The sequence below is a fragment of the Crocuta crocuta genome, unplaced genomic scaffold, assembly GCF_008692635.1.
Source record: "Crocuta crocuta isolate KB4526 unplaced genomic scaffold, BGI_CrCroc_1.0 scaffold41, whole genome shotgun sequence".
In the NCBI taxonomy this organism is placed as follows: domain Eukaryota; kingdom Metazoa; phylum Chordata; class Mammalia; order Carnivora; family Hyaenidae; genus Crocuta; species Crocuta crocuta.
In genome coordinates, this window is record NW_027529428.1 from 16,462,147 (window position 1) to 16,534,235 (window position 72,089).

The window sequence follows — 72,089 nt, forward strand, 5'->3', positions numbered from 1 at the left end:
AGACTGTACAGAAAGTTTTGGAAAATAAAATCCAGCTTACTTGAAGTAAAGGGAACAACCTATAGTGAAATTTCATTATCTTCAGTTGATGTGGATATTTTTTATAAGCTTCTTGATTCTTATACTTCTGTATTTTCCCAGCTGTTAATATGAACATGAATATATGAACATTTATATGATTAAGGGCATTTTCTAGGAAAAATACAGTGTTTCAAATTCTAAAATCCAAAGAAGATTCCTTCACTTCAGGAGCCAGAAAATTTTAAGCCAGTGGATGAAAATCTAAAGGGTAATCTAGGAATCAGACATCTTTGGGAAGGTCTGAATTACTTCCAGATTGTTAGTTTTTTTCCCAAAATGGTGTGGGTTTAAAAAAATTTCTCTTAATGTTTATTTTTATTTTTGAGAGAGAGAGAAAGAGTGACAGAATGTGAGCTGGGGAGTGGCAGAGGGAGAGGGAGACACAGAATCTGAAGCAGGCTCCAGGCCCAAAGTGGGGCTCGAACTCCCCAACCATGAGATCATGACCTGAGCCAAAGTCAGACACGTAACCGACTGAGCCATCCAGGCACCCGTGATGTGGCTTTAATATATAAATATTTGAGTTCTTACTAAGTTCCAGGTTCCCCACCACCAGTCACTGTGGATATGGGATGTAGCCATTGTCTCAGTAGTTTACAACTTAGCTAGAGGAGGTAGATTGCAACTAGTAGTTATAGAACAGTGTCCTAAGTACATTCACTATTTAAATTAAATTTCGTACTGCTCACGACTTTAAAAATTTTCATAATATGTGAATTGGTACAAGTGTCAACATTGTAATTCATGTATATTTATGAACTATTCAAATGTTAATTTGAGATATCACATAGTTTTCTAATTACAAACTGCTTTTTCATGTAAAATTCTATTAATATGGCCCTTATGTAATTTTGGTTATTTTTAAGAATAAATTTTGGTTAGTTTTAAGAATTTTTTAAAAATAAGATACAACACTGTGTTGTTATTTAGTACTTGATTGAAATTTGTTTAAAATTAACCCAGAAAAAGGATGCCTGGATGGGTCAGTCAGTTAAGCAGCCAACTTTGGCTCAGGTCATGATCATGCTGTCCGTGAGTTCGAGCCCTGTGTCGGGCTCTGTGCTGACAGCTCAGAGCCTGGAGCCTGCTTTGGATTCTTCGTCTCCCTGTCTCTCTCTCTCTCTGCCCCTCCCCCACTCATGCTCTGTCTCTGTCTCTCAGAAATTAAACATTAAAAAAATAAAATAAAATTATCCAGGAAGTATTTCTAAGTTAAACAGTTCTGCAGTAAATTGTAGCATACATACCTATACACGAATATTATGAAATTACTTTCAGGAATATTATCTGGCATTATTAGTGTATGTTTCTTTTTTTAGACAATTCCTTATTATTCATAATTACCCTAAAATCTCATTAAGCATAATTCATTCAATATTTGCATTAACTCAATTCAGCTAGATTTAAATATATATGTAAATTATTTTCTTAAAATGTACTTTTATAAAAGAATACTCAGGCGTATAAAGCAATATAAGGGAAATGTGATGCATCTACATATATTCATACATGGGAGTTACTTAGAAAAAGTAACGTTAAGTTAATAAAACAACCCAAGTTCAGTAATTACCTGTGATTTACTGTTCACTTTTTCAGACTATTCTTTTATTTAGTTTAAATTTCTGATTTCTTTCATTATTTTCTAAAAGTAATAGATACTTGAACTTCCTTAAAAAATCATTACAGCATTTCCCTTTTCATGTGCTTTACCAGATAATCCAAACTGTACATTTTTATTTATTTATTCTTTATTAAATATTAATGTGCTTTCTCGTAGCTGGTAGTTGAGACTGATTTAGGGGTAGAAATGAATTAGGAAGTGTAAACTAGGAGGTAACGTTGCAGTATTCCAGCGGCCACACCTCACCTTAAGCTTTCAACCATTCTTGGAAAATGAATGTTTCAGACAAAAAAAAGGGTGGGGGAGGGCACCTTCAGTATCTTTTGGCTCCTTTAAAAACAAAGAAATTTTAACATCAAATTAGTGAAGAACTTTTAGTGATTATTTATAAAAAATAGAATAACTAAATAATATTAAAGAATAAATTACTGCTTCCCAAAACCATTGGAAACAGTCTCTTTTTAAAGGGATATAATAGTTAATCCTCCGACTTCAGCTCAGGTCATGATCTCACAGTTCGTGAGTTCGAGCCCCATGTCAGGCCCTCTGCTGATAGCTCAGCAGAGCTTCGTATTCTGTGTCTCCCTCTTTCTCTGCCCCTCCTTTGCTTGCTCGCGCTCTCTCTCTCTCAAAAATAAATAAACATTGAAAAAAAATTTAAAAATCAAGTGATATAATAAGCCTTGAAGTTTGATTTTTAAAATCAGACCTTACTTTACCCTAGATTCTGTTTGTGGCATTTTTGAGTCTCTCCCACATCACCAGTTTTCTCTTCTTAAAACAAGTAAAAACATGTACTGATACACTTTTAACCTTTTTAACCTAAGCATATTCCTCAATAAAAGGGAAATAAATATTTATGTTTAGTCTTTCTTTACAGAGGAAATGCCATATTGGTGTTCTCTGTACCATATTTTCCTAAGATGTCTCCAGCTGTCATTGATTTTCCTCTTTTCCTCTTTTCTGCATTCATGCATTCCACACAGTTTAGTTTTTAATTTCAGTCCTTTATTGTTTATTAGATCTTGGTTTATGGATATAATGAATATAATGAATGTAATTTAGCAATATGCGCTAGTATTTAAGAAAGAGACATAACAAAGAATGCATCAAAACATCACTAATTTAGATGAGCAAGGAGGAAAGATCATACTAAATTATAAAGTGTATTTTCTTTTTTAGAGTGACGTTTTTTCTGGTTATGAAAGTGACATGTATTTGTTGCAGAGTAATTAGAAAATACAGATGCATTTCTTTCATTTTAGTCTCTGTATACCTACACACAAACTTTGCTTCAGAAGGGAGATCATTCTATATATACAATTTTCTTGGGGTGCTGGGGTGGCTCAGTCAGCTGAGCTTCTGACTCTTGATTTTGGCCCAGGTCATGATGGGTTTATGGGTTTGAGCCCTGTGTTGGGCTCCATGCTGATAGTGCAGGGCCTGTTTGGGATTTTCTCTCTCTCTCCCCCTCTCTCTGCCCCATCGCTGCTTTCTCACACTCTCTCTCTCAAAATAAATAAACTTTAAAAATTAAAAAAAGTATATATTACATATACAATTTTCTTGCTATTTTTCATTTATTATAACATCAAGATTTTCCCATTATTAATATTCTTTTGAAACATAATTTTATAAGTGAACATACTGTAATATATTTACAACATTCCCCATTATTGCAGCTTAGAGTTTTTGTACTTTTGATTTGCAACATTTTTAGTTTCTTACATAGTTCTTTGAATTTAACATTATTTTATTTTATTTATTTTATTTCAATTTTTTAAAATATAGTTTATTGTCAGGTTGGTTTCCATATAACACCCAGTGCTCATCCCCACAAGTGCCCTCCTCCATGCCCATCACCCCCTTCCCCTCTCCCCACCCCCATCAACCCTCAGTTTGTTCTCAGTATTTAAGAATCTCTTATGGTTTGCCTTGCTCCGTCTCCTTAACTATTTCCCCTTCCCCTCCCCTATGGTCTTCTGTTAAGTGTCTCCTGATATACATATGAGTGAAGACATATTGTGTCTGTCTTTCTCTGCCTGACTTACTTTGCTCAGCATAACACCCTCGAGTTCCATCTGCATTGCTACACATGGCCAGATTTCATTCTTTCTCGTTGCCATGTAGTATTCCATTGTGTATATAAACCACATCTTGATCCATTCGTCAGTTGATGGACATTTAGGCAGTTTCCATGATGTGGCTATTCTTGAAGGCGCTGCTATGAACATTGGGGTACATGTGCCCCTATGCATCAACACTCCTATATCCCTTGGGTAAATTCCTAGCAGTTCTATTGCTAGGTCATAGAGAAGTTCTATTTAACATTTTTTTAAAACAATGTAAATTGAGGAGACTGCCAGGGTGACATTTTCAAAATGTATTTACAACCATATGTATTTCTCAGTAATTCAGTTTGTAGGAAATTAAAGAAAAATGGTATGGTCTTTAGTTGTAGCAATTTTTTTTCAGTTTTAAAGTTTATTTATTTGGGGCGCTTGGGTGGCTCAGTCAGTTAAGCGTTTGACTTGCGCTCAGGTCATGATCTCACAGTTCGTGGGTTTGATCTGTGCTGACAGCTCAGAGCCTGGAGCCTGCTTCAGACTCTCTGTCTCCCTCTCTCTTTGACTCTCCCCTGCTCACGCTCTCTCTCTCTGACTCTCAAAAATAAAAATAAAAATAAATAAATAAATAAATAAATAAAGTTTATTTATTTAGAGAGGGAGAGAGGAGAGAAAGCGATCACGCGTGTGCACTTGAGTGGGGGAGGAGCAGAGGACAAGGTGAAAGAGAATTCCAAGCAGGCTCCGTAATGACAACGCAGAGGCCCATGTGGGCTCAAACTCAAGGAACCAGAACCCTGAGATCATGACCTGAGCAGAAACCACAAGTGGGACACTTAACTGACTGAGTCACCCAGGCGCCCCCTAGTGGTAGTTTTTAATATAGATATTTTCTAGCTGCATTTTACAATCTAATATTAATTTCATCTTTGCTTTTTTGAAAGAATTGGTTGTTCAGTGGCCTAGCTGTTTGTATTGCCTTATTGAAACAGTCTAAAACACCATCCCTACAAAGGTGCATGGCACCTTTTCATTTTACAAAAGTACAGCTCTTAGTACACTGCATTCTTCTATTTTTTTCAACTAGAAGCCTGGTAAAAATATTCAAAGGAGTTATTTATAAGCAAGATTATTTCCCTATTTTTAAACCAACAGAAATAATAATATATTTTAATATTCATAAAAAGAGTTAAGAAAATATTCTGAAAACTTTCTTCTGCTACCAGAATTCTAAAATGAGTATTTTTGTGATCTTCCTTTATTCTCACATCCACACATACTTATAGTCTTTACTCTTCACCTCAGTTAAAACCTAGCTTTTGTGAAATCCTCTTTATTACTTCTTACTCTGGTGCAGATCTGGGACGCACAGATCTGGACCTTGCTGCTGCTACTTTTCCAAAATCAGAATTTCCAGCATCATATATAGTCCTATGTGAATATGGTTATTCTCTCCTCATCATTGGCCAACATCTTGATTGATGATCCACATTTCAAGTACTTTTGGCTCTCATTGTTTTCATCTTTGCCTTACTCCTGCTATTACTTGGGATACCCTTTGAATACCTTTTTTAAATTTCTCAACCTCAATCTGTGAACATGTTAAATGAGTGCATTTTGAATTCCATAGTCCCTGATAGTAATCTTACTTATGAAATATCAGACCCGGAAATCTCCCTCTCTGACTATAACTTTGTATCTTTAGACTCTTCCCAACATATAAATCCTTCTTTGGTATCTTTGTCATTGCCAGTGTCTCTCTGACCCTCTCTTGTTCCTGAAGCCTATTAGCTGCCTTCTAGATCCAGCTCTCCTTTTTCATAGTAGGTGCAGCAGTCACCCTCTGCTTCCACTGCTGTCCTGTCCACCGTACCGTCCCCTTCCCTCCCGTCACCCTCTGCTCTCACTGCTGTCCTGTCCACAGTTCCGTCCCCTTCCCTCCCTTGACTGTTTTACTTTCCATGCCATTTCCTACTGTATGAAAAATAAAACTCTGAATTATTTTTTCTATTTGTGTTTTCATCTCTCCAACACTGTTAAGAAAAAATCAGATATAAATGTTCATTGTTTCCATTGCAAATTGATTTCCAACATTGGCTGGCACTTAGGACTATTTTATTTTTTTTTTTTAATAGTTTATTGTCAAATTAGTTTCCACATAACACTCAGTGCTCATCCCCACAAGTGTCCTCCTCCATGCCCATCTCCCCCCTCCCCCCACATCCATCAGTCCTCAGTTTTTGTCAGCATTCAAGAGTCTCTCATGGTTTGCTTCTCTCCCTTTCCCCCACCATTTCTGCCCTTCTTCTCCCCCTTGTTCCTCCGTCAAGTTCCTCCTAATCCTCCTATACGTGCAAACATATGATATTTGTACTTAGGACTATTTTAATTCGTAGTTCTTTTATTCTCCCTTATTTGATTTCTTCTGTAGTGCCTGCCTATTCAAATGTTTTCATTCCCTTCTGGTTTCCTATCCTAAATCTTTCTTCCCATGCAGTGTTTGTCTTTACCTCCTTCTTCCAAAAGAAAGTAGAGGCATTTCAGATTTAAACAGTGAGACTTATTTGTGCCTATCAAATTGACGAAGAGTTAGAAAAAATTAATAAAGATTAGTGTTGGCAGTGATATGATAAAGTTGACATTTTCCCACTGTTTATTAGAGCTTAAATCTAATGAAGGTGACCCCTTGAAAAGTGTCTGCTGTAGCATGTATGAAGTACTTTTGAAATGTCCCTATCCTTCGAACTGTGAATTCCACATTTAGCAAAAAAATCAAACTTGTGTTAGTCTGCTCAGGCTGCCATACAAAATACCATATGTTGGGGGTTAAACAACAGATATTTTATTGTCATAGTTCTGGAGGCTGAAAGTCCAAGATTAAGATGCTGGCAGGATTCAGTTTCTAGTGCATACTCTTTCCTTGGCCTCCCTCCATATGGCCACCTTCCTGGCTGAGTCTTCATGTGGTAGATGGCTCTGTGCCTTTTCCTCTTCTTATAAAGGCACCAGCCGTATCAGAATAAGGCCTCACTTTATGATCACCTCTTCACAGGCCCTGTCTTCAGATGTGCTCACATTGGGAGTTAGGGCTTTATCATAGGAATTTGCGGGGAACACAGACATTCTGTCTATAACAGACCCTTCCTTGTTCATCCAGCTCACTGACAGTGGTATCAAAGGATTTATTGTGAAGAAGCAAAGATTGTCCTGGAAGTTAGTGATAGAGATTTAGGAATTCCTTGACATGTCTCCTGGCTTAATATTCATGTTCATGATTTGTTTAAATGCCTTTTTGAAGTTGTTTATATTTCAGTCTATAATTCCTTTTGAAGAAATTAAATTTATAGATTTACTACCTACATGTTGAAATATTATTTCCTTTTCTTATTCTGAAAGTTCTGCCTAATGTAATCTTCAAGATACGTCTGCTAATTCTAGTTACTGGGATTTTGCATAATTAAAATTTATTAGTAATTTATCTAGAAACTTTGAGATTTCTATCCTAATGTGATGTGCTGCTTAGGGTAATTTTGGCAGTGTGGAGATGTGCCGGTATGACCCTCTGCAAGACAACACGGGGGAGGTGGTGGCTGTGAAGAAGCTCCAGCACAGTACAGAAGAGCACCTGAGGGACTTTGAGAGAGAGATCGAAATCCTTAAGTCCCTGCAGCATGACAACATTGTAAAGTACAAGGGAGTGTGCTACAGTGCTGGTATGTTGCCCATTGAAACCCATTTTGTTTTTGTTTTTGTTTTAATTTTTATTTATTTCTAGGAGAGAGAGAGAGAGACAGCGTGAGCAGGGGAGGGTCAGAGAGAGAGGGAGCCACAGACTGAAACAGGCTCCAGGCTCTGAGCTGGCAGTCAGCACAGAGCCCGACGCGGGGCTCGAACCCACAAACCGCGAGATCATGACCTAAGCGAAAGTCGGACGCTTAACCGACTAAGCCACCCAGGCGCCCCCATTGAAACCTATTTTGAACTCAAGTTATGTCCTTGGCATCCTGGGTAATAGAAACGTACAGTGTCTCAAGATCTGGACTTGTGATATGCCAGTGCCCAAGGAGAGAAGTGTTTGTTTATATCACTGCAGATTGTGCTTGGTGATGGTGAGCTAGAACTATAGGAAGTCTTTGGCTCCTTGGTTAATCATTCTTGTCACTGAGGGCGGTGGTTACCATGTTTGCATAAGCTTGCCAAGAGAATATCTTTTTTAAATAATGAAATTATCTTTGCTCACATTTTCTATGAAAATATTTTTTTTAATGTTTATTTTTCAAGGTGGGAGGGGGGTAGGCCGAGAGAGAAAGAGAGAATCTCAAGCATGCTATGCACTGTCAGTGCAGAGCCCGATGCAAGGCTTGAACTCACAAACGGTGAGATCATGACCTGAGCCAAAATCAAGAGTTGGAGGCTTAACTGACTGAGCCACCCAGGCAGTCCTCTATGAAAATATTTTTTTAATTAGATACTTTTTGTTCATTACAGATGAGGAGAGAGGAAATTTTCATCAGTTTATTTGGGTTTGCAAAAAGGGTTACACAAGATTAAACCATAACTATTTTAAAGGTTCTTTTCAAAACTTTTTGATTCAAAAAGCTTGTGTTCTTAATTACTACATCACTTAATTTATAATCAGGTTTTGTCATCTTAGACTCAGAATTTATATATTTATAAGTCATTTTTATGTATGTTTTCTATTATTTTATCAATAAAATATGGCAAACTGAAACATTGTATTTCCATTTGTATGTTAAAAGGCCGGCGTAATTTAAGATTAATTATGGAATATTTACCATATGGAAGTTTACGAGACTATCTCCAAAAACATAAGGAACGGATAGATCATAAAAAACTTCTGCAGTATACATCTCAGATATGCAAGGTACTTAATATCCTGGCTATTTGTTGTAAGTAAAGAGAACATGCTGAAGTAATTGTTACAAAAACTCTAGAGTTTTTCTTTGATAATTAAGAAAGCATATAGAGGAAAGACCATTTAATTATTTATCTTTATAAAACGTAGCTGAAATAAAAACGCTATTTCATTCATAGGGCATGGAGTATCTTGGTACAAAAAGGTATATCCACAGGGATCTAGCAACAAGGAATATATTGGTGGAGAATGAAAACAGAGTTAAAATTGGAGATTTTGGTTTAACCAAAGTCTTGCCACAAGACAAAGAGTACTACAAAGTGAAAGAACCTGGTGAAAGTCCTATATTCTGGTGAGTATATTTTAGTGAAAATTTACTATTACTCATAGTTTGTCATTTATATATTTATAATAACAAAACCTTATGCTTACATTGGTCTGAATGCATTTCATGTATTATCTCATCTAGTCTTTATGACAGCCCTTGGAGAATATGTGTTCCCTCCATCATGAGGGTACTGAAGTGTAGACAGATTAAATAGCTTACTCAAGGTCATATGACCAACAAATGGTAGAATTAGGATTCCAACCCAAATAGTCTGCTCTCAAAATTTGCGCTTTAAAGCTTATTTATTTATTTATTTATTTATTTTATTTTTTTAGTGTTTGTTTATTTTTGAGACAGAGAGAGACAGTGTGAGCTGGGAAGGGGCAGAGAGAGAGAGAAAGAGAGAGACACGGAATCCAAAGCAGGCTCCAAGCTCTGAGCTGTTAGTACAGAACCCGACATGGGCCTTGAACTCATGAACCAGGAGATCATGACCTGAGCCAAAGTTGGACACTTAACCACCAGTTGACTGAACCACTTAGGCGCCCCTAAGCTTTCTTAACCATGATGGTGCTTTAATCTGGCATTAACTAAACATTTTATAGCAGTTTGAAGCTAAAAGTAGTTTTTTTAAGTTTGTTTATTTTGAAAGAGGCAGACAGAGAATGAGTGGGGAAGGGGCAGAGGGAGAGAAAGAATCCCAAGCAGGTTCCACACTGTCAGTGCAGAGCCCATCGTGGGGCTCCAACTCCATCTGTGAGATCATGACTTAGAGCCGAGACCAAGAGTCAGATGCTTGTCTGACTGAGCCACCCAGGTGCCCCAAAGTTAAAGGTGATTTTTGATCTTCGGTTAAAATTGTGAATTGTGAGGATCATAAAAACCTAATTTCTTATGTGGAATACATTGTTGTTTTTAATGATTTGTGCTTTGTTGCAGGGTCTTTTTTTTTTTTTTTTTTTATGTCTTAGTTCATTAATGCTACATTTTGTTTTATATGGATGAATCGCTGAAAATATATTTAAATGTTTTGATTTGGGATAAATTCCAAATAGACTTTAATTCTGGTTTATTTATCTGCTAAAATAACACTATTAGGATTATGTTGTTTGGGGCACCTGGATGGCTCAGTTGGTTAAGCGTCTGACTTCGGCTCAGGTCGTAATCTCATAGTTTGTGGGTTCGAGCCCTGTATCAGACTCTGTGCTAACAGCTCAGAGCCTGGAGCCTACTTCAGATTCTGTGTCTCTCTCTTTCTCTACCCCTCCCCTTCTCATGCTCTCTCTCTCTCTGTCTCTCGAAAATAAATAAATGTTAAAAATTTTTTAAAAAAGATGTTAGTGTTAAGGGATGGGTTTTGTTTGTTTTGGTTTTATTTGCATTCTTATGTTTTATTTACATTTTGAGTTTCTGACTTGAAAGTTAGAATTATTAATATAAACAATACAACTGTCAATTTGTAAAAATTTGAGACTCATCAGACTTATTAGAAATATATAGATTATTCACTTAGCTACTGCCAAGTTCAGTGACCATCCATATATGTTTAGTTATCTTCATTTATTTTGTATCTATTAATTTTTCAACTTATCCCAGCTATTACAAATTGTTGAGTATGAAACCTACTTGAGATCCTGTCTTCCTCTCTCTCTGCCCCTCCTCTGCTGGCATACTCTCTCTTTCTATTAAAAAAAAAAAAAAAGAATGGAAACTAGAAATACTGGTTGCTACTGAGGAGTGTGATTAGGAGAGATTTCACATTTCACTTTATACACCCCAGTGTCATTTGAAATGAAATTAATCGGCATAAAAAAGGTGTGGTACATATGTATAATGGAATATTACCCAGCCATAAAATCAAGAAATCCTGCCATATGCAAGACATGGATGGAGCTAGGGATTATTATACTTAGTAAAATAACTCAGAGAAAAACTTACATCATAAGATTTCACTCACATGTGGAATTAGGAAACAAAACAAATGAGCAAAGGGAGAAAAAAAGAGAATGACAAAGACAAGCAAACCAGGAAACATTCTTATGTACAGAGAACATACAAATGGTTATAAGAGGGAAGGTGGGGTGGTTAAATGGGTGATGGGGATTAATGAGTGTACTTGTGATGAGCAGTGGATGCTATACGTAAGTGTTGAATCACTGTACTTTACACCTGAAACTACTATTATGTTGTAAGTGAATTAACTGGTATTAAAATAAAATCTTATTTATATAGAAAGAGTAATAATAGTTAATGGCATTGTGAGTATTTTAAAGAAAAGTCCTTATCTTTTAGAGTTGCATACTGAAATAATTATGATTGAAATACTCTCATGTCTAGAATTCACTTCATATAAATTCAGTGGGATGGAGGTGGGGAATGGTCAATGAAACAAGGCAGGAAGTGAGTTTAATTAAGTGACATGTACATGGTTGTCTGTTGTTCTCTAGTTTCTGTATGTTTGAAATTTCTCATAATAAAACCAGTTTTAAGTAATATCCTGGTGATATCATCATTAATTATTTTTAGAATATAAGTGAAACTAGAATATTGGACTCATCTAAACTTACTTACTTTGGCCATGTCCCCAGTGATACACAAATTTAATTCTTTTTTTCCAGAATGAGAAATTAAAGAAGTTAAATGGAATTAACTAGAAATCCATAAAGATTAGTAATATGAATTACCAGTGATTTGGGCATACTTAATAAATACAGTTTAATAAACATTTATTAAGTTTCTACTGTTCCAAATACTATACAAGGACCAGGGGATATGAAGATAGGGTCAACTTCAGAAAAACAACAACAACAACAACAAACAACTGTGCCTGGTTACTAGGAGAGCTGAACTGAAAAGGAAACATTTGACATGGCAGGCATACAGCCAACAGGTCCACTATACATTATCCCTTACCTTTCAGGGCTCGTAGTTTTAAAAAAAAAATCAAATGTGTGATCAGTCGTTGCAATCATTATTGCATAAGTGCAATATTGAAGAATATGATGGGAAAACATAAGAATGCAAATAACTCTTCTTGGGGTTTAAATTAATCAGAGAAAACCTAAACTAAGAAGTAGCATTTTAATTATTGATTAATAGTTTACCAGGTAGAGAAAAGCAAAGGTGTTCCCTGAGGAGGAAGGCCAGATCTAGAGGAGCAGGGACTTGCAAGTGAGTGGCACAGTCCCAGAGCAGACAGGGCGTAATGGTGGCTGGGAAGGGATTGAGCCTGGCACGCCATGTTGATGAGTTCAGACCTCATTCAGTAGACCGTGTGTAGGTAGGAAATTGCAGGCTTCATCCAAGAGAATGTCATGTTGAGATTTATATTTTAGGAAGAGAGATCTACTTTTGATGGAGAAAGAAATTCTCAAATCATGGGGACACCAGGGTCCATGAAGTCAAAGGTATTTTCATAATAACACTAAGAGGTTATTTGCTTTTTCACTCTCATTGTTTCATAAATATGTAGTAGGATTTTCTAGAGGCTAGCAGAAGTCTTCTATTAAACATTAAAGAAGCGTGCAAAAATGTAAACACTGCTGCTCTTCTCACAAACATTTTTCTTGTTTTGGAAAATAGTTATTTTTCATAAAATGTTATTTTTGTTAACAAGTGCTAGGTTTATTATTTTTAATGAATTAATACTGTTACATTTTCTTACTTTTAATATCTAATATAGTGAACGTTTGATAATTATAACCTGCATAAATAAAAGCTTTATGGGGGCTGTATACAAAAATTATGGGGGCTAAATACAAGAATACATATATACTTAGAAAAATAATTTGGAAGAGTCTATTGGGGGACTGCAACCACCAGGTTGGAGAAGTGCTGGTATAGAGCGTATATTGTATTAAGAAGATGCTACGAGCTGAGAAAGGCAGTTAGTCAACTTTTGCAGGAATGTAGACCATTGCATTTCAAACCCTTTGTGTCTGCGTACCTACAGAATTATGAAAAACTGTATCCTGTCTTACACATTTTTAAATTGATAGCTGTATATTTTTGGTAAACTTAAATAGTTGTATACTTTCTAAAGTATTATAAATATTGACATTTAAATAACATCTATCTTTTATATATCCAGTGAAATCTAAATACCATAGCAATTTGATACCCATTATCACCCACTTAAAAATGTATAGAAATGACTTTATTTTTGATAGACATTTTACATCATTCCTTTTTTAATCTTTAAAATTACATTTTCACTTCCTTCTCATCCAAAATTTTGCATGTTTTATATTGTATTTGGATAATCTTTTGATTACCTGTCTCCCTTTTAACAAAATTAATACACAAGGGATATATCCCAAGTATATATGTATATACTAATTTAGTATATACATTAGTCACAGTAAGAGATTAATAGAAATAACTAATAATGTAGAACAATTATAACAGTACAAAGTTATGTGAATATGGTTCTCTTGTTTCCTCTTCAAGTATCTTTTTGTACTGAACTCACCTTTCTTTGTGAGACATAAAGTGCCTCCATGATGAAATGAAGTGAGGTGGATGACGTAAGCATTGTGACGTACTGTTAGGATCATCTGCCTCTGGACTGTGGTTGACCTCTAGTAACTGAGACCCAAGAAAGCAAAATTGTGGATGATGGGGGGGGATCTACTGTAAATTTAAATTAAGTTTTAAATTTCCTGTAACCATAAAACTCAGAAGTACTCACATTTGTCTTCAGGATCGGGTTATCACTGAAGTTATCAGGATACAGTGTTCCAAAGCAATATAAATAACTTACAAATTGGGTAATTGTTTAAAAATTTTTTATTGGAGGTATTTCTCTTTTTCTAATGTTTATTTTTGAGAGAGACAGAGAGAACGAGTGCACGAAGAAGGGGCAGAGAAAGGGAGACACAGAATCCCAAGCAGGCTCCAGGCTCTGAGCTGTCAGCACAGAGGTGGACGTGGGACTCGAACTGAGCCAAAGTCAGATGCTTAGCCGACTGAGCCACCCAGGTGCCCTTGGTGGTATTTCTTAATAAGATAAATGGAGCTATTTTCCCCTCTGATTAGTTCATGAATCCCTGTATGAATATTATTTATTTCTATCATGGGACCAGATTCAGCTTAAATTCTGTTTATTTTGCCTTTTTGTAGATGTAAACACTGAGAAAATTTGTGTAAATAAGTAGATAGGAATGGAAGGAGTATTGTTATAACAGTAGTCATTTGTGTGACTCCTGAGACAACTAGCAAAAAAGTACGTAATGAAGTACCATTAAAATGTGTCTTAGCTGGCAATTCATTAAACCCTTTTTTTTTCAATTTTATTGAAAGCAAAGAATTAAACCACTTGATTTTCAAAAGTGAAGTAATTAAAGTCATTCTTTTTCTCAATTTCTGGGAAAGTATACTAAAAGTTTTGTAAAAATATGACTTTATTTTTCAACTCTAGAAGTATGCTACAACTGTGAAATATTATTTAAAAAAATAAACTGTAGAACACATGTGTAGAGGCATATTTATAATGAAGCATATTCTATTCACCAGAGCACCTTCCTTTCAAGATTCCTTCTTTTCTAACTTTAAATATTCAGTTTCATATTTAATTTTGTATTTTTTGTTATAAAGAAAGCTCCTAAATTTTGTAAGCTTTGGGCCCTATATTTCTCCCTGCATGTCTGGAAAGATCACATGGATAGCCAGGATAAGCTTAAGATGATACATACCTTGTATAATTAATTTTATATTGTTATGAAAATAAGATAAATCCTATCTCATTACTTAGTTTACAGTAAATAATACAGAATAAAATGTAGCTAAGATTAGGATGTATGAAGTGAGGTAAATGGTAAAATGATTATTATTCCTTTAGTAAATGTGTTGGGAGATATATATATATATATATACACATCAGTCAAACTGATGTTTGACTTTGGAGAAACATTAAGTAAGAAGTTAGTATAAAAATCAGAAATAACATCATTTTTATCATGATCGAAGTTTTCTTGTGTATTCAATGGAAAAGAAAGCTATATACTGCCAAAAACTAATTAGATAGGCCATTGGAATATGGTTTTATTTTTATGTTAGCAAGTATTAAATGTTTTATATAACGAAATGAGGCTGATTAAATTTTGTATAAATATTTCAGTATATGAGTTTTATGATAAAATAGGTTTTAACTAATTTATTGAATAATGAACAGTAAATCTGAAGTATAAAAGAAAATACAGTTTTTGTCCATGAGATTTAGCCATCATATCTTTTAAACAATTACAGCTTCATTTATTAGAATCCTTGCTATCTGCATCACTTTTGTTGTTCAAAAGTGCTCTTTGTTTTAAGCCAACAACATGGTCCAGCATGTCCTAGGTGTTGGTATTAAGAACTGAGGGAAAAATGCTCCTGCTCAAATGTTTTTTTTTTGTTAAAAAAGGCTTTTGGATTCATGGAGGATCTATGCTAAGCTGGAGCCTGCTTGGGATTCTCTTTCTCCCTCTCTCTCTGTACCTCCCTTGTGCTTGCTCGCTCTCTCTCAGAATAAATAAACATTAAAAAAAAAAATCTCTCTCCCTCCCTCTGCCCCTCTCCCCCACTCATGTGAGTGCTTTCTCTCTCTCTTTCAAATTAAAAAAAAAAAATCTTAAGATTTCCACCTGGGAAGTAAGCTAGATTGTTGATGGCATTCATTGCATAGGGAAAGTAAAATAACCAGCAGGTTTTGGAAAAGTGGGGATGGGGTTCTCTTTGCCTGTAGAACTTTATTTAACATGGAAACGTTCAGTAAGTTGAAGCACAAAAAAAAGTACAAAGGTATGGTTATAAATTTAGGAGACATGAGTATATAGTTGGATGAATATTATCTAATGGAAAGTTTTGGACAAAAAAGGTATAAGTCTCATGATGGAACCTTTGAAAACCCAAATTTAGAAGGTAGAGAAGAAGGAAAGTGTTGGGGAAGTATTATTAGAAATGAAATCTCCTCCCAATAAACCTCTCTCAGTAAACCTCTACACAAAGATAGAAAAGAAAGAAGTTTTATTACCGAATGAGCTATTCCCTTAGAGTCATGCACATCACAAGCGATCTGCTCAGAGACTCCAAGGACAGAAAGAAATCTCACCTTATATGGCCAAGCAGATTCAACCCATTACGTACATGTTGTCAAGGTAAACAATAGCTGCTTCTCAAGTGAGAGAACTTGGCGCCACCCTTTGTCACACATAGCTTATCCTAAGTGACCATCTGTGTTAGCACATTGGCATCATCCACAGGACAAATAGACTTCTCATATTCTTATGGTAGGAGATAGTTTTTCAACTTGGGAGGAGGCACCTGCCAGAAGGTAAACTCTTACCATTCCATAAAAACTGGGAGGTCAGTGCTACTTCTTTGAATGATTACATTTTTGAGAGATGTTTCCCAGTTTCTTGAGAACATTTTTGGATCATATAGCTGCCAAGAGGCTTTTAAGCAAAAGCTTTCAAAAAAATTTACATACATTTCAAAAGAGATAAAGAATTTACAATGATAAATTTTCTAAAGTGAATGCTCTAAGAGGAGGAAGAGCCTTTTCCCTAATTTCCAACAGGGAGAATTGATTTTTGTTTTTTCCTTTGTGATTTGTATTTATCCTTACATAAGTGATGGGAGAGAAAAAACAGCCTTGGAGATGAGGGGGGAAACTGTGGAGAGGGCTTCCCTGAAAACCAAAGGAAGAGACTGTTTTGTGGGTGTTGGGGGAATAGAAAGCCTTCAAGAAGGTTTTATTCCATTTGTGGGATAAAACTACATACATTTAAAAATAACTGTGTAAAAATTTTTTTAAAAAATATAAAAAAGCATGGTTAACTGTATAGTATGGATAATAAGTACTATAGAAACTGAGTAGCATAAGCTAATTAAGACCTTGAGCAGTCAGAGAAGGATCTGTGGAAATGAGGAAGCTTAAATTGGATTTTGAAGGAGATACTACATTTATATAATTCATATATTTAATCTCATCAGTCTAAAACAGATCTTTGTCACCATCCTGTATAATAAGGATAAACTTTTCAATGGAACCATGATATTCACATTCCATTAGCCCAAATCCTCCCTTGGATAGTGTTGAAATTTGAGTAGACAATGACACTATTTTCCCCTGTGACTTTGTTTGCTTCTCCTCCTCTTCTTTTTTTAAAGTTTATTTTGAGAGAGAGCGAAGAGAGAGCATGAGTGGGGGAGGGGCAGAGAGAAGGTGATAGAGGATCCGAAGCGGGCTCTGTGCCAGGAGTACAGAGCCTGATGTAGGCCTTGATCTCAGGAACCGTGAGATCACGACCTGATTTGATCATGACCAGAGCAGAAGTCAGATGCTCAACCAACTGAGCCACTTAGGCATTCCTCCCTACCCATTTCTGATTAACAAGGCCTATCTTTTATGTTAAAAGCCTCTAGCCTTGTTCCATTTTAGAAGCCCATTTTTTTCCCCACTAGGAAACGTACCTTGATTCATTTGAAGTTTTAACTCGCAAAGAGCAGCATTTTTTTTTTTCAATTTTAGTACCTGGAAGGTACTTTGCAGATACTTTGCAGTTCCAGGAAGGTACTTAGTTATCTTTGTGTGGCAGTTTCCCAAGACCTAGTTTCAGTGATTCACTAGGAAGACTCATAGCACTCAGCATACAGTCATATTCATGGCTGTGATTCAATCCAGAGAAGGGATATAAAGTAAAACCATGATTCAATCCAGAGAAGGGATATAAAGTAAAATCAGTGAAGGGAAAAGCCATCTGAGGCAGTGCGTGGAGGAAGCCACAAACTTTCAAGGGTCCTGTCCCAGACAAGTCACATGGGATGCATGGACCCAGCAGGGCACTGTGACAACAAAGTCGCTTTTGGTGTGTACCGCAGTTCCAGACTGCCAGAAGGAAGGCAGGTGCTCAGTGTGAACCACATTGTTTGCAGAAGCAGTTCAGGCACAGGGAGCTGTGGCAGCCCTTCTGAAATCCAGTTCCCAGGCACCGGTCACTTGTCAACCTAGCAAGCGAGCGTTTTTGAGGATGGCAACCTCAGGCCTACTTATGTTAACTCTTCTGTATACCCTTTTTAATCCAATGATTTTCAGGTAAAATCAAGAGTTGGCATATCACATAACTTGTTTTTTAATGAAGTATATAGTTCATTACATTTCATTGTACAGCATAGTGATTCGACAAGTCTGTGTTAATGCTGTGCTCACCAGTGTAGTCCCGTCTGTCACCATACAGCGCTATTATAATTCAAGGAACTGTCTTATAAATATTTTTCGTGTATCATAGGTATGCTCCAGAATCACTGACAGAGAGCAAGTTTTCTGTGGCTTCAGATGTTTGGAGTTTTGGAGTGGTTCTCTATGAACTTTTCACATATATCGAGAAGAGCAAAAGCCCACCAGCGGTTAGTGTACTTTTCATTTACTTTCGACTTTTTTTTAACATGAAAAAAGCTTCTTCCAAAGAAGAATAGTAAGCTTAGGTCTCCTTTTAGACCCTCTTATTGGTTATTTGTAAGACAGCATCCAACAAAAAACCCTAAACTTATTCATGAAATATTTTCAAAAGGGAGAGAGTTGTATGTTTATATTTTTAGTAAATCTAATTAACTTATTCCAGAAATTATTGAAAAAGTTAAACACTTGAAAATCGTTTCCCTGTTTATTCTAGGTTTTTTTAATAAAGGAAAACATGAAAAAGAAAATAAAAATCATCTCTAATTCATTTACTCAAGATAACCATTTTAATATTATATATTTTCTTTCAGGCTTTTTAAAATTTTATCTATGAAAGTGACATTTTATCAAAATATTTTAATTTATAAAATAAAGGTTGTACTCTACAGTTTGCTATCCTGCTTTTTCATTAAGTACTAGAGCATGGATATTTACTTATATTAGTAAATATTTACCACAAATAGGACTTTGAACTTCTCAGTAGCATTTTATTATAAGGATATAATTTCTGGACAGTTCTTTTCCATTTTTCAGTCTTTTAAGTAAGACTTCAATGAACTTAGTGAACATGGTGTTTTATAAATATTTATCTCTTGTCACCTTAGAATAAAAGTGTAATTATAGGTAAAAGAGTATTAACTCTTTCAAAGGTTTTTGATTATTTCAAAATGCTTTCCAGAAAAGCTATAGCAGATTGTATTCTCAATAATAGTGCATAAGAGTGTACATTTTATCACTTGCCAGTATTGACCATTATATGCTTATGCAGTTTTGTCAAATTGATAGAAGTTATAGTTATTTGATTTTAATTTGTATTTCTCTAATTAGTGTGATTGAGTACATGTTTATTGGGTATTTGAAATAAGTATATGTATGTGTATCTGATGTGCTTTTGCCCTTTTTTATATTGGTAATTTTTCTTACCAGCTTATAAGAAATCTCTGTATTTAAACAAGCAATGTGTTGCAAATGTTTCTTAGCTCATAGTTCAGACTTCAATTTTAAGAATTTTGAACATATGAGCATTTTATCTCCTTTGCATTTATGCTTAAATATTCATTCTGTATTCTTTTTATTATGTTCTTTTACAGTAGAAATTTTATTTCAGCTGAAATGTAATATGATGTGCTAAAACAACAATCAGAAAACCAAAGTGATCATCTTTTAGTTCCCTTCTTTTGGGCCCTTCTTAGGGAATTTGTGTCAAGTATATTATAGTTATGGAAATAGCATTATGGAGGTTTTATGTTTAATGGTCTTTTCTGAAATTTGACTGAAAAAGAAGGTTTTGATCCTCAAGATAGTCTGTTTTTAAAAGGCTTCAAACATATAGGAAAACATACATATATAGAATTTTTCACATTTACTAGAAGTTGAGAAAGGATTCTGGTTCAAATTAAATATACCAAAAAAATCTCATTGAAAAGTGGGTTTTTATTGCAGGAATTTATGCGTATGATTGGCAATGACAAACAAGGACAGATGATTGTGTTTCATTTGATAGAACTCCTAAAAAATAATGGAAGGTTACCAAGACCAGATGGATGTCCAGATGAGGTAACAAAAAACATTTTTTTTGAGAGAGAGAGACCACATGTGCACAAGGTGGGGAGGGGCACGGGGAGAGGTAGAGAGAATCTTAAGCAGGCTCCACACTCTGCATGGAGCCTGAAGTCAGCCTCACTTCCATGACCCTGGGATCATAACCCAAGCCAAAATCAAGAGTCGGACGCTTAACTGAGTGAGCCACCCAGGCACTCCGCCCAAAATATTTTTATTCAAATTCATCAGGTGTTTTTATTCCCTTTTTCACAAGGATTTCAAGACACTGACATTTAATTTGCTAAGCTTTTGGTTAATTGTATGAGTGTGGATCTAGGTGTAGCCATGACATAAGCCTACATAGGAAAATTAAGTGGGAGTTCTCAGTTCATGTCTTCCATCAAATAAAAGATGACACTTTGTGTTCATTGTGATTTTGGTTTATTTTCTCTTTTATAGATTTATTTGATCATGACAGAATGCTGGAACAATAATGTAAATCAGCGCCCCTCTTTTAGAGACCTAGCTCTTCGAGTTGATCAAATAAGGGACAACATGGCTGGATGAAAGAAATGGACTTTGCTCTGAGACCAAAATAGACTTACAGAACAAAGTTTTGTATTTCACATTACTATGGACTATTATTACATATACAATTATTATGTATATCATGATGCTAGCCAACAAAGATGTGGAAATATCTGTTTAAAACTTGCAAAATTTAGTTTTTCTTCATGAGGACATCAGTAAAAGACATTCATGAAGAGACTTTAGCAAAGAATTTTATAAACAGTTTCACAAGCCAAATCGGTCAGTTAATATCACTTTTGTCTGGTAAAAGAAAAAAAAAACAGACTTTTTTCAACTCAGAATTTTGAAAGATGAAAAAATTATAATGTAAATTTTACAATGTTGAAGATGCACAGAATACATATGTACAGTTTTTACCACAGTGAATGTATAATACCTTGGCATCTTGTGTGGTGTTTTACACAAGGGCTGGTACTCGTTAATATTTTCTAATGTTTCCACAGTTGCCCTACAATAACATCTCTATACAAATGTAATGCTCAGATAACTGAATAAGCACCTTGTGCTCTTGTTCATCTGTATCACTGGCCAGCAATATAAGCAGATATATACTTTTAGCTTGTAGTTCTGTGTACTGTAAATATTTTTCAATGCAAAGGGAACAAATGTTTAGTTTCACTTGTATAGGAAATTTCCCCGGCCCCAAAGAATACATTTTGAAATGGAACGAGTTTACAAAGATAGAACACAATCTATTTTCTTATTTGTCTCCCTTGTATTTGTTTGTGGTAAGTATGTTTTTAAAATAGAATTATCTCCAAGGTTTTCTAAGACTACAGTGAATAGTTTTCTTTTAAAATTTTGAGATTATGAATGCGAGAAATATTGTCATCCATTTAGCTGTTGGCTGCTAATAAGATTCTTCAATCCCTGGGACCTTTGGTCATGCATTAAATTGAAGCGGAAGCCATAAAATAGATTGGTTTTTAAATGTATATGCCTACTGAGATGCCTAATAGGTTAGGGTTTTTTTGTTTTTGCTTTTGTTTTTTTTTCTAATGAATACTTTAGAGTTTTCAGGAATCTCTATTTGCAGTCATAGAAGAGATTTCCTTTTGTTAGAGATTCTTATATACAAGGGAGATATATGCTTGGGAGAATAAATTGGTGAAAAAGTATGCTTGTTAATTTTATTCACGAATGCCAGTAGAAACTTTGTAATGTATGTGTCTAAGAAGAATGAGAGTATACATGTAACTGTTCATTGTTGTCCTTTGTTTTAGCGCTACTCCAGTTTAGACACTGTACCTAAAAAGTGTGGTGTGGTAGGGCTCAGTTTGTGTGTGTTATTTATATAGAGTTTAAAATACTTAGTATTTCAGTTAAAAGAAAATAGTTTCTTTATTTTCAGTGTATATGCTGTTTTTTTAAACTTGTACTTAAGAATTTTGATTCGCTATTTTTTGGAGCTGGCTTTGAAATGCAAATTATATAAGAAAAAAAAAATGCCTCACATAAAGTTTGAGATTTTTTTGTTGGAAGGAAGAAAGGGGAAGAAATGCTTTTTACATGATCTTTAAAGCATTTTAGTAGTAACCAAATCCAGAAGACATCTAAAATGATAGTATATTAGATTTTAAAAGATTCTGATATTTTGATGAAAGTTGAATATCATTTTTATTTGTAGACTCCTCAAGGATCTGTATACGTAATGCAGTTACGAGATCTTCCATGCTGCTACTTTACAAGTCGGAAGTAGCATGTCATGTAAAATACTTGATTTCGGAAACTTAAGTTCTTAAAAATAGACTTTTAAAGTTTTATAACATTTTGTTTTTAAAAACAAAGATATTAACTACATTGCTTTAAATTTTTTTTTCTTAATGTTTCACTCTTTAGTTTTAGGGAAAACAATCCCATATAAACATTCTGAAGTTTTTAGAGTGGGATGACTGCCATATTATAAAATTCTGAATTTGCAAGAGAATTATTGTTCACTGAGGATTTGCAGTGTTTAAATTTTTATTCTGATTAGACATAAAAAGAAATTAACCTGCACCTGTTCAGTTGGTTCTGCACAAGAAATAAGTAAGTAATTATTGTACCAATTAATGCCAAAATGTTTCTTCCAATTAATATTCTTAAGAAATGAGGATAAAGATTTTCTTAGAATTCTATAATTCTGTAAATATTGCAGCATATTAAGTTATACAGTCTTTATATAAAAAATTCCTTACATCCATAGCTACTTGTTTTGGGAAATAGTTTTTCACATTACCAGTATATATGCTGCCAGTAGCGCTATAATTTGCTGTGGAAGAGTGCTTTCTTACAACTAAAGACTTGTGCTTTAAAGTCAAGTGAAATTTGTATCACAACTATAACTTCCAATATCTAGATATTATTTAAATAGTTTTATCATGGAGTAGACATAAGAAAATACCTACAGTTCTATACCTGGGGAGCCATTCTCCATGGAGTGGCGTTATGTGGTCACTTTATTGAGACTGTGTTATTTTCCATCTTGTGCCTTTAGCATGTTTCTACAAAATTGAAATAATGATGTAATAAATACTCAGAAGTCATCTTCTTTTGTATTGTCACCTAACCAAGGAAGTGGGGGCACACACACTGATTTCTATAGAAATATGCAGATAAAGCCTTTTGTAATAGTAAACTTACCTTTCGATTTTTAAAGAAATGCTTCCTAAGACTGCTGTCAACCACTCTGTACTCTTTACAAACTTTGCTGTATCCACTTCAGTTCTGTCTGGTATTTAAATTATTTCTAATGAAACTTTTTCTAGTTTTTCCGTGTAACTTATTACAGACATTTGGGTCTTCTATATTAGAATAAATACTAACAGAAAGTATAAGTCAGCAGGATTCTCCAAACAAAAGAGTAGGTTATATGTGATAAACTTCATTCTATTTAAGAAAAATCAACAGTATGGATCTGAGAAAATACCTGGCGTTTACTCCCAGATTTGGGTTGGTTGTACTTAATTTCAAGATAACTAGCACTAAGTGTTTCATGATGCTGACAGTTAACATTCAGAGAAATTTCAGAATGACAAAGAAGAGAATTTTAGAACTTTCATATTAATCAGATTTATGTAATATGCATATCACATAGCCTTTAACTTTTCATATGAATCAAATTTTTAGCAAAATGTGCATTATATCCTAAATATTAAAATACGTAATTTTGTAATTTTATCAATTTTGTTTTACTTTATTACTGTATGTTGTTTTTTAGGGTAAGAAGTTAATTTCTCTTGTATTTGTGCCATATGAGATTGCTTGGTTGGTGCAGGCCCTAAAATATTGTTCTTTTTCAGTCTTCCAAATTTATAAGAAAATGCCTAATCTCCAACTGAAACACCAGTCTTTATTAATTGGTTTTGAAACTTGTTAATGATCCTTATTCCATTGTAAGTCCTTTCTTTGCATAGCAAATTGCTTAACATCTTATTTTTTAATGTAACTGTAGCAGGTTTATAAAATAAGAGCATTTAAAGAGCTTTAAGAGGGCCTGTTCCAGTTATCCAGATTCATAGGTTTTATTAATGGTTTTGATTTTAATACTTGCCTGGGAAGCACGCCTGTAGATGCTATTTATTGGGGTCAAGCAGGTTAGTCTTGAGCAATGTGAACAGAAGCAAAGCTTTTAGATATGACTATTGGTAAATAACAATAAATGGAGCAAGGTCATAAGGTAAAGATGCTATAACAGGATATTACAGAGATAGAAGGCCCCTGAGAAGGCTGATAAGACATTATCAGAACAAGTACTTGGTTTTGGCCCAGGTCATGGTTTCATGGTTTCATGAATTCAAGCCCTGTATTGAGCTCTGCAGAGCTTGCTTAGGACTCTCTCTCTCTCTGCCCTTCCCCCACTCACTCTGTCTCAAATGGATAAACTTAAAAAAAAAAAGAAAAAGAAAGTAAATGGATGTTTTAAAGTTTGGACTATGGGTCCCTGGGTGGCTCAGTCAGTTAAGTATCTAACTTTGGTTCAGGTCATGATCTCACAGTTCTTGAGTTCAAGCCCTGTGTCAGGCCCTGTGCTGACAGCTTAGAGCCTAGCGCCTGCTTCAGATTCTGTGTCTCCTTCCCCTCTCCTGCGCTCTCTCTGTCTCTCTCTCTGTCTCTCTCCCTCAAAAATAAATAAACATTAAAAACAATAAAAATAAAGTTTGGACTAGATGACCTTTGCCTGTGAGAATACTCTGCCAGAATACAAGGAAGCATTATTTAAATTGTACACTCTTGGGGCGCCTGGGTGCCTCACTCCATTAAACATCTGACTCTTGCTCTCAGCTCAGGTTATGATCGTGAGGTCAAGCACCTGTTTGGGACTCTCTCTGCTCCTCTCTTGCTCTCTCTCTCTCTCTCTGTCATTCTCTCTCAAAATAAATAAACTTAGAAAAAAAATTTATATAAATAGTACATTCTCAAGTGAAGACATATCTTTGGTTGCTTGAAGAACTGAACCATATTTTCCAAAGTCACCATAATTGCTACATGAAGGAGTATTACTGGAGTGTGAGAAGAAAATCCAACATTTAGATGAAACCATTTTATGGCTGTGGAAGCCAAATCCAAAGAAATTAACTTATCAATGTCACAGATCTGGTCAAGAGCAAAGTCAGGCTAGAGCCCAGGTCTTCTGGCTCTGATTGATGCTTTTTTAAAAAATTTTTTCTTAATGTTTATTTTGAGAGAAAGAGAAGGTGCACACACATGCACGTGTGTGAGTGGGAGAGGGGCAGAAAGCAAGAGGGGAGACAGAATCCCAAGCAGGCTCTGCACTGTCAGCACAGAGCCCAGTATGGGGCTTGAACTCAGAAACTGTGAGATCCTGATCTGAACTGAACAAATCTTTTTTGAGGGCCTACAGTGGAGACATGCTAAACATTATTGGTGAACAGATATGTTCAGATATATCCTCAAGGGATTTTTAATTGAGGAGGGACCAAGAAGTATCTTTAGCCTAAAATTTTTTTTTAATGTTTTATTTATTTTTGAGAGAGGGACAGAGCGTGAGCAGGGGAGGGGCAGAGAGAGAGAGGAAGACACAGAATCTGAAGCAGGCTCCATGCTGTCAGCACAGAGCCCGACAAGCTATGAGATCATGACCTGAGCTGAAGTCTGGCACTTAACCGACCAAGCCACCCAGGCGTTCCTGTATCCTTAGCTTTAAACAGACAGCTTCCAAATGTATTTACGGGAAAAACCCAAAACATTAAGTAGCAGCACACCTCTAAAAGGATGTTACTCCTGATGAACAGTACAGGAAAATAAGTGGTAGGTAAAAAATGAATCAGCATCAGTTATGCATATAATATAGCAAGTGGATATTTAATATATTTGAATCAAACCAATAATCTGGGAAGTGTTAACCTAGAACCAAGATTGCAAAACTATTTTTATGATGGTGAATGATCTGAGAATTACACCAGGTAAAGCCATATGTAAGAACTGTTCACAGCTAGCAGTTCAAAACTCTCAACTCATATTTTCTCCACAAAACAGTCTCTCTTCCTAATGTACATAGTCATAACAATGACAACACATCTCTTAAGTCGCCAGAGCTCAGAACCCCTGAGTAAATACCTTTGACTGTGGTTTTTATCTCTTACACTCTCTTTCCATTCTTCCTTCTCACTGTCTTCAACAATCCCCTATAACTTCATGTCATAACTTCTCTTAGCCCTGCATGTCACTGTCAGGTCATTCTTCCCATAGCACAGTTTTAACCCTATCACTTTTCTGCTCAGGCTTTATGCCACTCCCAATTTCTTACAGCATGAAGTCTGTCAGCCTACACTGTCACCAGAGGCAGAGGCAGAGCCATAGTTTAACATCCAAAGGTGTAGGGCTTGCCCTGTGTGTTGGAGAGGAAGAAGATACTTCCCCCCTTTTTAAAGACACTATCCTTTGACCACCTTTTCCACTAGGCTCCTGGTATTATTTTCACACTGCTTTCACTAGCATCTTTTCATCATCATCTTAACAACTGTTCAACATACTTAAATTATTGAAAAAGTACCACTTTTCAGGAGAATTATGCCCAGGAGGGATAACTCCCTCTGTTCCCCTCAGAAACTAGGCTTCTGACTGTCATTCCAAGTCCTCCAACATGCATCCCAAACTGCCTTACCTAGATTTATCTCTTATTACTCCTCAACAGTAACTTCCAATCCAGCCAAACTGGTTTATTCAGCAATCATTCCCTGAAAGTATCTTGTACTTTAAGGACTTGAGAGGTGTGGAAAGAAATGGAAAGAAGTAGCAATGGGTCCAACTGATGGATTGGATGGAAGGGGTGAGGGGAACAAATCAAGGATGTTTTCTTGGTCTTGATTTGGTGGATGAGCTATTTATGTGGGGGAGGAGGGAATTTGGACAGAATTTCGTTTGGAACATGGTAAGATGTCCATTATATTTCCAAGTAGAGATGTCATGTAGGTAATCTATTAAAATAATGGATATAGGTAAGGAAGTGTTGTTAGAGAAAGGAAGCAAATAGAAGATCAGGACCTGAGACAATCTAATATTTAGAGGTTAGGTTGAGGATGAGTCAGCAAAGACAGAGTTGTCAGTGAAATATGAGGAAAACAAGCAGGGTGCAGTTTCATGAAAGCAAGAGAGAAATGAGTTTAAGTGGGAAAAAGTGGTCATACCTTTTAAACGTTATTTACTGAAGCATCAAGTAATAGGAGCTTTGTGAATTGGTCACAGTGAACTGATGGGTAAATTCAGTGTAGTTGGAGGACAGCTTCCAGACTGGATCAGGTTGAAAAGGTTATGAGGCTGGTAAGGAAGTAAAGACAGTAAGTGTAGATCACTATTTGAGAAGTTTTTCCATGAAGGGGAACAGGAATATAAAATAATAGTGGGCAAGATGAGAAAATTCTTGATTTTTATTTGGGAGAGATTTCATCAAGGTTATATGCTGATGGAGTGAGCCATGGAGAAAGAGAAAGACCAAGGGGGTGAGAATTCTAAAAGGAGAATTTTTAGATTTGGTAGTAGAAACATGAGAGCATTTTCCTCTGATTAACTCTATTCTCACTGAAGTTTAAAGTGAAATTACCAGTCATGTCTGGTACACCCATGTCTGTTTTGATTACTTTTTTTTTTAATGTAGCTGAAATTTCTGCTTTTGGCAATGATGGAGGAACTTGATCAGATTTGCCCTTCCCCTATAAGCAACTAGAGAACTGGACAAAACAGGAAACACCTAAATACAGACATTGGATAATTGGCAAGACTGTGATCCTTAAGCGAAGGGAAACATGATGTGAGCTCTACGATGGTTTCAACAATAGAAGGCATCTAGACTGATGCACTGATGATGAGAAAAACCATGACAATAAGAACAGCAGCAACAAACCAGTTTCACTTTTCTGTGGGATAGTATGAGGCAGTATAACATCTGTGCCCTGGAGTCCCAAAATAAAAGGGAAAGAGAAATTTAAAAATTATTTAAAAAATGAAAATTTTCTGAATTCCAAACAACAAGCCCACAAATTCAAGAAGATCATGCTTCTTAAGCAGAATGGACACAATATACCAGGGCACATTATTAACTGTTAACTTAGAATTATATTTTAAAATATAGACTCCTCCAAAATAAAGATTTTTTAAGAAAATCAAAAGCTAAGAAAACCCATCAACTTACTTGTACTCCCAGAAAAAATAAACGATATTCTTCAGACGGAAAATTACACCACATGGGAACTTGATCCTACAACAAAGGAATAAAGAGAGTCTTTGGTGAATAAGAGGGCAAATATAAAATGTTCTCTTTCTGATTCCATGAAAGATAATTGGAATGAGCAGAGCCATCCATCCCCCTCTTTCCAGTGCTGCTCTCCTCCCTCCTTCCACTTCTCCCATCCCAGGGGCTGTGGCCTTCTTGGCATCCCCTGTGAGTAATGGCATATCATCAAGGCAGACCAGAGAGATGTTGACCTTCAAAGCTGTCACAGAAAAGATGGCGGAGAACAAGAAGATCGACAACAGTCTTAAACAGTTAAGAGACCAATTAAAAGAACTTACCTATCAGTATGAAAAGTCTGAAATGACTGAAAGGACCTACAGTCACCCAAATCAGGGCAAACTGGGAGAAGTACTTTAGAAGTTAATTGAAAACTTTGTTGTTAAATTAGCCAAAATATGTCAGTTGTTATGGTTAACTTGAAAAAAAGTAAGTGGAATCCAGCAACAAGGGTTGCTTTGGATATAATTACATCAATATTTGCCAAGAATCAATGATTTTATAGCATGTCCTATAAGGACATAAGTATTTCTTTTTTTGAAGTGGAGGGATTATCCAAACATCAGAGAATTCAGAGGTAATAGAAGTATCTCTTACAAACCTAGAATTATTTCAGTATAGGAATAGTATCTCTAAAAGGCTGTTCTATGGGCCAACAGTTAGGAAAAACACTAACAGCAAGAGCTGCTGTTGGACAACTGAAATGCAATATCTTAAATATAGTATCCAGTTGTAGACAAGTACACTGAAAGTGCCCATTTGACCAAAGAAATGTTTACACCAGGAATCATCAAGTATGCATCATTTTTATGGATAAAAAAAGATGCCATTGGTGGATACTGATTTCCTGGAAGTACTTCAGCTGATAGATTCGGAGGACTTTATTGAGTTACTCAAATGGATGGATATGATACTGTGCATAGGTAAAATGATCATGGCTATCAACAAGTACAGTGGATCCTGCTTTGCTGTCACCAGATAAATAGAAAGAAAAAAAACATACATTTATTTATGAGCAAAGTTAGATATCCCAAAAATCTATAGAGGTACCATTACAAAGCATGATGAAAATAGATTATTAGAAATATTTATGAAATTTTCAGATGGCTCTAATGGGACAGACCTGAAAAATGTTTGCACTGAAGCAGGCATATTTATGATTCATGTCGATCATGAGTTTGTAGTATAGAAAGACTTCATGAAAGACATCAGAAGTAGTGGATTTTAAGTAGTTAGAGTCTAAATTGGACTACAAACCTGAATTCCAAGCAACTAAAGTATAAATTGGGTTAGAGATTTTTGATGGCTACATGACACATTGGCGTAATGATCAGTTGTAAATGTATGTGTGCAGTGGCAATAATTATTAAAAATGTATGAATAAAAACTAAAAGTAATGAAAATGTATTATGCAATCTGTAATAGATATAGAAGTACAAGATATAACAAATAGAAAAGACAGCAGGGGGAAATTAAATATACTACTGAAAAGGTCTTAAACTGCCTGTGAAATGATATATTATCATTTGAAGGTAATCTGTGATAAAGATGCATATTGTAATCTCTAGAGCAACCACTAAATATCAGAAGTAAAAGTTAAGAGAAACAGCTAAGTAATACAGGAAGTAAAATGTAATTATTAAAAAAATTCACCCCAATAGAATGCAAGAAGAAAAAAATAGAGATCAAATGAGACAAAAAATAGCCGGAACATAGTTTAAACCGAAATCATATTGATAATTACATTAATCAATTATCTAAACATTCCGAATACAGGACATTTAGTCAAATTTAGTGAGAAAGCAAGAACCAACTACATGCTGTTCACAACAGACCAACTTTAAAGATGAAAATAGATTGAAAGTAAACAGAGAGGTGTCTGGGTGGCTCAGTCAGTTAAGTTTTGGACTCTTGATCTCAGCTCAGGTCTCGATCTTAAGGTTCTGAGTTCAAGCCCTGCAATGGGCTCTGCAGTGGGTGTGGAGCTTACTTAAAAAAAAAAAAAAAAAAAAAAGATGGAATAATCATATAAAATAAAACTGCTAATCAATAAGTTGGGAGTGACTATGAATATCAGGAATATGATAAAACAATTTGTCAAGAAGACACGGCATGCACCTGGTATCAGCATTTTTAAAGACATGAAATATAAGTAATCCAAAAGGAAAAATAGACAAATACACTATTCTAGAAATTTCAGAACTTCTAATTAACAGCAGTAATATGAGAGCAGGATCAATAAATATATAGAATATTGAACACAATGCAAATCAGCCAACTTGACCTAAATGACATTTATAGAACACTCCACCCAACTACAGCAGAATACACATATCAAGTACACATAGACTAATCATCAAGATGAAGCATAGGCTGTGCCATAAAGGAATTCTCAAGAAATCTTAAAAGATTAATATTCTCTGTCAACAACATAACAGTTCAATAAAAGGAAGATATTTGGTACATGCTGTGAAACATAGGAAACTTAAAAATCAACCTAATCAAAATATACAAGAGAAAATAGAAAATATTTTGTTACGGGCACCTGGCTGACTAAGTTGGTAGAGCACATGACTCTTAATCTCAGGGTCATGGGTTCAAGCCCCATGTTGGGCATAAAGCCTACTTAAAAAAATGTTATGAAAGAGGATATATGCAGGTAAGCTGTGATTAGAGTGAAATTTATGACTTTAGATTCCTCTATTAATAAGGAAAAGTCTAAACTTCAGAAACAAGAAAACGGAAATATTTTTTAATGTTTTTTTCATTTATTTTGAGAGTGAGAGCACGAGTAGGGGAGGGGCAGAAAGAGAGAGAGAGAGAGAGAGAGAGAATCCCAAGAAGGCTCCATGCCTAGCATGGAGCTTGATGTGGGACTTGATCCCACCAACGTGAGATCATGACCTGAGCTGAAATCAAGCATCAGAGGATTAACCAACTGAGATACCCAATTGCCCCAGAAATTAAACTCAAGTAGTAAAGAGGAAGAAATAAAGCTAGAAGTATATTCAATAAAACAGAAAAAAAAATCAGTAGGGAATACAAGTGAAAGCAAAAGCTGCTACTTTGAAAATATCAATAAAATTTATAAACTTCAGATAGAATTATCAAGAGAAAAAATTTAAAAGGACAAATTACCAAAATCAGTAATAAAATGAGTTATTATTCCTATCCTACCAACATTTAAAAGATAATGAAGGAAATATGAACTTTATGCCAATAAATATGACTAAGAACTTAGAACTGATTTCTTGAAAGAAAAAGTGCCAACTAGACTCAAAAAATTTTAAGTTAAAAGAGTTCCTGGGTATCTTAGGTGTTTAAGTGGCCAACTCTTGATTTCAGCTCAGGTCATGATCTCACAGTGAGATGGAGGCCCACCTCAGACTCCATGCTGACAGCACAGGGCCAGCTTGGGATTCTCTCTCCATCTCTCTCTGCCCCTTTCCTGCTCACAGTCTCTATCAATCAATAAACAAAAAACAAACATTAAAAAAATTACAGTTTAAAACTTGAATCCAAAATCATTATAAATTTCATCAATTAAAGAAGAAATAAGATCATCCTACACAGATTCTTTATGAAAATAAGAGCCGACACTTCCCTACTACATTCATGAGGCCCCCATTACTCTAATACCAGAACCAGAAAAAGACATAAGGAAAAAATATACACCAATATTTCTTATGAATATTGACACAAAACCCTTATCTAGTAGCAAAATATCCAGGAAAAAGGAAAAAATATGTTAAAAGGAAAAAATATGACATGTCACAACAGATACTTTAGATTTTATCTGAGGAATACAAAGTTAGTTTAACCTTCAAAGAAAATCAATGAAATATACCATATTGACAAGATAAAGGAGAAAACCTATATAATCATCTGATTTGCAGAGAAAGCATTAATCAAATTCAGCACTCATGATAAACACCCTCAGCAAACTGGGAATAGAAGGGAACTTCTTCATTCAGTTAAAGTGAATCTGCAAAAATCAAGCTAATATCACACTTAGTGGTAAAAGAATGAATGCTTTCCCCCTGGGACTGGACCAAGGCAAGGATGTTCACTCTTTAGTCTACATTGTACTGGAGGTCCTAGGCAATGCAATGAGATGATAAAACAAATAAAAGACCTCATATTGGAAAGGAAAAAAAGTGAAATTGCCTCTATCCATTGATGAAATTACCTCTATCCATTGATGACATGATTATTTATGTAGAAAATCCTAAGCAATTTACAAACAAAACAAAACAAAACAAAAAACCCAAATACCCAGAAAATAAACAAACTACGAGACCTACTAAGTGAATTGAAGGATGGATAGCCAAAATACAAAAATTTACTATTTTTATATACTAGAAACAATTAAAAAGTAAAATTATTAAAAATAACACTTAAAAATAACATAAAATACTATGAGATATGCTTAACAAGATATTTGTAAGTACTGTACATTAAAAGCTACAAAATAATGTTGAAATTGAGGGCCAAAAAATGATCTACACTGTTTTGTAGTTTTTAGTGTACAGTACTTACAAATATCTTGTTAAATGTATCCACAAGGATTTTATTTCTAAATGGAAAGACCTACCATGTTCATATATCAGAAAGCTCAATTCTCAAAATGATCTGTAGATTCAATGCAGTACCAATCATAATGTCAGCAGAATGTTATAAAAATTAACAAGCTTATTCTAAAATGTATATGGAAATACCAGGGACCAAGAATAGCCAATACAGTGGTGGTTTGTTTTTTTTTTAAGTAGGCTTCTCACCCAATGCAGATCCCAACAAGGGGCTTGAACTCACAACTCTGAGTTCAAGCAAGATTTGAGCTCAAGACCTGATCTGAGATCAGGAGTCAGATACTTAACCAACTGAGCCAACCAGGTACCCTGCCAATATAATTTGTAAAAAAGAAGACAAAGGTGGGAGGACTTAGACTACCTGATTTTAAGACTTAAAAAAAAGTCAAGTAATAAGACAGCGTGATGTCAACATAAGGTTAAATGTAGATATTAATGAAACAAAATACCATATCATAAATAAACCCATCCATACATATGGTCAATTGAGTTTTGTAAGATATAACAAGACAAAATAGTCTTATAATTAATGTGCTGGCTCTACTGATTAGCCACTTGGAAAAAATGAACCTTGGCCTGTATTTTCACCATACACAAAAATCAACTCAAATGGGTTATATACTAACATGAAAGCTAAACCTATAAAACTTCTAGAGGAAAATTTAGAATATTGTAACAAACTTGGCAAAGATTTGTTAGCTATAAAATGCAAAGTACCCCAGTTATAGGAGAAAAATTGATAAATTGAACTTCATCATAATTTAAAACTTCTCTTTTAAAGATACTTTAAGGAAATGAAAAGCAAGTCACAGAGTGGGAGAAAATATTTGCTTTTCCTATAGCTGACAAGGGACTTGTGTGAAGAACTTATGAACAGGCAACAACCTCTTTGACCTCAGCCACAGGAACTTCTTACTTGACATGTCTCTGAAGGCAAGAGAAATAATAGCAAAAATGAACTGTTGGGACCTCATCAATATAAAAGCTTCTGCACAGCAAAGAAAACAATTAATAAAACTAAAAGGCAACCTACAGAATGGGAGAAGTTATTTGCAAATGACATATCAGAAAAAGGGTTAGTATCCAAAATCTTTAAAGAACTTCTCAAACTCAGCACCCAAAAAAACACACATAATCCAGTGAAAAAGTGGGCAAAGATTGTGAGCAGGCACTTTCCTAAGGAAGACCTCCAAATGGCTTCCAGGGACATGGAAAGATGTTCAACATCGCTAATCATCAGGGAAATACAAATAAAAACCACAATGAGATACCACCTCACACATGTCAGAATGGCTAAAATTACAACTCAGGAAACGACAGATGTTGGTGAGGATGCAGAGAAAAGGAAACTCTTTTGCACTGGTGTTAGGAATGCAAACTGGTGCAGCCACTCTGGAAAACAGTATGGAGGTTCCTCAAAACATTAAAAATAGAGCTCCCCTACAACCCAGCAATTGCCCTACTAGGAATTTGTCCAAAAGATACAAAAATGCTGATTCAAAGGGGCACATGCACCCCAATGTTTATAACAGTACTATCAACAATAGCCAAATTATGGAAAGAGCCCAAATGCCCATCAATTGATGAATGGATAAAGAAGATGTGGTGTGTGTGTACACACACACATACAGACACACATGATGGAATATTACTTGGCAATCAAAAAGAATGAAATCTTGACATTTACAACAAATGAATGGAACTAGAATGTATTATGCTAAGTGAAATAAGTCAGAGAAAGGTAAATATATGATTTGACCCATGTGGAATTTAAGAAACAAAACAGATGAACATAAGAGAAAGGAAAGAAAAATAAGATAAAGAGAGAGAAGGAAGCAAACCATAAGACACTCTTAAATACAGAGAACAAACTGAGGGTTGTGGGGAGGGATGTTGAGTGAGGTGATGGCCATTAGAGAGGGCACTTGTTGGGATGAGCAATGGGTATTATATGTAAGTTATGAGTCACTACTCACTACTCTGAAACCATTAATAATAAATAAAATGCAAAAAGCAAACAAAATTTATGAAGACCTCTTTGAATTCATTCGTTAAAAAAACTAAAACGAGGCAAAAGATTTGAACACTTTATAAAAGGAGATGCATGAATGTCCAATAAGCATATGAAAGGAGGCTTAACATCAGTCATGAAGAAATGCAAATTAAAACCACAGTAAGATAGCACAACATTCTCACTACAATAGCTAAAGTTGAAAAGACTATGTCAAGACATATGTAAGTAAGCATTCAGACTATAGTCTTTTTTCACCTTATGGCTAAATGTATTCAAAAGTCAGGTTTGTAAAAGACATAAACATAAAAATTTGGAAGACTGATAATACTAAGGGTTAGTGAACAGGTGGAGCAACTGGAGCTCAATTTGGAAAATCACTTGACAATTTCTTATGAAGTTAAATATACATTTATCATATGCCACAGCATTGCCACTCCCACAAATTTACCCAAGAGAAATAAAAACACGTTTACAGTAAAACTTGTACATGAATGTTCATAGCAGCTTTATTCCTAATGTAATAGAATGCTATGCAAAAATTAAAACGAACAAGTTACTGATTCATGCAACAACACAGATGTATCTGAGAAACTTTATGCCGAGTGAAATTAGTCCAACATGAGTATACACTGTATGACTCCATTTATATTAAATTCTACAAAAGGAAAGACATCCATCCTGGTAATGGCAATCTTGGCCAGGACTGACTTGCAAATGAGCAGGCCACTAATCATTTGAAATTTCCATTTAAGATGAAATCCATTTACTACCATCCTTGCCCTAAAACAATTCAAAACCATTTTCTAAACCAATGTCAGGGGCTTTATCATTCAATCACACCAAAGAAAACAGAAGTCACATCAGTTATTTGAACAGTAAATTTAATATAAAGAGATTTGTATTAGAGGACCAAAAAAGAAGAAGTCAAATAGCAAGGTAACACAGAGATTTCAAAACAAAATACATAAAACAAACTTTAGGACCAGTCTCCATGCCTACATAAAGGAAAGACTTTGAAGTTGTCAGAATCTGAAAGCTTGGAGGAAGGGCACCCGTGGAGTGGGGACGCAGATCTCTGAGGAGAATGTATTGCCTGCCCAGCTGGTGCTGGTAATGGGATTTGGGGGAGGATCCCCACAGAGATGGGGCTCACATCTTTTGAGGAAGGGGTGGCAGTCAGCTGGCATTGACATCTCTGAGGGAAGGTGATGAAGCTGGTTGTGGAAGTTGAGGATAAAATGAAAAAAGCTGTCACTGCCAATGGGCAGAATTGCTGCTGGGTGATTTTGAAAGAAATAAAGAGCAAGAGGAGAAGGGGTCCCCTCTGGTGCCCCCCCCCCCACCGGCAGAATCTAACAGGAAGCCAGCTAGTAAAGGCAAAATATGACTTACAGGATCCAAGTAGCAACATCACAAAAGAATACAAGAGATTTAGGGCTGAGAGCCAACACCTATTAACCAACACAGAAATCAAAGTGGATGCCAAATCAATGAACACCAAACAAATGTTTGTGAATTATTTCAGCTCATGATTTTATTGACATGAGGGGTATTAAACAGGATATTGAGATTAAAATTTTGATCCAGCTCTACTAAGTAACCAGCAAGTAATGGAACATAAAGGAGCCTCAAAAAGTTGCTTACTCTCAAAGTATCCCACCTTTCATTCTTTTTTTTTCCTGCTTCAGGATTGTTCTAAGGAGTCCATAAGAAAAATGTGAGTATTGCTTCCAAATGCACAAAATCACTGCACAATTATAAATATTACAAGATAGACATTAAACCAGAAAAAAACCTAAAATCATTCTAACATACAAAATATTAAAGTGTGTAGGGAAGTATACACCTATGCAAATAACACACTTGGTTATTAATCTTATACTTTTCTAATTTGGACTTTTCATTTGTGTATATCAGTACACCAACAAACTGTACTTTTATTCTTTTTATTATTTTCAGGTTAGCTAACATACAGTGTATTCTTGGTTTCAGGAGTAGATATTAGTGATTAATCATTTATCTACAACACCCAGTGCTCATCCCAACAAGTACCCTCCTCAGTGCCCATCCCCCACCCCCCACACCAACACCCTTCTAGCAACCCTCCCTTTGTTCCCTGTATTTAAGAGTCTCTTATGGTTTGCTCCCCTTTTTCTTTTTATCTTATTTTTCCTTCCTTTCCCCTATGGTCATCTGTTAAGTTTCTCAAATTCCACATATGAGTGAAATTATATATCTGTCTTTCCCTTACTGACATTTCGCTTAGCATAATACCCTTCAGTTCCATCCATGTTGTTGCTAATGGCAATATTCCATTCTTTTCCATTGCTGAGTTGTATTCCAGGGTGTGTGTGTGTGTGTGTGTGTGTGTGTGTGTGTGTGTGTGTGTATCACATCTTCTTTATCCATTCATCAGTTAATGGATATTTGGGTTTTTCCATAATTTGGCTATTGTTGATAGAGCTGCTATAAACATTGGGGTGCCTGTGCCCCTTCAAATCAGCACTCTTGTATCTTTTGGATAAATTCATAGTGTTGCAATTGCTGGGTCTTAGGGTAATTCTATTTTTAATTTTTAGAGGAAGCACCACACTCCCTCTAAACTGGGGAGTGGCTGCCCCAGTTTGCATTCCCACCAACAGTGCAAGAGGGTTTCCCTTTCTCCACATCCTTGTCAACATCTTGTTGTTTCCTGAGTTGTTAATTTTAGCCACTCTGACTGGTATGAGGTGGTATCCCAATGTGGTTTTCATTTGTATTTCCCTGATGATGGGTGATGTTGAGCATCTTTTCATGTGTCTGTTAGCCATCTGGATGTCTTTGGAAAAGCATCTATTTATGTCTTCTGCCCATTTTTTCACTGGATTGTTTGTGTCTTGGATGTTGAGTTTCATAAGTTCTTCATAGATTTTGGGTACTAACCCTTTATCCAACATATCATTTGCAAAGGTCTTCTCCCATTCTGTAGGTTGCCTTTTAGCTTTGTTGATTATTTCCTTTGCTATGCAGAAGCTTTTTATCTTGATGAGGTCCCAGTAGTTCATTTTTGCTTTTATTTCCCCTGCCTCCCGAGACCTGTCAATTAATAAGTTGCTGCAGCTGAGGTCAAAGAGGTTGCTGCCTGTTTTTTCCTGTAGGGTTTCGATGGTTCCTGGTTTCACATTTAGGTCTTTTATCCATTTTGAACTTATTTTTGTGTATGGAGTAAGAAATTGGTCCAGTTTCCCAGATGGATCTGACGGATATATTTAGAGCTTTACATCCTGAGGCCAGGGAATTTACNTATTAAAAAAAAAAAAAGAAATTGGTCCAGTTTCATTCTTCTGCATGTTGCTGTCCATTTCTCACAGCACCATTTGCTAAAGAAATTGTCTTTTTTCCATTGGATACTATCTCCTGCTTTGTCAAATTTGCTAGCCATATATTTGTAGGTCTCTTTCTGAGTTCTCTATTCTAGTCTAGTCTGGCTTTTTTTTTTGTTTTGTTTTGTTTTGCCAGAACCATACTGTCTTGATGATTCAGCTTTGTAATACAGGTAAAAGTCTGGGACTGTGATGCCTCCAGCTTTGGTTTTCTTTTTCAGTATTACATCAGCTATTCAGGGTCTTTTGTGGTTCCATACAAATTTTAGGATTGTTTGTTCTAGCTCTGTGAAGAGTTCTGTTTAATTGGAATTGCATGGGATGTGTAGATTGCATTGGGTAGTATTGAAATTTTAACAATATTTGTTCTTCCAATCCATGAACATGAAATAATTTTCCATTTCTTCGTGTCTTCTTCATAAAATACCTAGGTATTTTATGGTTTTGTGAAATCCTAAATGGGATAAATTCCTTCCTTATCAGTGTGTAAAAATGCAACCGATTTCTGTATGTTAATTTTATATACTGCAACTTTGCTGAATTCGTGTATCAGCTCTAGCAGTGTTTTGGTGGAGTCTTTCAGATTTTCCATGTAGAGTATTATGTCATTTGTGAAGAGTGAAAATTTGACTTTTTCTTTGCCAATTTGGCTGCCTTTTGTTTTGTCTGATTGCTGAGGCTAGAACTTTCAACACTGTGTTGAATAACAGTAGTGTGAGGGGACATCCCTGTCGTGTTTCTGATCTCAGGGGGAAAGCTGTCATTTTTTTCCCCATTGAGGATGATATTAGCTGTGGGCCTTTCGTATATTGCTTTTATGACATTAAAGTATGTTCCTTCCATCCTGGCTTTCTTGAGGGTTTTTATTAAGAAAGGATGCTGTAGGGGCGCCTGGGTGGCTTAGTCGGTTAAGCGTCCGACTTTCGCTTAGGTCATGATCTTGCAGTTCGTGGGTTCGGGCCCCGCGTCGGGCTCTGTGCTGACTGCCAGCTCAGAGCCTGGAGCCTGTTTCAGTCTGTGACTCCCTCTCTCTCTGACCCTCCCCTGCTCACGCTGTCTCTCTCTCTCTCCTAGAAATAAATAAAACATTTAAAAAAAAAAAAAAGAAAGGATGCTGTATTTTGTCAAATGCTTTTTCTGTATCTAATGACAGGATCTTATGGTTCTTATCCTTTATTCTATGTGATGTATCACATTGATTATTTGAGAATATTGAACCAGCCCTGCAACCCAGGAATGAGTCATACTTAATCATGGTGAATAATTCTTTTAATATACTGTTGAATTTATTATGCTAGTATCATGTTGAGAATTTTTGCATCCATGTTCATCAGGGACCTTGGCCTGTAATTACCTTGAAATCAAGGTAATGCTGGCTTCATTGAATGAGTCTGGAAGTTTTCCTTTCTGTTTTTTGGGGGAACAGCTTCAGAAAAATAGGTATTAACTCTTCTTTAAATATCTGGTAGAATCCCCATAGAAAGCCATCTGGCCCAGGACTCTTATTTGTGGGGAGGTTTTTGGAAACCAATTCAATTTCTTTGTGGTTATGGGTCTGTTCAGATTTTCTATTTCTTCCTGTTTGAGTTTTGGTAATGTGTGGGTGTCCAGGAATTTGTCCATTTCTTCCAGATTGTCCAGTTTGTTGGCATATAATTTTTCATAGTATTCTCAAATAATTGTATTTCTGTGGTGTTGATTGTGATCTCTCCTACTTTATTTATATTTTATCTATTTGGGTCCTCTTTATTTTCTTTTTGAGAAGTCTGGCTAGGGCTTTGTCAATTTTGTATAATCTTTCAAAAATCCAGCTCTTAGATTCATTGATCTATTCTGGTTTTTTTTTATTATTTTATATTGTTTATTTCTGCTCTAATCTTTGTTATTTCCCTTCTTCCACTGGGTTTGGGCTGTTTTTGCTGTTGCCTTTCTTGCTTCTTTAGGTGTGATGTTAGGTTGTATGTTTGGGAGCTTTCTTGCTTCTTGAGATAGGCCTGAATTGCAACGTATTTTCCTCTTAGGACTGCTTTTGCTGCATCCAAAGGGTTTGGACTATCATGTTTTTATTTTTATTTGCTTCTGTGTATTTTAAATTTTCTTCTTTAATTTCCTGGTTAACCTCCATGTATTTGGGGGCTTTCCAAATTTTTTCTGTGGTTGATTTCAAGTTTCATAGTGTTGTGATCTGAAAATATGCATGATATGAAATCAATCCTTTTATATTTGTTGAGGGCTATTTGTGACCTAGTATGTGATCTATTTTAGAGAATGTTCCATGTACATTTGAGAAGAATGTGTATTCTTCTGTGTTAGGTTGAAAAGTTCTGAAGTTTGGATGTTAATGCCATCTGGTCCAGTGTGTCATTCTGAGCCATGTTTCCTTATTGGTTTTCTTCCTAGATGATCTATCCATTGCTATAAGTGGGGTATTTAAATCCCCTACTATCATAGTGTTATGATCTGTACACTTGTTTATGTTTGTGATTAATTGATTTATATATTTGGGTGTTTATGTGGAGGGCATAAACATTTACAATTGTTAGCTCTTTTTTTATGTCATTCTTCATCTCTCATTACAGTCTTTGTTTTAAAGTCTAGTTTGTCTATTATAAGTGTGGCTACTCCGGCTTTCTTTTGACATCTAGTAGCATGATAGATGGTTCTCGATCCCCTCACTTTCAATCTGCAGGTGTCCTCAGATCTGAAATGAGTCTCTCATAGGCAGCATACAGATGGATTTTTTTTTTTAATGATACCCTATGTCTTTTGATTGGAGCATTTAGTCCATTTACAGTTAGAGTAATTACTCAAAGATATGGATTTAGTGACATTATATTATCTGCAGGTTTTGTGCTTGTGGTGATGTCTGTGGTCCTTTGTAGTCTTTGCTGCTTTCCTCTACACAGTGTCCACCTTGGATCTCTTGCAGGGTTGGTTTAGTGGTCACGAACTCCTTTAGTTTTTATGTGGGAAAACCTTTATCTCTCCTTCTATTCTGAATGACAGCTCCACCCTTGCTACACCAAGGGATTCTTGGCTGCATATTTTTCCTATTCAGCACATTGAATATTTCCTGCTACTCCCTTCTGGCCTGACAAGTTTCACTGGACAGGTCTGCTACTACCTTATGTATCTACTCTTGTAGGATAAGGCCCATTTGTCACTAGCTGCTTTTCAGAATTCTCTATCTTTGTATTTTACTAGTTTCACTGTGATATGTCATGGTGTTGATCTGTTTTTGTTGATTTTGAAGGGGATTTCTCTGCACCTCTTGGACTTGGGTGCCTGCTTCCTTCCTCAGATTAGGAAGATTCTCAGCTATAATTTGTTCAAATAAACCTTCTGCTCTTTCTCTCAACTTCTTTTGGAACTCCTATGATACAGATACTATTTTGTTTCATTGAATCACTTAGATCTCTTATTGTCCCCGCATTGTCTAGTAATTTCCTTTCCCTCTTTTTTTCAGCTTCATCATTTTCCATAATTTTACCTTCTATTTCACCTCTTCTCTCCTTTGCTTCTTCTGTCCTCACTGTCACCGTATCGAGTTTATTTTGCATCTCACTTATAGCATTTATTAATTCATCATGACTGTTTCTTAGGTCTTTGATCTCTGCTGCAGTAGATTTTTTGCTGTCTTCTACGTTTTTTTTTTCAAGCCCAGCTATTAGTCTTATGACTATTATTCTAGATTCTTGTTCAGATATCTTGTTTACATCTGTTTTGAGTAATTCTCTGGCTGTCATTTCTTCCTAGATTTTCTTTTGAGGAGAATTTCCATTTTGCCATTTTGACTAGGTTTCTGTTTTTTATGTGTTTTAATAACTTATGTATCCTGCACCTGCAAGTACTACTATATTAAGAAGGGGTCATACACTGTCCAGGGCCTGGCACTTCAGGAAGTGTTTTTGGAGTGTGTTGCATGGACTCTGTTGTTAGGTATTTGGCTGCTCTGTCCCATTCGTCAGTCCATTGCAGAGCTCCTCCTTGGAGGAGCTTGGATTGCTTGGACCTTCCACCAGGGTGCTTTGGTTTGTTCTAGTAACCCTGGAAAAAAGGAAAGTGTGTGTGGGGTATTTGATCCCATAGAAAGATTAAAATGAAAGAGGTGGGGAAAAAAGACCACGCAGAGTATCAGAGAAACTATACAGCTTAATCTAGAGAGAAAAAAAGGAAAATAAAGAAGGAGATATAGAAAAGGTATAAAAAGAATAGAGTAAAATTGCCTGATTAAACAAATCAGAGAAAGAAATATATATATGAGAATGTATACATACATATGAGAATGTATATATATATATGAGAATATGTATGTATATATATATATATATGGATTGACCAGAAATCAAGTAAACTATGAGCCTTATTCTAAATTATTCTAAAGGAAAGAAAGAAAAGGGTAGAAAGAAAAAGAGAAGAAAAAAAAGACAAGCAGACTAACATACAAAACTACAGATTAGTTGTATTCGTGCCTGGGACATGGCTGGTCTGGTCTGGAGGAGAAGCTGTCTGTTCGCTCATTGACAGTCTCGCTCTAGTAGATAAGCAGTTGTGGGCACAGAAGGACAGGGGTTGATATAAAAGGTTCTACCTCCACTGGGCGTTGCCATGCTGTCCCCTTAAGTACCACCCTGTCTGTGATGGGGAAAACAATGGCAATGGCGACACCCCAGTCTCTCCTCTCCAGACTGGGGTATCTCAAACCATGCTGTTCAAGCAGACCCCATCGAAGAGTGTGGGCGCTCAGCTTGCCAGGCTCTGCGGTCTCCCACACCTCCTAGGTGCTGGGCTGGGATTCAAACCCTGATGCCTCGAGCCCTGCCCCTCGCAGACTCTGTTCTGCTGTAGCGTCACTTAGCCCTGCCATTCAAAGGCCTTTGGTTGGCGCCTGCAGGGTCTTTTATCCTTGGGGAGACCCTTCTCTCCCCGTGTACCCCTGAGATCAGTACTGCATCCCGGGCCAGCCTCCTCCCAACCAGGTGCGCACACGCGGTGGATCGAAAACTCCAATCTTCAGCTCCTGAAGCTGTTGGCAGAATAGAAACTGGCACTGTTCTCCTTCCCCAGCGCGTGGTCCAGACAGGGTTTTCTCCTGTACTGGCACAGCACCTCCCTTGCACAGCCTCTCGGTCTCCCTCTTCTCTCTCCGCAGAAGGGGTTCCCTCCCCTTCGTGCCTACCCTATTTTAGCTCCAGTTCACAGCCCAGCACCTCTGTCCTGCATAGCTGTCTCCCGCCACCCGTGGAGGTCTTTCTGTCACTGCACGGATCGATTTCCCAGGTGTTCCAGCTGATGTGACCTCACCACAGCTGTGTTTGAGGGATGGGGGCAACCCCGGTCCCCCTGCTTCTCTGCCATCTTAACTCCTCGGTCTCCTGTATTTTTATTCTTAGACTACAAGGACAAATCTGTCATTCAAACCGGGCTCAAGTGCATCACTGCATTTTGGCCTGAGCATAGGCATTTCTCAATGTTGCATTTTCATCTAATGCTCGGCAGACTTCATCTACTACTAAACCATGATGTGATCTGTCATTTTGTATCTCAGCAGGTGACTCCCCATATTCAGAAAGATAACTGAATGTAGACTACCCAGGAACTGTTCAAAAAGTTCAGACGTATTTATTAATGCATTCTAAGTGTATATGATATAAATACATGTGAAAAAGAATCTTTGTCCTAAGAAATAACAGCGCCAAATAGGAATCAAAATTTTAATTGTAAAGAGCGTTACAGTACATATTTGAGAAACTTGACAAATATATCAAATGATGCTTACCTCCAAATTAGCAGTGGAAAGTAAGAATTCCACTTTGGATATTATGGATTAGGTTCTTCTCTAATTTGTACCACTGAAAATATTTCACATGTGGACAAAAAGTAGAAAAATACACCAAGAACTTGGTGTTATAACATCATATTGAGTTGAGATATGCAAGCACATAACTAGTATCAGATTTCAACATGACTTTTACCAGCAGTTCTTGACCTTTAACTGACCTCAGAATGAGTGGGAGGACTTGTAACAACGCAGGTTGCTGAGCCCCACACCCAGAGTTTCTGGTTCAGTCGGTCTGGGGTGGGACTTGAGAACTGCATTTCTAACAAGTTCCCAGGGGATGCTGTCACTGCTGGCTAGGTCAGCACTCTATTCTGACCAAGCCAAAATGGAGTATCACATGATATCAATACTTTTGAAGCAAAGACCTAGTATCTTGGAGAGATTTTTGTAATCTAGAGACATTGACTGAACTCTCTTTAAGTCCTCAGTAGCAACTTTCTGACCAGTTACTATAATAAAACTCAAGGAATTAAAAGCATACCTACTATTACAGTATAAGAGCTCCTACTAGGAGTGGTAGTTGGTTAGTTATTTTTAACGTGGTCGGACAGATGTATTGGCATAAGGGAGTGAGCCTAATAGTCATGGGCGTCAGTCTGTATGTCATACAGATGGAATGCAGAACATTCCATAAGCCATTTAAATGCAGCCTGAGAGAGTTTCAAGCACAATGACGAGCATGGACAGGTAATTCTCAGATGTCTACATGGATCATGCCACCTCCAGTAAGATCTTCTTCAAATATAAAAATATATGAAAAATTGGGATTACCAAAGAAAATACCAAGATTCCTATTACCACATAATGTATTATTAAGTGCCTGCAAGTGCAGCTAGATGGTATTCACAGCAAAGAACCTACAAGGACAATTACCAAAAATAAAATAAATATATTAAGCTTTTATTAAGTTAGTATAATTCCTATGATGGTTAGTATATGTCAGCCATGACTGATGTTACATGTTTCTGTAAGTTTTTATGATCAATATATGGAAAGCATGCAATGCTGAGTTCTTCTTTAGTACATCCTCTAAGACAACACTTTTCTGAGTATCCTCTGCGTTTTCTTTGGGGATGATTCCCCCAAAACACACCGCTTAAGGTTTTAATTTTGTTTGCATTTTTCTTCTGAAATTCTAAAATCTCATGAACATACTGATTGGTATCTTGTGAGGACAATTCTCTTGTCTTATCTGGTGGCAAGTTGGCCCTTTTGTATCTGTACTCAGGCAGTGACAACATCTCCAAACTGTTTATTGCCTCTTCCTCAGGGGCAGAAGTAGAAACTGTTGAGAGACAAGAAAAAAAAATCCTACTTTATTAAAATCTTCCTGTAGCCAAAAAATTAGTTGTAATACTAGAATACTAAAGTCTGCTAATTACTGAAAAACAAGTAACCACATTTTAAATAATAAAATGGCTTTCGAAAGCAATATATGTATTTTAACTGAAATAGCTGTAAGTAGTGTTTTCCTATAAAAAAGCTTAGAAACCTCTGCACATTTTTTATGCGAAAACATTTTTGAGGTATCATTCACATGTCATAAAACTCAGTATTTTAAAGCATACAATTCAGTGTTTTTTAGTGTATTCATAAGGTTATGCAACCATCAACACTGTCTCATTCCAGAACAGTTGTATCACCCCAAAAAGAAGCCCCATGCCCATTAGCAGTCACCCCCATTTCCTTCTTCCTCCAGCCCCTGGCAACCACTAATCTACTCTTCGTTTCTAAGGTTTTGCCTATTTTGGAAATGAAATCATACCACATGTAGCCATTTATGTCTGATTTCTTTCACTGAGCAAAATGTTTTCAAGGTTTATCTATGTTGTAGCATGTATCAGCATTCTATTCCTTTTATGACTGAATAGTTTTCCTTTGTATGGATATACCACATTTAGTTGATCCATTTATCAGTTGATGGACATTTAGGTTGTTTCCACCTTTTGTTTATTATGAACACTGCTCCTATGAACATTTACATACAAGTTTTGTGTGAATGCATGTCTGTAATTCTCTATGCACATACCTAGTAGTACAACTGCTCGTTCATACAACAAATTTGTTTAACTTTCTGAGAAACCACCAGACTGTACAGTAGCCATACTGTTTTAAGAGCTATCATTGATATACTAGGGTTCCAGTTGTCCCACACCCTCATCCACACTTGGCATTTTCCAATTTTGATCATAGCCATCCTAGTGGATGTGAGGTGGTGCCTGCTGTGGCTTTTATCTGCATTTACCTAATGACTAATGATGTTGAGCATCCTGTCATGTGCTTATTGTATATCCTCTGTTTAAATCTTTTGCCCATCTTTGACTTGGGTTACCGTAGTCTCCTCTTATCAGCAATTTCTCTTTCCCTGGTTTCAGTTACCCTTAGTCAACTGTGGTCTGGAAGCAGATGACCCTCCTGACAGAGCATCAAAAGGTCAGTAGTAGCCTGATGCTACATCCCAGTGCCTATGTCATCTACCTCACTTCATCTCAGCACACCAGCATTTTATCATCTCACATCATCCAAGAAGGGTAAGGACAGATAACACATTTTGAGAGAGACCACATTCACATAGCTTTTATTACAGTATATTATTATATGTTATATTTTGTTATTATTAACTTCTTACTGTGCCTTATTTATAAATTAAATTTTATATTAGGTATGTGTGTATAGGAAAAAACAACATATATAGGGTTTGGTACTATCCTTTCAGGCATCCACTGGGGGTCCTGGAGTATATCCCTTGCAGATAAGGTGGGATTACTGTATTTGTCTTTTTTATGCACATCTTATAACTAAGTGGTTAGTGGAAGCCATTTTGTTCTTTGTTGAACTATATGTAAATGAAGAAGTGGTGATGTGCTCAATGAACTGATTGCTATTATACTGCTCTTAACTCAGTATTATTGGAAGAAAATTAAAATAAATCCAAAAGGTAATTAATTGGAGACCTGGTGGATTCCATTATTGCCCTTGGATATCTACTATCTCTTCTAGAAGGATATATTTGCCTATAATCACTGCTGTGGAGCCAGCCCTTAGACATGTTCTGAGCCACATGACTCTACCCTAGGCCCACAGTTGAACAGACTGGAGGTTGTCAGTACCTGACCCCAAAGAAACCAATCTACCATGGTGGCCAGCAATCCATGCCATGTGAAAACATGAGTTGGCCCATTAATTTCCTATCTGTGAACTTATGACTAAGAAGTAATGAGAAGAAGATTAGTGAGAACCAACACTGAAAGGGTACTATGAAGCTTGTCATGACAAGCTAAAGCCATAAAGGAACATCAATACTAGAGGAGAAAGGAAACAGAGAGATAAAAAGAGAGAAGGTGGTTTTTAAAGCTGATGTGATTCCTTAGGTCTTCCAGAGCCTTTCCAAGTCCTTTCCTACATCTTGTTTCTATAATAACTATCTCCCCTACCAGTTTTTCTTAAGGTTACTTAGATAAATTCCTGTCTCTTATAGTTAGAGTCCTATTAGAACACTATTTACTAATTTTGTATTTACATATGTATATACGTATGTATGTATTTTTAAAGTAGGCTCCACACCCAACACGGGGCTTGAAGTCACTACCTTGAGATTGTGAGTCGCATGCTCTACCAACTGAGCCATCCAGGTGCCCCACTAACTTTGTATTTAAAATGCTTAAGCTGACTTGTGGAACATTAAAACTTTAGGATAGATATTAAAGATATTGAACAGTAAGGCATCTAAGACAGATAAATCCGTGATTGAATAAAATGTGTCATAATTAACAGAGGACACTGAAGGGAAAAAGTAAATTAGGTTGTCTAGGCACATTGAAGGAAGAGCTTCCTGTAGAGATGTGCCAAGTTCTGTCACTCAGAGAATAAAAAACAAACAAAAAAACAAAAAACGAAGAAAACAAAACAATAAGAAGGAAAATCACAAGTGAAGGCAGCTAAAGACTAGTTAATGAAAACTACATGTCACATTGGGGAGGGAATTTAATGAGAAACAAGCTGTACTCACCAGAAGACAAGGTTAACACGAGTATTCAGATAAATGGATTTGAAAAAGAGCAACAGAGAGGACCCAAATAGTAAAAAGTTAAGAACTCAGTGAAATACAAAACCCAAACACTGTCAATGTTTAGAAACCCAAAACTGGTTCTTGAAAATAGATGCAACCCTAGCCAGACTAATCAAGAAAAAAGAGATGAAAATGGACAACAACAAAAAAAGAACCATAGAGAGAAGTGAGTTTTTAACACAAATGAATATTATGAATGCTTATACATTTAAAAGTCAAAATGAAATGGATGAATTATTAGAAAAAATACAAGATGCCATAATTGGTACAGAAAACTTAGAAAGACAGACATAGATGGTTTTAGAGGTAGGTTCTACCTGATTTTCAGGGACAGTAAGTTCTAATGATATACAGGTTGTTTCAGGAAAAGAAGAGAAGAGCAATACCTGCCCAGTATCTTTTGTGAACCTCATATATGCTTTCTTCCCAAACTGGATAAGAACAACATGATTTAAAAAGAAACAAAAAACCACATGAGCCTACTTACTTATAAATGTTTATGTGGAAGTCCTAAATAAGATATTAGTTAACTGAATTCATAAACATATTTTACAAATTAATTTAGAAAGTGTTTATTCCAGGAATTCAAAGACAAGTCAATATCCCAAAATACAATTTACCACATTATTAACCCTCCTACTCACTCTCAGTTATGTTTGCTTTCTATTTTAAAGAAAAGGAAAGCAATCGTAAGAGAACTTGCATTTGTTCCCTTCACCATTTTTTTTTACTCGTCTTTAAAATCTGTACCCATATATCCTGCCTTCCTACCTATGTACATAGGTGAGCTACGCACTCTAAAGCCTGCTACTCCATTTATGGACTGGACCTCCCCTCCTCTTCCTGCTCCAAGGTACCACTCCAGCAATGCTGTTCTATACCCTTCATCATCAACTCTTCATGCCTAGTGAATCACTCCTATAAGCACCAAAAAAAAAAAAAAGATAAGAAAAGAAAAATTATTTCTTCCGCTTAAAAAAAGCCCAAACCACTTCTCTTGGCTTTGCTTACCCTACCAGTTACCATCCTGTTTGTTGTCTCCCCTGTGTAGCCAAACTCCTTCATAGTTTTCTATTATTTGTTAATTCCTTTTCTCTCATTCTGTCTTAAACCCTCTCTAATCAGACTTTTGTTCCATTGCTTCACCAAACTTCTCTTTTCTAGGTCGCAAATGATCTCTATATTGCTAATTCAACAACCACTTCTCATCTGACTCACTTTCTTCACTTGGTGTCCAGGACACCACCTTCTCTCTTCTTCCCACCTATTTGTTTCTTTTCTGTCTCCTTTGCAAATACTTCCTCTTCAGCTTTTTAATATTGATGTCTTCTAGGACTCAGTCCTTGGTGCTCTTTTCTATTTACACTTCTTCTCTTGGTGATCTCATCCAGTCCTACGGCTCTGAAAACCATCTATGTACCTATGCTTCCTAAATCCCTGTCTTCAAGTAAGATTTTTTCCAAACCCCAGATTCATATGTTCTACTTCCCACTCAGTGTTTCCACTTCAGTATCTCAAAGTCAATGTGCACCAAACTGAAGCACTGATAGTCTTCCAGATCTGTTTCACCTGAGGCCCTTCTTATCTCAGTTGATAGGAGCCCTATACTTCCAGGTGTTCAAAGCAAAAACTCTGGGATCACATTTCAAAGAAATACTGGGGGGCGCCTGGTGGCTTCGTCGGTTAAGTGTCCCACTCTTGATTTCTGGCTCAGGTTATGGATCTCATGATTCATGGTATCGAGCCCCATGTTGGGCTCTGCATGACAGCATGGAGGCTGCTTGGGATCCTCTCTCCTCTCTCTCTCTCTCTCTCTCTCTGTCCCTCTCCTGGTCACTTCTCTCTCTCTTAAAATAAATAAACATTTCACCAATCATATTGGAATCATTCTTGAGTTCTCTTTTTTCTCGTAGCTTACATAAAACCTGCTCAAATAGATCAGGAATAAAACAACTTCCAGTACCTCCGCTGCTACCATCTCATCCGGCAGCTGTCATCTCGAACACCGCACGGCCCAAAGCAGCTCTCTGCTTCTATGCCTGCCTCCCTACAACCTGTCCGCAACACAGGAGCCAGAGCGGTCCCTTTAAAATGTCAATTAATGTCATTCTTCTTCTTGAAAGCCTGTAATGACTTTACCACTCACAGTAAAGCCAAAGCCCTTACAGTGGTCTAAACACCGTCTCTAGGCCTGCCTATAACCTCTCTCTCTGCTCTAGCCACAAGAGCCTTGCCTGCCCTGTGTGAACAGCACAGAAGTGCATTTGCTCTGCTCATTCCTCTGCCTAAACACCCTTCCCCCAGCTGTCTGCTTGCCTGAGTCCTTTACCTCCTTCTTTCTCAAACCTCACCTTTCCAATGAGCGCTGCCTTGACTACAGTATTTAATCCTATCACGCACCCTCCAGCCGCCCTCCTCCTGATCTCCCTTATCCTGTTTTGCTCTTTTCTATAGTTCTTATTACCTTCAAATATTTACTCATGTATTATGTTCTCTTACTGTGCAATCTCCATGAGACCAGACATCTGCTTTGTTGACTTATATCCCAAGGGCTTACAGCAGTACCTGACCCTTAACAGGTACTGAATAAGTATTTGGTGAATTAATTAGTAAAAGAGAAAAATCATATTAATATGCAAAATGATATCCCCCAAAAGGCCTTAAGAATGTTCAGCCCTACTTGTAATGATTAAAAAAATTGCAACTCCCTTATTTTGGTAAAGTTTATATAACATTATAAACATTATACCTAATGGAGAAATTTAAACGCATTCCCCTTTAAAATTAGGAACATGACAAGACATCACACTATTACTACTGCTTAACACTATAGGACCTGGCCAATGCTAGAAGAAAAATAAAGAAGAATACTAGTGTAAGGTTTAGAAAGGAAGTGACAAAACTATCATTTGTAAATGATAGAATGTAGAAACAAACTCTGAGAACCATTAAGGTAGTTCAGCATAATTACTAGATAAAGATCATCCTGTAAAACTCCTTTGCATTTCTCTAACCAAAAATCACTCAACACAAATACAATTAGAAGGTATTTACAATAGCAACGAAAACAAAGTATAAGGATTTTACAATAGAGAAAATCTCCACTGAGAAAACTTTAAAATTCTAATGATAGAATATAAAAATACTCCACACTTGTTATTTTTAAAAGATACAAATCTTCTTCAAATTAATCTATATATTCCATGCATCTCAATTAAACCTACAGATAGATTTTTATTTTTTTCATTATGCTGTGCTCACCACAAGAATAGCTATCATATGTCACCATATAATGCTATTATAATGTCATTGACTATATTTCCTATGCTGTACCTTTTATTCCCATGACTTAGTCATTCCATAAGTGGAAGCTTGTATCTCCCACTCCCCTTTACAGATTTTGCCCATTCTCTCTACCACCCTTTCCTCTGGCAACTATCAGTTTATTCTCTGCATTTATAGGTCTGTGGTATTTGTCTTTCTCAGTCTGACTTACCTCACTTAGTGTAATACCTTCCAGGTCTACCTATGCTGTCACAAATAGCAAGATCTCATTCTCTGAATGGCTATATAATTTTCCTCTGTGTGTGTGTGTGTGTGTGTGTGTGTACCACCTTTTCTTTATTCACTCATCTATCAATGGACACTTGGGTTGCTTCCATTTCTTAGTTATTGTAAATAATGCTACAATAAACATAGGGGGACATATCTTTGTGAACTACTATTTTTGGGTTTTGGGGGGTAAATACCCAGAAGTGAAATTACTGGATCATACGGTGTTTCTATTTTTAATTTTGAGGAGCCTCCATAGAGGTTTTCACTGTGGCTACACCAACTTACATTCCCACCAAAGTGCACAAGGTTCTTTTTTCTTCACATCCTCACCAACACTTGTTATTTCTTGTCTCTTTATGTTTTTTTAAGGTGTATTTACTTATTTTGAGAGAGAGTGGGATGGAGCCAGAGAAAGGGAGGGCGAGAGAGAATCCCAAGCAGGCTCTGTGCTGTCAGCAGACATACTGATGCGGGGCTCCAACCCACAAGTCATGAGATCATGACCTGAGCCAAAATCAAGAGTCAGACACCTAACCAGCTGAGCCACCCAGGTGCCCCTCTTATCTTTCTGATTTTAGCTATTGTGATAGGTATGAGGTGACATCTCATTGTGGTTTCGATTGGCTTTTCCCTGATGATTAGTAATGTTGAGCATCTTCTAACATGTCTATTGGCCGTATGTCTTCTTTGGGAAAATATCTATTTTGGTCCTCTGGTCATTTTTAAATTGGATTTTTTTTTTTTTTTTTTTGGTCTTGAGCTAAGTTCTTTCTATTTTTTAAACATTAACCCCTTATCAGGTATATCATTTGCAAATATCATCCCTCATTCAGCAGGTTGCCTTTTGTTTCATTGATGATTTCCTTTGCTGTGTAAAAGCTTTTTATTTTGGTGAAGTCCCAATAGTTTATTTTTGCTTTTGCAAAAATATTTTGAATGCCTTAGGAGACAGATCTAGAAAAATGTTTCTCTGGCTGATATTAAAGAAATTAATGCCTGTTCTCTTCTAGGAAATTTAAGGTTTCAGGTCTCACATTTAGGTCTTTAATCCATTTGGAATTTATTTTTGTGTATGGTCCAGTTTCACTCTTTTGCAGGTAGCTATCTAGTTTTCCCAGCACAATTTACTGAAGAGACTATCTTTTCCTCATTTTATATCATTCCTCCTTTGTCATAGATTGACCATAAAAGTATGGTTTATTTCTGGGCTTTCTAGCCTGTTTTTATTGATCTATGTGTCTATTCTTCTGCCAGGACCATACTATTTTGATTACTGTAGTTTTGTAGTATATTTTGAAATCTAGAATTGTAATTCCTCCTGCTTTGTTCTTTTTTCTCAAGGCTGCTTTGCCTATTTGTGTGTGTGTGTGTGGGGGGGTTCCATACAATTTTTAGTCTTATTTGTTCCAGTTTTGTAAAAAATGCTGTTTTGGTAGGAATTGCACTGAATCTGTAGATGTACATTTTAAAAATATTAATTCTCCCAATCCATGAGAATGGAATATATCTCTATTTGTGCCATCTTCAATTTCTCTCATCAATGTTTTTATAATTTTCAGAAGATAGGCCCTTCACCTCCTTGGTTCAGTTTATTACAAGATATTTTATTACTTTTGGTGCAATAGTAAATGGGGATGTTTTCTTAATTTCTCTTTCTGCTACTTCATTATTAGTGTATAGAGACACTACCAATTCTGTACATTAATTTTGTACCCTGCAACTTTACTGAATTCATTTATTACTTCTAATGGTTTTTTGGTGGCGTCTTTAGAGTTTCCTATGTATGGTACCATATCATCTGCAAATAGTGACAGTGTATCTTCTTCCTTACTAATATGGATGGCTCTTACTTCTTTTTCTTTTTCTTTATTTTTTAATGTTTATTTATTTTTGAGAGAGAGATGGAGCATGAGCAGGGAAGAGACAGAGAGAGAGGGAAGCACAGAATCTGAAACAGGCTCCAGGCTCTGAGCTGTCAGCACAGAGCCCAACACAGGGCTTGAACTCATGGACCACGAGATCGTGACCTGAGCCAAAGTCGAACGCTTAACCGACTGAGCCACCCAGGCGCCCCCCCATTTAAAAAATTTTTTTTTCTTATTTATTTTTCTTATCTGATTACTGTGGCTAGGACTTCCAGTCCTATTTTGAATTAAAGTGGTGAGAGTGGGCATCCATGTCTTATTCTTGATGTTAGAGGAAAATCTCTCAGGTTTTCACATTTGAGTATGAAGTTAACTCTGGGTTTTTCATACATGGTCTTTACTATGTTGAGGTATGTTCCCTCTAAACCCACACTGTTGAGAGTTTTTATCATAAATGATGTTGAATTTTGTCAAAATATTTTTCAGCATCTGTTGAGATGATCATGACTTTTATCCTTCATTTTGTTCGTGAATCATACTGATTGGTTTGCAAATACTGAATCATCTTTGAATTCCCAGAATACATCTCATTTGATTGTGATGGATGATCCTTTTAAGTATTGTTGAATATGGGTGCTAACATTTTGTTGAGGCAGATGGATTTTCTTAATGCTTATTTATTTTTGAGTGGGTGGGGCAGAGGCCTGAAGCAGGCTCTGCGCTGACAGCACAGAGCCCCTTGTGGGGTTTGAACACACGAACTGTGAGATCATAACCTGAGCAGAGGTCTGATGCTTAACTGACCTAGCCACCAGGCACCGCTTAGCAGATGGATTTCTTAAGAAAATTCAATGCACTTACTGTTAATTATATAGGGAAGAATAAAGGTTGAGAATTAGTGAATCTTAAGGGGAAAAAAACATTGAAGATGTGCCCTCCTATAAATGACATCCTACAGAGTCATATCATTAAAAAACAGTATAGTAATTGTACATGGTCAAATAGAAAGACCAATTAAATAGAATAGGAAACTCAGACAAACAGTAAACAAAAAAGGTAGGTCTAGAAGTCAATGGAAAAAATTATTATATAGTTGGTGGTATCAAGAAAATTAGCTACTTTTGTAGAGAAAAATAAGACATCTTGAAAAAAACTAAGATAGTAATGCTAGCCAGAACAGACCAAAGCAGTCTCCAGAAGAATTAAGAACCTAATGTGAAAAGTAAATCTATAAAGTGAACAGAGGGACAGAAAAGGACCTCTAAAGTAAAATTTCAGAAGTATGAAGAATAAGGCAAAACACTTATTGCCTAATTATATAAAAATTGAGGTTTTCTGTCAAGCAGCACCAATAGACAGATGACAGAATAGGAGAACATACTTGCAGTATCTAAAGCCAACAGCTATTGTGCATAGTACAATGACTCTTAGAAATCAACTAATTCAACTCCAAATGAAAATTATATACAGAAAACTTTAGGGGGAAAACCCCCCAAAGACTAATGTATATATGAAGAGGTGCTCACATCCAGATCAAGTTAAGACAAAAATAAGATGCCATTTCATCCTATCACATGGAGAAAAGTAAAGAACTGTATAATGCTAACTGTTGGTATGAACATGAGAACACAGGAGCCCATGAGCACTGATGAGTGCAATGGTAAATTGGTGCATCCATTCTGCAGAGCAGTCTGGCACACCTCAAGCAAATGCAGCATACACACGTTTTCTTACATAGCAATTTTACCCCTAGGTATATATCTCTGAGAAATGTTCACACAGTTCCTTAACGGAGCATATGTCGTGATGTTTGTTCACTGCAGTGTTATTTATAGTGGCAGGAAGTTGAAGGCTATTTAAGTTAGGTGCTCACTGCTGAGAGAATAAATAAAATGTCGGGAATGTGTATAAATATTATGGAGCAGTCTGAAGCATTGTTCACAAATACTATGAGATAGATCTTTAAAACATTTGTTAATGTTTATTTATTTTTGAGATAGAGAGACAGAGAGACACAGAGGATGAGCTGGTGAAGGTCAGAGAGAGAGGGAGACACAGAATCTGAAGCAGGCTCCAGGCTCTGAGCCACCAGCACAGAGCCTGACGCGGGGTTCGAACTCATGAACTGTGAGATCATGACCTGAGCCAAAGTCAGATGCCCAACTGACTGAGCCACCCAGGTGCCTCAAGAGATAGATCTTTAATACCATTTCAATATATTTTAAAAATACACCACACAATAAATAATGCACAAGTTGCAAAAAAAGTATACAAATATAAATACACAATTTGGAATGGTTGCCTATGGGAGGAGGAGAATGGGAGTGGAGAAAGGAGATAGCAGAAGACTAATCATCTTCCAACATACTGTGTAATGTACTTATGTGTACCATCTATGTTCACTATTCTGTAAACTTCATAAGGGGAGGAGCCTACACTGCTACCTGAGGAAAACTCTTCACCTTTATATTCCAAGCACCAAGAAGCATACCTAGCACATGACAGGCACTCGAATTTTATTGAATTAATATATAAAGAAGGGGGTCCTGCACAGCCCATTTGTGATAATGATATCTAAAAAACAAACAAAAAACAAGAATAAATGAATGAAGACCAAGAATAGGGGAATATGACCAATCTAACTGGAATAGGTGTTACCGATTATGAAAAGCTAGTGACAACACATTCATAATTTCACCTGGCACTAACAGCTGGGAAGTACCATACCCAGTCAGAATTTAGAAATATGATGTTAGCTTCATGATGCCACATTCTGGGGTAGGTCTTGGAGCCATGGCCCATACATACCCTCAAAGATCCACTATTGAGAAGCGCACACAATTTCAGATTCAATTTATGTATGAATAGCTCTGAAAAAGGGCATTTAAAAAATGTTTATTTTTGCAGGGGAGGAGTAGAGAGAGAGAGGGAGAGAGAAAGAGAGAGAGAGAGAGAGAGAGAGAGAATCTCAAGCAGGCTCCGTACTGCCAGTGTAGAGCCACAAGGGAGACTCAGTCCCATGAAGCACGAGACAATGACTGGAGCTGAAATCAAGAGTTGGATGCTTAACCAACTGAGCCACCTAGGCGCCCTCCAAGAAGCATTTTTTAATATCAGTGCACCAAACTATCTTTCCCTATGTCGGAGTCAGATAGATCATCAGAAGATTAAAATTGTTGGTAACTGACTTGATCTAACATAGAAATGTGTCCTGCTAGTACAAGTTAAAGTTAATCAACTGTTCAGCCACATTCAAACGGACAGAAATGGCATAATTATACATTCTCTATTTGGAACACATACCTCTCTACAACTTCTAATTATTCACTGGAAATTAACAGGATAGACTGAATGTCATCTTTCCTAATAGATTAATAATTTTTAAAACTTTGGCACAAATTCAAGAAAGATATATAATTTTCACTCGTGGAATTTGAGAAACTTAACAGATGAACATAGGGGAAGGGAAGGAAAAATAAGATAAAAAATCATAAGAGACTTTTAAATACAGAGAACGAACTGACGGTTGATGGGGATGGGAGTGGGTTAAGTAGGTGACAGGCATTAAGGAGGGCACTTTTCGGAATGAGCACTGGATGTCATATGTAAGAGATGAATCACTGGGTTCTCCTCCTGAAGCCGAGATTACACTGTATGTTAACTAATTTGCGAATAAAAAAATGAACTCGATGCAAATTCATATTGATAACTTAAATCCATTTTTCACTCTTCCACACATTTTAAGACAACTGTGGCTTTACTGCCACATGACATTTCCACTTCAGAAAACTGTCTTTTACATAGTTCTCACAATGACATGTTTACATGAGTAAGACAATTCTAAAATGTGGTAAGATACATTTTAATTTCCAACAAATCTTGTTTCACGGAAACTCCCTTTTCATTGAATTAATAGCATTTATTCCTCCAGGGTAGTGTGAATAATACCTGAAACAAAGGAGTCATTAATCAGCTCTGAGTTTTAAAGTTACTCTTGAAAAATTTAATAGTCTTCAGAGCAGGCTTTGATGAGAAAAGGGATTCCAAGTTCTTTTTAAATAACAAACCCAAGCTTATTGGGGCACCTGCCTTGCTCAGTCGGTTAAGCTTCCAACTTTGACTCAGGTCATGATTTCACGGTTCGTGGATTCCAGCCCCTGAGTCGGGTTTTGTGCTGACAGCTCAGAGCCTGGAGCCTGCTTCGGATTCTGGGTCTCCTGCTCTCTCTGCCCCTTCCCCGCTTGAAGAATCATCTCTCTCTCTCTCTCTCAAATAAACATTAAAAACATTTAAAAAAATAAATAAACTCAAGTTTGGATGTCTGAATGTAAAATTTTGACTACAGTATAGGTAGTGAGAGCATCAGGCATTTCTGGGAGCATGTAAAAATGTGGACTGCTAGGGCCTCATCCCAACCCCTACTGATTGAGAACCTATCTATTGACAGCTTTTGTTCTCCAAGAGAATCATATGCGTGTTAAAGTATGGGAACCACTCAATTAAAGTACTGGAAGGCTGGGGAGAGATACTTCTTTCATTATAAGAGCAAAATAAAATGAGTTTACATGTATGTAGGTTTGGTGGTAGAAAATGATCCAAGATTCAGTCTGGTCGTTTCTGTTATTTCTGTATTTCAAAGTTTTTGTCCCCTTAGCAGCAATAGGAAGAATGGAATAAGTTCTGTTCATTCACTCATTAAATAATAAGTTAACAAGCACCTATGATGTGGGAGGCTACTTGTTTCAGTCATCCACAGGAGGGTGTTTTTTGGGCACAATAGTCCACCCCTTTCCTTAATTTCAGTAATCTTGACTTTTTGCAAAATTTGTCCAAATCAAATTAAATTAATTGAATTACTTTAAAGGCAATAATTTCAATGACCCTGTGCTATGGACAGCCTATACATAAAATGTATTTTCTTTTAAAATGGCAAACCACGTTGATACTAAAATGTACAACTACATTTGGAAGAGAACAGTGGATCTGAAACAAGAATATTCTTCCTAAAGACTGCATAAAAGCATTAAGTATACATTCAGCATGTATTAAGCACATAGTGTGTGCCAGGCCCTCTGCTCGGCATTTCAGATAAAAACATGCATGAAATAATCCCTATAATATGGTATGGTATACTGGACTGGCCTTACGGGATGAGACTCCTGCAGTCAGCGCTTAGGAGAACTTTGTGTTTTTCATAATGCTCTATTGTTGCGGTCTTGAAAGTCTCAAAAATTTTTATCTTATAATTGAAGTGTTAAGTACTTTAATTTTTAAGTGAAGTCTGATGGGACAATGGACCATGTATGTGAGCGGAGGAGATACAAAAAAGGGGGAAAAACTCTTTACTTTAGTACCTTCGATGGCCCTATCTTGCTTCTGAACAAGGCGCCCTGTATTTCTATTCTGCACTGGGCTGGGCCGATCGTTGGGCCGGTCCTGATGATGGTCAGATAGATCTACGTGTTAGACATCGTGGTGGATGGAGAATGGAGTGAGAAGCTATGAAAGAGTCAGTGATGATCTCACAGGGAAAATGAAATTTAAGAGTTTTTGAAAGAGTTTGTCAGATGACAAGTATACTCAGCTAAGGGAAAGCTAGGGAAGAAGTAGCATTCTTATATAAATGTATTCATTTATATGTGCATACTTATTTCCTCTCAGTTAAAAAAAAAAAGCTTCATTGTCTGTTGCCAATATACTGGCTTACAAAATTTTTTTATTTTTCTGGGTGCTAGGCACAAGTTCCATTTCCCGAGGAAGCTCCCTGCCTGGCAGAGCGAATCTGGGGGAAAGAAATGTACAAGGATGAACAAACACGCCTTTGGTTTGTATTTTTACCTGGGTTTGTGCCTCTCGCCCAGGCTGGGAAAGTGGTTTGGGAGCTTTCCAGCCGGTCGGGGATGAAGGTCTCGATCTTCTCATCGGCCTGGGGAAACAGTGGGATTTTGGGGGTTTCCTCCTTCAAGAAGTGCCAGCTGACATTGCCACAGAGTTTTACGATTTCCTTCATGAGGTGCCTGCCGCACAGCTTCCTAGCTTTGCTGATGTCGCTCAGCTCANGAAGCGGGAGCGGCGAGGCGGCCGCCCTGCGTGGGCTCTCGGAGCCAGGTAGGTGGCGGGCTCTGGTTCCGAAAGTTCGTCGTGTGTTGGCGTTTTTGCCCTCCCCTCCAGAGGGACGCATCCGTGACCCGTGGGGCCCCGGTTACCCAGTAAAATCAGAAAAGGGGGTGCTGCTTCTAGCGGAGTGCCTTTGCCGCCCTTTTGCCCGGTTGGTCACGGGGCGTCGCTCCCTCAGAAACACGTTCTCTCGTCACCCCGCGGGTGTGGACTTCGGTAGTAAGTTCACGTTGATTCGTGCGCTTGTTTAATAACGTCCGCCCCCAAGCCGCACTCAGGCTTGTTTGCTTCCCCTTGTGCCCCGGGGGTGCGCTTCCCCAGCCCGATTCCGATTCCGGGCGGCCTGAGGAGACCCCCGCCCGCTCCTCGGGAAGAGCAGCTGGAGGCTAATGGGCTGCCGTCGGGGGAGATGGCAGAGGATTGTTGCCAATTTGTAGCTAGCCTGCGACAGGGGCCCCTACGGGGTTTGCCTTCCAAGAAGAACAGTGTTTTGCCAAACTCGGAGGGGAGCGCGGGGAAGCGCAGCGCGGCGGCTCCCCGTCCTTGGTCCTCTCGGAGAAGACGGGAGCGGATTCGTGCGTCGGCGCGGGAGGATGCAGTGCCGGCCAGCGGGGGGCAGTCGGGGACCGTGCGGGAGGAGGGGCGCGCGGCCCCGCGCGCGTCGGTGTAGACTCCCCGCCTCCGCGTCTTCCTCGGCCTTTTCCTTTTTCCCAGCGTTGCCCTGCTTCCCCTGGGCGTCAGGGGGCGCTGTGCGGTTAGCTGGACTCGGACTGTTTTTGTTAAAAAAGATGGAAGTGATGTGATTAGCGCGAGGCCATCACCTTCCTGAAAGCAGCGAGTGTCCAAACTGCAGTGGGCCGTGGGCTCTAGCCAGGGCTGCCATCGGGGGAGCCCGGTGAATGAAGACATTCCTTAGACGGAGAGGAGGCACGCAAAAAAGCCTCTCAAAAGCAGTGTATGTCGGAACCTGGCCAGTTTGGTTTATACCCGCATTCACCTACCCGAGCGTCAGCTCCGCTCAGGCCTGCATTTCGGTTATTTCGTTTTCTTTGATATCCTCTGCCTTGAACAGCGCCGGGCACTACTACGTTCTCAGTAACACATTGATGCTAGTAATTATAACTGATAATATATACAGCAAATAATAAGTGAAATGTTAATAGCACTAACACTCATGTCGTGGATCAGTTAATGAATCCCCAAGAATTGACTGCTTGTTCCTTTATACCCTATTTTACTTTTTATTTTTAGAGAGAGGGAGTGCATAGGAGCTGAAGTGAGGGACCGAGGGGGAGAGCGAGAGAGGGGAGAGAGAATCACAGCTGATCCGAAGTCAGTAGTTGGAGGCTCAACCGACTGAGCCATCCGGGCCCCTCTTTATACCCTGTTTCATAGTTATGTCGTAATTATGATTCTTTACTGCACTGTGGTGATTTTTTTAAAAAAAGTCATGGGGCGCCTGGGTGGCTTAGTCGGTTAAGCGTCCGACTTTCGCTTAGGTCATGATCTCGCGGTTCGTGGGTTCGAGCCCCGCGTCGGGCTCTGTGCTGACTGCCCGCTCAGAGCCTGGAGCCTGTTTCAGTCTGTGACTCCCTCTCTCTCTGACCCTCCCCTGCTCACGCTGTCTCTCTCTGTCTCCTAGAAATAAATAAAACATTAAAAAAAAAAATTAAAAAAAAAGTCATGTACCTATCTACTAGTTGTAAGGTCATCAAGAAGTAAAACCATTTTTTTCTCCTATTTATTATCCAGTGCCTAGGAGAGTACCTACTAAATAGACCGTTAATAAACATTTAGTGAGTGAATGAATACATTAACTGCTAATGGTGGTTGTTTTTATTAGCAAGATCCAATGAATTTATTGAACTGAACAAATTATTAGGGATTTACTTTGAATGAAAGAGTTACAACTATTATGAATTACTAAATGAATTCCTGAGGTATTCATTAGTATCCTGTCCTGTTTTATGCCACGCTATTGCCATCAAGTGGTAGCTGCCTAATAAACCACATTTGAGTATTTATAAGTTACTTTTTTAAAAAGATTTTTATTTTTTAAAGTTTATTTATTTATTTTGAAAGAGTGCACACGACGGGGAGAGGGAGAGACAGAGAATGAGAGAGAAAGAATACCAGGCAGGTTCTGCATTATCAGCGCGGAGCCTGATTGATGTAGGGCTTGAACTCAGGAAGGGTGAGATCCGAAACCAAGAATTGGACACTCAATCCAAGTATCCCTGGAGTATTTATAAGTGAGGATTTTATTTATGCAAGATAAAATACGGAATTATTAGGAATTATACTGGAGTATTTTTAGCATTTTATGTTGATACCCTAATATGGAAACTAGGATTCCCATGGTTTAATTCTTTCAATTTGTAGTTTAAAATTTGTAAGATACAATTAATTGTAATAATTATAAGCTTGTTTGATTATAATACAGGTAATGTCTTCTTTACCTTTTGCTTTCTGTCCAGTTTATTGTGTGTCTCCTACTATAATGTTGGTCTTGTTAACACTTTATTTTTGGTGTTTACTTCAAGTATGTATTCCGGAATACATACTAACAGTATGTATTCAAAGATATGTTTTGAAGGAATATTAAAAAACACGTGTTGAGGAATTACATCAGGAACTATTATACATACTCATTTATATGTATTCTTGAATACATACAAGAAAAACATATCCAAAGATGTGTTTTTGAAAGAACGGTAGTAATAACATCATTATTGAGTGATTACCACATGCCAGGCATTTTCCTAAGTAGGTGTCCATGCTTTACCCCATTTAATCCTTGTAGCAATCATATCAAATAGTACTGTAATTATCCCCATTATATAGACAAGGGAGCTCAGACATAAAGAGATTAAGAAACCTACCAAAGATAACAGAGCTAGTAAGGGGCAGAAGCCTGATTAGAAATAGTCTCTCTCTGGAGCCCAAACTCTTAACCTTACTGTATATAACCATAACTCTTAACCTACTTTATATAACCATAATTTATTAAAAAATTATGATAATTTGATATCATAATATCAAAGCAAATCTTTTGAGACCAAAACCTTATATGAGAGGAAATAATAATTTGGACAAAGAAAAAGTCACACAAAAACAAACAAAACTAAGGTAATAGCCTCAGAATGAGTTTAAAAATTCACTCCACTGAGAGTAAAGACACTTAGTGCCCGATCCCAGCCAACAGACTAGGTAGCTATACAAACCTAAAGAAGTCATACACCACAGGTTACTTATGTGTCTCATGAATATGTGGCAGAGGTTAAAGGTAGATAATAATAGTACCTTCTGATAAAGCTAATAAAGGGTTAAATGAGATAATGCATTAACATAGATAATACATGAGATAATAAGTGAGGAGCTACAGTGCCTGACACATAGTACTCAATAAGTATCAGCTGTGGTAATTATTGCCAACTCTGTTTTGTTGGAACATGAGAATCAAATGAGATAATATGTAGAATCCTCTTCTAAAAATTTTGTATTTTGTTATATATCAGATATCAGATAATTTGGCAAGAGTTTGAGAGAGTGCATTTGAAGTCAATTTTCATGTTTTTATTTTTAGTACATATAGGGTAGTATGCAGTCAGTATAGTCTTGGTCCAGTCCTAGAAGAGATTTTCCATTAATTCATCTGGGGGGCGGGGAGTCTTTGGTGTTTAGGAGATATAAATGAAATAAGTGAAATAGCTTTAAGCATAAGAAGCTTAAACTTCTTATTTTAATTATGTTGAAAATATAATGGAGTGAAAACATTACTGGTTAAATGTCAAAATGAGCTGTGGAGATTTTAACTACAGTAGTTTGTAGTAAGGAAGGGCTGTTGTGGGCTGCACTGGTCTTGGAAGGCTTCATCTAGGAGACAGAAACTGAGCATTGATGGAAAGGTAGGCAGTGGAGAGGCTGGGTTTCCCTTCAGGAAGAAGGGAACACAGCAGGTGCAAAGGCATGGATGGAACTGAGTGAGACATATTCTAGGGAAAGAACCTAGATAATAGTTTATGTTAGGGATTACTAGAAGATGAAGTATGGCTACAGAATAAAGGAAACTTTAAAATTCAGACTAAGGAGTTTGGATTTTATTCTTTTTATCCTGTGGCAAGTTGGAGGTTATAAACTAATTGGGATAAGGTCTGAACGTGGTGAAATTAAAGCTTAAGATAAATGATTTAACTCCGTACAGAAGAGGGTGGAGAAGAAAAGAAAGTGGAGAAACCAACCAGAAGTCCACATTATTGATCCATGAATTTTTGGTGAGAGCTAGGAATAGGATGGAAAGAGTGGAAATAAACCAGAAGGACTGATAAGAGTGATTTTTAAAGGAAGCATCATAGGACTTGGTGACTGGTTGAATGTAAGCTGGAGGTAGGAGAGAGAGACAAATTTAAAAAGACTGGGGCTTTGAGTTATGGAGAATGAAAATGCTGAGGACATTGAGGGAAAATAATGAGGGAAATTTAATTGTGCGGTAAAATTTAGACATGACACATTACAGGTGACTATAAAACATTCAAGAGGAATTACCTAATACAGCAAATGAGAATATGGGCCTGGAGGTATGCTGAGATTTCCAGCCTGGAGATCCAGATTTGAAAGTCAGAAGCAAAGAGTTGTGAGGTAAAGCAATAAAAATTCATCGTCTCTTTAATTGATGGACAGGGTATATAGTTTCAAGACAGAACAGGGAATTTTGTGTGGGAAGAAACAAGGAAAGACTTAAAAGAGAAAAGGAGATAAGAGAAAGGATGTAAACACAATGTTGTCATTTTATAAAAGCAAAACAGGAACTAACTGTAAAGAGAGGGTCATTAATGGACTGAAATATCAAAAAGAAGTAAAAAAAGATGAGAGTTAAGGTTGAATTTTGGGATTGAAGGCTAGTGTAGAATCTCACAGGATCAGTTTATAGTGGATGCAGAAGGGAATGAGAGGTGAAGAGCTTGGAGCAGTTTTGTTGGTTTGGCAGAGGAAGGGTTGATGCAAAGACAGTTTTCTTTGTTTATAAAAAAAATCTTAGGAACAAAAGAAGATTCCCATGCAGAAGGGGAGGTTGATAATGTGCAAGGTCAAAGTGCACAGTAAGATAATTAATTGGATTATTACTTTTTCTTCTTAGATATATCTTTGCTTGTATTTTCTTCTTGGATATTTTCTCCCATACCATCTTTTCACCACAAAATTAAACCAAGTATTCAGAGCCTTAGTCTTTCCCTATCTGGCGGACTTTTGCCTGGCAGAAAGCAGAAGCTGCTTAAAGTTGTTCCCCCCCCCCCCATGACCTATAAATACCCAAGTCAACCAAAAAATACGGAAGCATGCCCAATAGACAAATAAGAGTGAGGGAGAAAGGGTCAGGGGAAGAAGAGTTACATTAGAAAGAGGTTGAAATCCTGGATTCCTGAAATGGCAAATTACTATGTTAATGCTCAGTGGCAGTACTCTGGAGAGGTGAAGACCTCAAAAAGGATAGCTTTGTGATATACCTAGAGAAAGAGGATCCTGAGCAGAGAAACAAGTACCCGTGGCAAGGTTCTGTTGATCCCTAGTGAGGGAGGCAAGCACCTGAATTGAGAGGACCATGCAGGCTGGGTGGTAGGTGTCATGGTGGTAAGCCATTGAAAACTATGGGGACATTATGCTTTGGTGCTAAGACCCTGGGTTCCAAACACAGTTTAATCGGGGAGTTCCATTAGAATATTGTCTGATGCTAAATTCCCAACCTAGTGACAGAATTGGATTTATGCCGGAGGCCGGCTCCAGCAGGTCCAGGGGTCCCTGAAGGATGGATGGTGTTGGCGAAGGAGAGAGTGAGAGAGCCCTGAGATTCTTTCTCATCACCAGGCAGGCATCTCTGTCCTGTCAGTTTTGGTGTCTTTATTTATAGGTTGAATGATAACATGACATCAGAAAAAGGAATTTTTACAATGGAAAACTCTTTGTGATAAGATGTTTTGGAAAGTGTACAGAAGCAGGTTTTACAAAAATATTCTTGCAGAACTATTCCAATTATAGTGAGGTTAAGTAAATCTTATAACTAAAGAATTAACAGGGTATTCTTAGTAAAAGACAGGATACATATTTGTTCTAAGTTAATAACACTAAGGTTAGGTCATGGGTTAAGTGTATAGATGGGCTAAGAGTCATTCCGTCTGGGTCTCAAGAAGATGAATGTTTTTGAGCTGGTTAATAAGTTGTTTGTGGAAACCTATTTGATGCTGAATGTGTGAACACCACGGAGGCCCTAAATGTGTCAGCCTTTTGTTTTTGAGTTATGTTTTAGCTACTCTTATCTATCCTCATCCCAGCCACCTGTAAGGGAGGGTGTTTGCAGAAAGTAGGCCTTGGGGAAGGTACTGCCATACATCACCAGTTAGAAAAGGTGTAAGTATTAACTTAAGTTCTGCTCTTATCTGTTCCTTAACTCTAAATGAGTCTCTTTGTCTCGGGGCCAGGCTTAATTGTAACTCTGTGTTCTTAACCCCCTTTATTATCTAAGTCTTGGATCTGCAAGGCCCATAGGAAGAGCCTTTTGACAGTCATTCTCATAGCTTTCATCTAAAATCTCTTTTGTAAAGGCAGAAATATGATTTTCCTTATGAGGTATCTATGTGCGGTATATTGGTCTGATACGGAATATTGTGAGGCCTGGTCAATACCAGCAGGCTTATTTCCAACATGAGCCAGTAGTATCAGAAAGAGATACCAGTTTTCGTTTCTCATGGCAGGAGCTGTGCAAACACTGCCATTTCCCTGCTGTGACCGCCATCCAGAGAGACTGGTGTGGCTCCCAGCAGATTTATATTGGTTTGTTAAAACTAAAGAAAAGGGCTACCTGGCTGGCTCAGTCCTGAATATCCCTTTTTGAAATTCCTCAACATACACTCTAGGGGAGTGGGTTTACTCTGCTTTCCACCCATTTCCTCCCCCTAACAGATGACTTTCACGCACAAGAAAGGGAAGATCAGGGAAGGAGGGGGACCAGTTTGGAAAGGATGCACACCCGCTTTGTCCATTTCTGGCCGCTCTCCTCTTGGAGATATTTCAGGCTCCTCTTAGTATTGGTGGGTTCAGTTTCAATTCCTGACCCGGATCAGACTCCTGAGGAAGTCTGACGCTGCCTTAAGCCGTATGAGGTCGCCACGGAACCGCAGACTGGGACTCAACACTCACTTCGGCCCTTGGTCAGGTTGGAACCTTCCCGCTGTACGTCTCAGTCACACACACTCACACGACTCCAGCCCACCGCCCTACATCCAGCACCTTAGAGTTGCAGCTTCGTTCCTCTTCCCTGGTGGACTTACTAGTGCAACTCTGGGAGGTGATCAGGCTCCCCTTCCACCTCTTAGGGGCAGGTCCACCAACACGAACCCGGGTTCTTACCAGTCAGGTGGGTGGCGCTCCATAAGGTGGTTCCTGGGCCTCAGGGGTTCCGTTAGCGCACACAGGGCCCTCGCCCCGGCTCACCGGGATAGGCTAGTCCCCTATGGATCAAGAGGTCTGCTGGTGCCAGGTGAGGTCGCTTCTCCCGGCGCTCCGAGGCTCGTACCCTGGTGGCAAGGGAGGTGGCAATGCACCGTCTCCGAATCCTGGACGAGCCCCCAGGCAATGTTGCAGGATTCTCACACAGAGAGTCGTGACACAGAGGCTTTTCCTTCCAGGAAGCAACTTTATTCGTGCCGGCACCGCTCAATTGGGTTCGTACCCAAAAGAACTGAGTGGCCCACATCACATGGCATAGTTTTTTTTTTTTTATACATTTTCTATTTCTCTGTCTCCCATATATGGTAACACACATAAACATGCAGTCTGATTAAGTTGTTTCAGTTTACAAGAACATGGGGGATGTAGGCACCTGGACCCATATCTAGGTGACCTTGAAGTCTTCTCTCCTCTTTTCTTCATTTTTTTTTTTCTTTCTCCTTAGGGAGGGGTTCCTACCACACTACTTCAAAACAAAACAAAAAATAAAGAAGCTGGGTATTTCTTGTTCAGCAAAGACCATGCTTGCAAATTCATACCTGTTAATCAAAGACACATTCTTTTAGGAATAAGAAAGGCATGGGCTACATCTTACACAGGCAGGTAGAAGGGTTATATTTTGGGGGCATTTTTCCATCTATAATGGAGGAAAAAATAGAGTAGGAGAAATGGTATGCATGGAAGGTGAGAGTAACTGAGTCACCAGATGGTGGTGAAAGACCTCAGTATAATCAGTATAATGGGAGAACTAGTGAGGTGGGGAGGGGACCTTGGAGCAAATGGAGTTTTGGAATTGACAAAGAGCGATGTGCTGGGTAATAAATGAGATAGGAATGGAAGTGTTAAAATTAGCAACAAAGTTTCCGTGATGAAAGCATAACTCTAGAAAAATGTTGACTTTCTCTCTGAGGAGTTACAGTTTATAGGTCTCTGTTTCCTCAGTAGAGAAGAAGCTCATCAAGGTTCCTCAGGGAAGACATGGTGAACCTCAGAGGCTGGGTTATGATTAGCCACGTGTTGGGATTTGGAACATGGGAATTGGTGTCTTCCTCTCTTGTAATGTTGACTAAACACTAAGATGATACCATGCTGGTTTACTGTTCTAACAAATGTTCATATCATTTCACAGGCAATTTTGCATACATAAATGTTCTATAACTTCTGAATTGGTAAGCCTGAATGTGTTCCTTTACCAGTCTAAAGGTACCAATCTCTTCTAAGATAAAACATTATTTATTCAGTTATCTATAGGATTATTCATTTATGTCACTTCTCTTAGAAGCACAAAAGTACGCTAACCTGCAAAATAATTGAGTTTATTTGGGCCCCCAAATCCATATGTATTTGGTACTGAATCTGTTTTCAAACACGACTTCAACAAGACAAAAAATACAATTGGGCTCAAGTAGAAAATTGCAAGTTTTGTAGTTTAATGTTCACATGGTCTATCTTGGCAAGATTAATGAAAACGTCTTATTATTTTTGTATGTGCTTCGTGTTAGGTGTGTACAAAATGAGTTATTATGTTGGGTTAAATAATTAAGCTTTTTATACTCATTTTGAAGTTAATAAAGTTAAAAGTGCAATTGATAGCAGTGATACCATTGATTAAAAACAAAGAGACTTCTTTAGCATTAAAAGATTGAGAGGAAGCCCATTGTGGAGGGACTGTATACTCTTACACAACAAATGGAGAGTGTAAACACTAATAATGATTTCTCATGTTCTAGTAATCATTCATGACTTCATTGATGGATGTAGCATGGAGAATATATATGAAGATAGGTGAAAATCAACAATTACTCTATATTGTGAAGATTTTCAGAAAATATTTTTGTAACAACCTTTTTTTACAACATAATTGTATTGATAACTTCCTTCTTTTGTTGGGCTTGGTAGCAGCTCCTCCGGGATGTTGGAGATCCTCTTGTGGTGTTTCTCACACGTAATCATCATGTTATTTAGGAATTCGATGTCAGGTAACCTCACCTTTTCATCACTGAGGTTCAGCAGCAGCCAGACTCCTTGCCTGCCTGTGAGATCAGAACAGGCCCAGGATCCTGGCCGGGTCTCTCCAGCTCTGGCATTTCAGCCTTTCTCTGGGGACTGCAGCTGCTGTTGCCTGCTGCCCTTGCCTGTGCACCTCTCCTGGGGTTCAGAATACTTCCCCTTCCTGGCTCCAGGGAGCTTTTATAGCCCTTGGGTTAACACTCAGCTCTTGAGTCAAGGGTCCTAGCCCCACCCCATTTCTCCAACAGGTTCCACAGCATTTGCTTCCTTAGCACCGTGTCTTCCTCTGCACCTCCCCTCCCGACACCCCGTTTCCGTGTGCTGTCAGTGTTCTTTTACTCCTTGCCTGTTTTAAATTTTGAATTTAACTCCCTTTCCCTCCTCTACAACTATTTTTTATGCTTAAATATTTGTAATTTTTAATGTCATTTTCTTATTTAAAGGTATGTTATGGTCATTATAGAAAATATAGTTAAAAAAATAAAATTGACCTGTAAACTCATCAGCTAGAGATTGTCTTAGTTTAACACTTGCTGTATAACCTATTATTTTTCCAAACTACCCCATTTATATGTATTTCATCTTCAAGCATTAAAAGCTGTACAACAATTAGATTGATTTCTGTATTGCCTTGCACATCAGTCTATAAAATTGTGATGGATGGACAGAAAATTGTTCACAAAAGAAAGAAACCTGATGATGTTTAAACCAAGTCCTGTGAAAAGTATTAAAATTCCCAAAATATCACTTTAGGTTTGTACAGTGATGTGTAAAGTTTACATGGACTTTTCTGTTCCATGTTGCAGAAGACAGGATCCCTAAGATTAGAGGGATCTGCTCTCTAGAGATCCTGACAGGGATTAGGAAAACACTCTGGTGTCATCTCTTAAGTCTTAGCACCAGACTGAGGATCTTATAGCGGTGGGTAATCAGATTGTATCACATTCTACCAATTTCATTTTCTTTTGATTTCCCTGGTGAGTTGTTACCAGCTATCTGAATATTTTTTATTTGAAATTGTAATTGACACTTCTAGATACTGGAGAGCACGTACACACACACACACGCGCGCGCGCACACACACACACACACACGGAAAAATTGATAGGGTTTCACAATCCCAGGAAGAAAATGTTAGTAACACATATTTGTGTAAAAACCTTATATATATCTTTATAATGGATTTATGGTAGTCTGTGATTGTTGCATTTTGTGACCAGGTTTTGTCACTTTTTAAATGTTAAAATAAGTCAGTTTCCAAGTTGGAGGAAATGGACTCATTAGATCACTCTCAGAGTATACATAAACTTTTAAGTACAAATTAGATCACATGTTTATAAACCCATTTTATTTGTGTTCAAAATGCAGTCAGACTAGATCTGCTCCACTCAGGTAAGCCTGAGGGCTTGCTGGGGAAGTTATAGTACTTTGGAATAAACTAATAAAGATCCTCCATTCCCAATAAAAAATACATGATTTAGGTCTTTCATAATTGGAGGAACATTATTTTCAAAGACTGGCCATTGTGTAATTCTTCCCATAACGTCTGTCTAGAGCTATGAGATGGTCAGACGAGTCATTTTACATACATTTTCATTAAGAAAAGCACTTTAGAAGAGGCTTTTAAAAAATAGTTTAGGAGAAGTTTTGAAGGTATTTTTATGAATTGACCAATTTGGGTAACAGACCATGTGCCATAATGTTCTTTCTACAAAGTAATTGATAATTTAATGTATATTTTTAAATGTTTATTTTTGAGAAAAAGACAGAGCAAGCATGAGTGCAAGGAAGGGCAGAGAGAGAGGGAGCCAGAATCCCAAGCAGAGCCTTGATCTGGAGGTCAAACTCACAAACCATGAGACCTGAGCTGAAATCGAGCCACCCTAAATTTCTATTAATTTCCACATGTCTCTTCATATCATGCTGAAAATTCTTTATAAACCTTGTCTTTAATTTTATATATTCTAGATATTAAAACCCTGGTATATGATTTGCAGTTATTTTCTCCCATTTTGTGAGTTTTTATTTCATGTTCTTGATAGTGTCCTCTGATACACGAATGTTTAAAACTGTTTTCTTTGGGGAGTGCCTGGGTGGCTCAGTTGGTTGAGTGTTTGACTTCTGCTTGGATCATGATCTCACAGTTCATGAGGTTGAGCCCCATATTGGGCTCTGTGCTGACAGTGAGGAGCCTGTTTGGGATTCTCTCTCATTCTCTTTCTCTTTCTCCCTGCCCCCCCTCCCGATTCTCATTCACTCTCAAAATAAATAAATAAACTACAACAAGACAGAAAAAGCTATTTACAAAAAATATATTTCAGTTTTTTCTTTGGGAGTGCCTGGGTAGCCCAGTTGGTTAAATCCCTGACTTCGGCTCAGGTCATGATCTCAAGGTGTGATCTTGATTGTATCACTTTCATGATCTCTGTGGGCTTGAACCCCTTGTCGGGCTCTCTGCTCTTCAGTGTGGAGCCTGCTTCAAATCCTTCCCCGTACCCTCTGTCTCAAAAATAAACTTAAAATTTTTTTTCTTGAAATCTACTTTTTTATTGTAGTATAATATACAATGTCATATGAGTTTCAGGTGTACAACATATTGGTTTGACAACTGTACATTACTCAGTGCTTACCACAATAAGTGTATTCGTCAACTGTCACCATCAATATTATTATAGTATTGACTATATTCCCTATACTGTACTTTTTTGTCGGAGACCGGCTCCGGCCGGGGCCAGGGGTCCCTGAAGGATGGACGGTGTCTGCGAGGGAGGGATGAGAGAGGCCTGAGAGTCTTTCTGGTCACCAGGCAGGCATCTCCGCTCCGACTGGGGCTCAACTTTATTTTATAATTAAGTGTCTGGGGGATGGCATAGAAGTGGCATTTGCCTTAGCA

General features: G+C 37.3%; 2 protein-coding genes and 1 pseudogene across 2 annotated transcripts in view; 2 read left to right on the forward strand and 1 right to left on the reverse strand.

Annotated features, from left to right (window-relative positions):
* JAK2 (Janus kinase 2) overlaps window positions 1-21,662 on the forward strand; it is a 118,625-nt gene extending 96,963 nt beyond the window's left edge. Inside the window, exons 19-24 of the mRNA XM_077759456.1 lie at window positions 7,292-7,481; window positions 8,529-8,653; window positions 8,824-8,996; window positions 18,242-18,359; window positions 19,855-19,968; window positions 20,413-21,662. Coding sequence (XP_077615582.1) covers window positions 7,292-7,481; window positions 8,529-8,653; window positions 8,824-8,996; window positions 18,242-18,359; window positions 19,855-19,968; window positions 20,413-20,520 — 828 coding nt within the window. The 3' untranslated portion in view covers window positions 20,521-21,662. The remainder of the gene's footprint in view (window positions 1-7,291; window positions 7,482-8,528; window positions 8,654-8,823; window positions 8,997-18,241; window positions 18,360-19,854; window positions 19,969-20,412) is intronic.
* A 6,827-nt stretch (window positions 21,663-28,489) lies between these two features.
* LOC144227616 (26S proteasome regulatory subunit 10B pseudogene) lies at window positions 28,490-29,556 on the forward strand (annotated as a pseudogene).
* Window positions 29,557-44,959: 15,403 nt separating this feature from the next.
* INSL6 (insulin like 6) lies at window positions 44,960-59,750 on the reverse strand. Its single transcript, XM_077759304.1, has 2 exons — window positions 59,408-59,750; window positions 44,960-45,365 (listed from the first exon to the last, which is right to left on the reverse strand). The coding sequence occupies exons 1-2, from the start codon at window positions 59,748-59,750 to the stop codon at window positions 45,010-45,012; spliced, it is 699 nt and encodes a 232-aa protein (XP_077615430.1). The 3' UTR covers window positions 44,960-45,009.
* Window positions 59,751-72,089: the final 12,339 nt, after the last annotated feature.